Source organism: Hippopotamus amphibius, chromosome 3, assembly GCF_030028045.1.
Source record: "Hippopotamus amphibius kiboko isolate mHipAmp2 chromosome 3, mHipAmp2.hap2, whole genome shotgun sequence".
NCBI lineage: Eukaryota > Metazoa > Chordata > Mammalia > Artiodactyla > Hippopotamidae > Hippopotamus > Hippopotamus amphibius.
Genome location: NC_080188.1, coordinates 6,564,383 through 6,635,936, shown reverse-complemented (window position 1 = coordinate 6,635,936; position 71,554 = coordinate 6,564,383). Strand labels below are relative to the sequence as shown.

General features: G+C 46.5%; 1 protein-coding gene across 2 annotated transcripts; it reads left to right on the top strand.

Moving 5' to 3' along the window:
- The first annotated feature begins 30,133 nt into the window (after positions 1 to 30,133).
- LGI2 (leucine rich repeat LGI family member 2) lies at positions 30,134 to 60,445 on the top strand. 2 transcript variants are annotated; one of them, XM_057730011.1, is made up of 8 exons: positions 30,134 to 30,351; positions 32,237 to 32,308; positions 32,947 to 33,018; positions 34,998 to 35,069; positions 40,070 to 40,141; positions 40,823 to 40,992; positions 46,982 to 47,146; positions 55,090 to 60,445. In XM_057730011.1, exons 1-8 carry the CDS (start codon positions 30,134 to 30,136, stop codon positions 55,905 to 55,907), a joined length of 1,659 nt encoding a protein of 552 aa, XP_057585994.1. In that variant the 3' UTR covers positions 55,908 to 60,445. The 2 variants fall into 2 exon arrangements, with proteins under 2 accessions (XP_057585994.1, XP_057585995.1); XM_057730012.1 differs by lacking the exon at positions 34,998 to 35,069 and having other exon boundaries at positions 30,346 to 30,351.
- Positions 60,446 to 71,554: the final 11,109 nt, after the last annotated feature.

The window sequence follows — 71,554 nt, the reverse complement described above, 5'->3', positions numbered from 1 at the left end:
CACTCAAGAACTCAAGAGGGGCTTTCCTGGTGGTGCAGTGGTTAAGAATCCTCCTGCCAATGCAGGGGACACGGGTTCGATCCTTAGGCTAGGAAGATCCCACATGCCACAGAGCAACTAAACCCGTGCACCACAACTACTGAGCCTGTGGTCTATAGCCTGTGAGCCACAACTATTGAGTCCATGTGCCACAACTACTGAAGCCCACATGCCTAGAGCTCATGCTCTGCAGCAAGAGAAGCCACAGCAATGAGAAGCCCCAGCAATGAGAAGCCCGTGCACCGCAAAAAAGAGTAGCCTCAGCTCACTGCAACTAGAGAAAGCCTGTGCGCAGCAACGAAGACCCAATGCAGCCAATAAATAAATACATAAATAAATAAATAAATTTATTTAAAAAACAAAAAAGAATTTGAGGAGGACCAAGGCAGAAAGCAGTAAAAGTAGGAAGTTATTTGCCTCCAGAATAATACCTTCACATCTGGTGTCAGCCTTATCCAATGAAAATAAAACCTCTGGTTCCCCCTGGAAAGGGTTGAGACAGTGGGGTCCACTCCCAAGACCCTGCGGTGGGCAGAGAGATGTCCATGTCAGTTTCTAGTATCTACCTCTTCCTAGCTTTTTCTCTCTCAGTTTTGCCCCATAGTGAAAGCGGGAGAAATGAAAATTCATCAAATACCGCCTTAGAATTTGCTAAGAGAGTACAGTTGGTGGCCAAACTCAAAATATGGGTTTTCTGGGAATATCTACAACAGCCCCTCCCCTAAATGGGTCAATAATTTGGGATGCTGGAAACTGGTTGTGCTCACATACACTCCACCCTACACACCCTGCATACATTTTGCCTTCCTTTAATGGGTGACCATTTGCAAAGCTGATCTGAATGACCATGAAAACAGTTCCATATACTACTGTTGCATTCTTTATATACTAAGAAAAAAAGGAGAGGGTTGGGGTAGGGCTGCAAGCTGTATCTGGTAATAAGGCCCTCGGTTTATAAGGTTAATTTTTCCATCAACCGAAGAGGCTGCCTTCTCAGGCATGTCAGGGAGAGGAGAATTTATTCCCCAGGCGCTGCTGTCATTGGGAATGCAGGTGAATAACTGCATTGCCAATATGCTGTGAAGGGGACATGCTTCTGTTCAAAGCTAGCTAGCAGAGGAATGCAAAGGAGAGCCCAGGGCCTCGGAGACAAGGCAGAGGAAAAACCACCCAGCTTATGTGTTTAGACATTTCCCATTTGGGGACACTGTCAAAGTCCAATGGGGAGGCCAGATATTCAGCCCTGGTTAAGCCTGGGAAAGAGAGCGGATTGCACATTCTGGAGTCAATTTCCAAACAGCGCTGTCATTCTTACTGAGGGCTTTAAACAAGCCATGGCCTGGTGACAAAGGGGTTTAAAATGCCAAGACAGGGAGTATTGAGTAAAAGTTGGTGATTAACTTCCATGACCCCTATTATCCACTGGTTTCTCAGAATTAGGTGCTAAGCCCAGATGAAGTTTTGACCTTACATTACAGGTTCATGGTTGGTGGTAACAATGAACATTCTGGGCCCAAGCCCCGAGGCTTCAAGGAGAGTGGGGAGATGTAGTTTCTAGCTGGGTGCTCTTGTGCCCAGCTAATATTTGGATGGGGCAGTTCTATCACTAAAAGAAAGAAGGGGAGAAAGATATTGGTAGGCAGCAATTTTTCCATACCATCTAAGATTTATTTAAATGTTCAACAGAGTCTTAGCTCTGATTCTAAAATCGTGCTCTGGTCTAGGGTGGTCCTGAAAGTCAGCCTGTTGGGATGGAAGGGATGGGGGTTCCTGATTCAGACCTTGTCTTTCTCTCCTTGACACCACCCATCCTTCTGCCATTCTTCTGTCCCTCTCCATCCCTTGCACCAACACTCTGTGTTAGTTTCTTAGGCTCCTGTAACAAATTATCACAAACTTGATGCCTCTCACAGTTCCAGAGTCCTAGTGGAGCACCATTCCTTGCTTCTCACTTCTGGCCCAGCTCTTGGCCTTCCTTGACTTGCACACTCGTTGCTCTAAACTCTGCTTCCATCTTCACATCATCTTCTCTGGGTTTCTTTGTTTCTTCTTGTCTTACAAAGATGCCACCAACAGTGCAGGAGAGTTCCCTTTTCTCCACACCCTCTCCAACATTTGTTGTTTCCAGATTTTTTGATGATGGCCATTCTGACCGGTGGGAGGTGATACCTCATTGTGGCTTTGACTTGCATTTCCCTGATGATTAGTGATGTTGAATATCTTTTCATGTGTTTGTTGGCCATTTGCATGTCTTCTTTTGAAAAATGTCTATTTAGGTCTTCCGCCCATTTGTGGACTGGGTTATTTGCTTTTTTGGTATTAAGCTGCATGAGCTGCTTGTATATTTTGGATATTAATCCTTTGTCCGTTGCTTCTTTGGCAAGTATTTTCTCCCATTCAGAGGGTTGCCTTCTTGTCTTGTTTATGGTTTCTTTCGCTGTGCAAAAGCTTTTAAGTTTCATTAGGTCCCATTTGTTTCTTCTTGATTTTATTTCCATGATTCTAGGAGGTGGGTCAAAAAGGATCTTGCTTTGATGTATGTCAGAGAGTGTTCTGCCTATGTTTTCCTCCAGGAGTTTTATATTGTCTGGCCTTCCATTTAGGTCTTTAATCCATTTTGAGTTTATTTTTGTGTATAGTATTAGGAAGTGTTCCTATTTCATTCTTTTACACATTGCTGTCCAATTTTCCCAGCACCACTTATTGAAGAGGCTGTCTTATCTCCATTGTATATTCTTGCCTCCTTTGTCAAAGATAAGGTGCCCATATGTGTTTGGGCTTACCTCTGAGTTCTCTATTCTGTTCCATTGATCTTCCTTTCTATTTCTGTGCCAATACCATACTGCTTTGATCACTGTGGCCTTGTAGTATATAGTGTGAAGTCAGGAAGCCTAATTTCACCAACTCCATCTTTCCTTCTCAAATTGCTTTGGCTATTTGGGGTCTTTTGCGTCTCCATACAAATCGTAAAATTTCTTGCTCTAGTTCTGTGAAAAATGCCATTGGTAATTTGATAGGGGTTGCGTTGAATCTGTAAATTGCTTTGGATAGTAGTGTCATTTTCACAATGTTGATTTTTCCAATCCAAGAGCGTGGTATGTCCCTCCATCTGTTTGTGTTGTCTTTGATTTCTTTCATCAGTGGGAATGTAAGTTGGTACAGCCACTATGGAAAAAAGTTTGGAGGTTCCTTAAAAAACTAAAATAGAGCTACCATATGATCCAGTAATCCCACTTCTGGGCATATACCTAGAGAAAACCATAATCCAAAAACAAACATGTACTGTAATGTTTATTGCAGCACTATTTACAATAGCCAGGACATGGAAGCAACCTAAATGCCCAGCAACAAATGAATGGATAAAGAAGATGTGGCATATATATACAATGGAATATTACTGAGCCATAGAAAGGAATGAAATGGAGCTATATGTAATGAGGTGGAAAGACCTAGAGTCTGTCATACAGAGTGAAGTAAGCCAGAGAGAGAAAAACAAATACTGTATGCTAACTCATATATATGGAATCTAAAAAAAAAAAAATGGTATTGATGAACCCAGTGACAAGACAAGAATAAGGATGCAGATGCAGAGAATGGACTGGAGGACATGAGGTTGGGGGGGCGGGGGGTGAAGGGGAAGCTGGGACGAAGTGAGAGAGTAGCATAGACATATATATACTACCAACTGTAAAATAGCCAGTGGGAAGTTGCTGTATAACAAAGGGAGATCAGCTCGATGATGGGTGATGCCTTAGAGGGCCGGGACGGGGAGGGTGGGGGGGAGTTGCGGGAGGGAGGGGATATGGGGATATGTGTATAAATACAGCTGATTGACTTTGGTGTACCTCAAAAACTGGTACAAGAGTGTAAAGCAATTATGTTCCAATAAAGAGCTTAAAAAAAAAACAAGAAAAAAACAAAACAAAAAAACCCAAAGACGCCAATCATTGGATTTAGGGCCCATCCCCAATCCAGGATGATTTCATCTCAAGATCCTTAACTAAGTACACCTGCGAAGACCCTGTTTCCAAATAAGGTCACATTCTGAGGTTCCAGGTGGACATGAACTCAGGGGACACTACTCAATCCACTACACTACCTTGCTAGGACTCTGAATCATGGCCAGAAGCTTTCCAACCACCTTCCCCCCATGGCCGTGAATTTCTGTTGCTCAAAGGCCCTTGCGTGTAGGAAACCCAGCACCAGAGAAGAGCTCAGGCCGGTCCTTGAGGACCACATGGCAGGCGGACTCGGAAAAGACTGGGGAAGGCCATACAGAGCAGAAAGCCCCTCAGCACGGAAGATGGCAGAAGGGAGAGGGGCACAGAGAGCGCAGAAACAAAAATGATGCATTGCATACCTCCACTAGGAACGAGTGAGTGTGCCCATCACACCCCAAAGAGAGAGACAATATAAAACGCTTTTCATCCTGCCATAAAATAACAGCAAAAGAAAACCACAAAACAAAAGCACGAGATCACCCTGTCTAGTTCTAGTACCCCAAAGAAAGGAATCCTTGAGTATTTCCTGACAGTTGCTAACTACCTAGCAAAATGCCTCTATCCCTTACGCGTGCAATGCCGATTTCTGCAGATGTGGAAAAGATAACTATGTCTGAAAATGGCTGTTATTCCACCATGGAAATGTGGTAACCTTGGTAGTTTTGCGGGTTTTTTTTTTTTCTTTTCAACACCTGTTGTGTTTTTATTTTCTGCCTTCCTCGCAAATATTTGCAAATTGACTTGCTTTTGTCTCTGAGTCGGCCTTTCAGGAGTTTTTCAGTTTTCAACGGGGAAGAATGTTGACACTGGGATGAGAACTTCCTCTCTCTTGCTCCAGGTGCTGTTGATTTTGTTGCCTGTCTCTTCATTCTGTCCACCTCCCTCCACCACCCCTCCACCATCCTTTTCCAAATTTCACCTGAACGACTGAAACAGTTCTAATTGGCCGGCCCACAGCTTCTTGCCTCACTACAATCCATTTTCTACATGGAGACGAGAGTAATCTTTTTAAAATCCAAACCTGATGATGTCACCCTCTTGCCACTAAGCTACCTCATCTCCCTGTTGTTCTTAGAATGATGACCAATATGTATGGCATCGAACGTGTGCCAAGCACTGCTCTCGTTTTACACACCCCGTATTAATTAATTTAATCCTCCCATTAATATCATCATATTTCACATGAGCAAACAGAGAGATTAAGTAACACAGCTAGTAAGTGATAGAGTGGAGACCTGAATCCAAGAAAATAGGCTCCAGAATCTGAACACTTACTGGGCCATTGTTCTGGACAACTGGCCTGCTTCCACTTCCTTGTACCACTCCTGCTCTCACTCACCACAGGACCTTTGCACACACTCTGCTCTGCTGAGCATGCTCTTCTTTCCTTTCTTAGAGAAAGCAGCTCTTTCCAGACTGTGGTTCAGGAATGCCATCCAAGATCTAACCCAGTAATGCAATCCCCCAGCTGGGCTTTCAGGGCACTGTGAACTTCCTCTGCATAGCACATACCCACTTCTACTCTTGTTGGCTTGGTGCTCACTAGATAATGCCCCTGCCTCCCTTCTTCCCACCTCCTCCAACCCATGGGTGAACTCTACGAGGACAGAGTTCTGCTCTCTGCTGACCCTCCAGGACCCAGCGTAGGGTCTGGCTCCCACCATCTGCAGAAGAAGAAGATGGATGAGGAGGATGTTGGTGAATCAATGATACCTGATACCAGGTTGTAAAAGAAAAGTCCTTATGATGCAGATGATAGAAAAGCTAACCAGAGACGGAGAGGACTAACCATGTGGTTTTGTTGTACAGTCATGGTACTAGTTCTAGTTCTCAGTGTGACCTGCAGTTGTTGGTCTTGATACACAGAGCAGTGAGCGAGCAGGCTGTCATGGTGAGAGCTTGGTCTTGGGACCAGAAAGACCTTGAAAAGAAGCCCTTCCTCAGGGCTGATGCTCTGTCATATTTCTATGTGTTTCAGATGCTCTTTTTTTCCCCTTCAAATTTTAATGTTTTTGAAAGCACAATTGATCTTACAGCAGAGCTGTACATTTAATGAAGTGTGTTTTTTGTTGGTCTCTGTAAAGCAGTTATGAAATCAATGGTGAGTCCCATATCAGTGGCGTTTTGGAATTGAAGTAATTCTACTTGTGGCCTTGGGTAAAGTTCTTGCTCTTCTGAGTCCTAATTTCCTTATCTATAAAAAGGCAGGGTTGTCGTAAATATTGAAGATGTATATCATGGCCTCAGCACAGTGGCTGGTAGCTTTAATTCATCAACAGAAAGTCTATTAGGAGTTTCATAAAATATGTGTCCGATTAGTGTTTTGCTAGAATAACCCCTATCCTGCATGATCAGTCACATGTTTGGCTACTCAAAAACTTAAAATGGAAACAAGAGAAAAGATTTTAGAAGCTCTTTCTTCTTTACATTTTAATTCATGCTGTGCAAAAGCTCCTTGCAGTATAGCATTAGTATTCTACTTCTAGCAAGTCTTCACTGGCTCCAGCCGCGGGGAGAGAGGCGCTGTTTAACCAGTCACTAGGGTGCGCTCTTAAAGCTCAGTTTTCCCCTCTTCCACTTTCTAAAGATTCTAGAAATACTCTCCATAGGACCTTGCTTCTCCCTTACATTAAAAATTATATGAAATTTGACTCATCTATGAAGCACATTTTTTTTTAAACTCAGAGCAATTACTTGTTCTATTTCTACATCTAATGCTCTTTCTAGTTTATTCTTGGTGAGCGTTAGTCAGTGCGGCATATATTTTGTTAAAGGATTCTATTTGCTTCAAGCCAGTAACTGGAGTATAATCTCAGAAAATCATCTAAAATCTTCATTTACATCATTGTTTGTCATTCATCAACTTGAGCCAGGACACAATGATATAAATTAAGCCTTCAGATGATTCTGTGAAAAATTATGCCTTTATGAAGGACCTCCCTTTACCCTTAAAAATAGTCAGAGGACCAATAAATAGCTGTCTTGACCATATTTAACTTGGCAGATGAATTTGTACTAAGAATAAATGAGAAAACATATATTTGGATTAAAACCAGAAAAAGCAACTGCTGAGTGAGGGCAGAGAATAGTGTGAAGTAGACTGAGGACTTTTCAAGTACAGAGACCCAAATCCCTCTTCTGCTGGTTGGAAGAGTCAGCCCTTGTGAAAGACTGCTCAAAGTGTAACTTTTCCATTGACCAACTTTTGTGGATGTCGGCAAACCATTTTTCCTCTCTATTTATGCTGCTATGATAAGGTTTTCCATTATTTGTTGTGCAACACATTGCTTAGCTTTCAGAGTTGATTTAATTTTTGGAAACAGCAAAGAACACCGAGAACTAAGTTGGGTGAATGAAGTTGATCAAGTGGGGTATTGAGTGTGTGTGTGTGTGTGTAGGACATTTTCCTAATTGACTATAAAGCAATGAAAATAGTTCTAGTGGGTTAAATGCTGCCCCTCCCAGAAAAAGTATGTGTGTCCTAATCTGAGGAAACTTTGAATGTGACCTTATTTAGAAAAAAAGTCTTTGCCGAGGTAATAAAAGTTCTCAGGATGAGAACATCCTTGAATATCTGGGTAGGCTTTGAATCCAATGATAAGTGTCTTATGAGATAGAGGCAGAAGGAGATAGGAGACAGCAAAGAGGAGGAGACCATGTGAAGGCAGAGGCAGAGATTGGAGTGTTGCAGCCATGCACCAGGGAAGGCCCGGAGCCCACAGAAGCTGGAGCAAAGAATTCTCTCTTACTTCCTTCAGAGGCAGCACTGCCCTGCTGCCACCTTGATTTCAAATTTCTGGTCCACAGAACTAAGAGAATAAACTTATTTTTTTAAAGCCACTGTGTTTTGGTAATTTGTTGCAGCAGCTCCAGAAAATTAATACTCTGGTTTTATTTTTTGCGCTTGAAATCTTGGTTTTAAAACAATCCCCAAAGAGAAAGGAATTTTAGAGATAATTTGAGCAGTGACAGTATCATGAAATGTGTCTCTTTTTCCCCAAAGTCTACTTAAAATAATTCCTCCCCATCTCTATCAATCAGGGCCCAACTAGGGAAACAGAAATCACTTTGGGTATTTATAGAGAGGGAGTTGAATGCAGGAATTTGTTATACCACCGAGAGAGACAAGCTGAGATGTCCAAACGAGACAGAGGTAACCCCGAGATCAGCAGCCGCTGGAATCTATGGTTGCCCTTAGGGAGTAGGTTGGTATCACCCAGAAGAAGCTGGAACCACAGTGGGTGTATGTGGAGGAGCTGGGGCTGCGGGAGACACCATCTGAGGTGGAGAGGCAGGGAAGAAATACCCCAGCTTCTCCCTTCCTCCACCCTCCCATCCTGCTCAGTCCCTCACATTGGCTGAACTCACCAAGCAGCTCCCTGACACAGGAGCCGCGAAACTGCCTCCAGGCCCCAGAGCAGGAGAAGGACAAGGCAGGGATGGAAGACAAGCCTGCCTGGGAGCTGGAGCCTGTCATGGAGATACACTTCAAGAAAAGTGCTCTAGAGGGTGGAATGGCATTCTACCTATTTCCTAGAAGATTTGGAATCACTCCTCTCTTTTTGTACTTTCCTGTCTGTGGCAGAGAGGATAATGGTTCCCCAAAGATGTCCACATCCTAATCCCTGGACACTGTCAATATGTTACCTTATTTGACAAAAGGGACTTTCTAGATGCAACTAAGCTAAGGATTTGGAGATGGGGAGATTACGCTTGATGATTCAGGTGGCTCAATATCATCACATGGGACCTTATAAGAGGAAGACAGGAGGCTCAGAGGCTAAAAAGGAGACGTGATGATGGAATCAGAGGTTGGAGTGATGTGCCTTGACGACGGAGGCAGAGGCCACCAGCCAAGGGATGCAGGCAGCCTCTGGAAGCTGGAGAAGGCAAGGAAGAGGATTCTCCTCGAGATCCTGCAGAAAGGAACAGAGCCTGCCGACACCTCATCTTAGTCCAGAGGGACTAATGTTAGGCTTCTGAACTCCAGAACTGTAAGATACTAAATTTACGTTTATGTTGTCTTATGCCACTGAGTTATGGTCTTTCCTTACAGAAGCAAAAAAAAAAAAAAAAAAAAATTTAAGTTTTTTTAACCTTCTACTTCAAATAGTAAAATTAAAACATCCAACGTTGTTCTCTCTCCAGCTGTCACACTTTACTTTTTCCACTTATTTCTCAATGTACCTCTTCACCAGGAAAGTTCAGTGTAAAGTCAAAAGGCCAAGAGAATAATTGCAGTGCTTTTATGCAATCCAAAGGATTACAAGCCATAGTTTTTCTAGTAAATGATGCTACAATTATTTTGTGTCAAAGTCGGATTTACATCTATAGGGCGGTGTTTAATTCAATACCTGTACTCAACAGGTACTTACACTGCATTCTGACAAATGCCCTTTTGAACACTTAGGCAAAATCCCTTTCCTTTGGTGGTTGGTTAGCATTACTTGGTGATATTTATTAAAGCTATAAAATGTCTTCTGCTATCACTTTAGTGTCTTCATTAAATTAAGCGGGCTGGATCCAGATAAATTAAGTGGGGAAGGATATTTTCTAAAATAATAGCTCGTGCATTTGCAAGAGTTTTTACAACCTAATTAATGGCAGAACCCATGGCACCGACATTCCTTCCTTTCTTCTTTCTCCATCCTAGGGGGTGGGGTGGGGGGAGCAGAGAAAGAAAAAGGGAGCAAGACTCTTTTCAGACCAAGCGATAGACTGATAATAATATAGTAATAGCAATAATCATTAAATTGAACTACATAGAATCTAGGAAGGAGTGATTTTTGCATACTCTTTTTTTTTTCTTTTGCATACTCTTTTAATTTAGCTCTCACAACCTAATGAAAGAAATATGATTAGCCACATTTCACAGCTGAAGCCGTGGAGCCTCGGTCGATCAAGGTCATCCAGGTGGTGAAGCATCCAAACTGGAACTCCTGAGTCAAATTTTTTAAGTGCTATACTCAGGTTTTTTATTCCCCCCCACCGCGCCCCGCACCCAGCTTAGCTTTCTGTTAATTGGAAAGGGGAGAATGCCTCAATTCAACAGTAATTTATACACGATATGCGTGTGTTAGATACTTACCACATTCAGGAGTGAATAAATGAGTGAAAATTGTCTGCCCAGCCACTGCACACCTCCAGGCAAGCTGCATGCTAATCCTCCGCCTGAGGAATGTGTTAAACAGGGGCAAGCCTGCTTCTGGCTTGGAAAAGAGTGAAGGGCTTGCATTTGTTCATTCATTCATCCTTTGCCCCACTGAACAGCCATCACAGAAGACTGACCTGGAGCCAAGTTCTGTGCTGGCCTGTGGGAGTTACAGGTAAAGAAGACGGTTCCTTCCCTCAGGGATGTTCAGTGGTTTCTCCACTGGATCAAGAACCTCCACTCACCCTGATAACTTGTACACCACTGACTCGGAAAGCCGAGACCTGAGAGGAACTGTGGAGGGCATCTTCACGTGAAAGAGGCATCAGCTGACCAGCTGGACTGTGGCTGAGGGTCAGATACACGCGGGTTCAAATCCTGGGTCTGTTACTTACCAGCTAGACCTCATTTGCTGTACGTGCCCACCTGGGGATATTAGTAGAGTTGTCCCTTGGTGTCTGCGGGGGAACTGGTTCCAGGACGTCCCGAGGATGCAAAATGCCAGGGTACTTAAGTCTCATATAAAATGCATAGTATTGGCATATAACCCATGCACATGCTCCCATATACTCTGAATCATCTCTTGATTACTTATAATACCCGGTACTATGTAAATGCTAGGTAAATAATTGCCAGCACGTGGCAAATTCAAGATTCATTTTTTTGGAACTTTCTGGAATTAAACAAGTATGTACTTTCTATCTGCCGTTGGTTGAAACTGTGGGTGCAGAACCCATAGATGCAGAACGCACAGATACAGAAGGCCGGTTGTACACACCCCAGAGGGTTGAGGTGACGTGCATGGGAGGTGATATCCAGCACTTAGCTCAGGATTTCCCCATAGGAAGCACTCAACACATGTTTATACGTCACTGTCTCTGCCATGCTTTGGGTCAGTATGCACGGCTTCCTGCCATTATTGGATATTTAATGTCTGTGAGTCATAGCTGCGTATCTATATTCTAAGTGCCTTCGAGACTGGTTAAACGACGTGAATATAAAGTGATGAGACTGAGTATTTTGGTAGCTATTTAGAATAGAGATGAACTTATGTGCAAAACAGCAATAGACTCACAGACATAGAAAACAAATTTATGGTTACCAAAGGGGAAAGAGGAGGAGGGGTAAGTTAGGAGTTTGGGGTGAACATATACACACTACTATATATAAAACATAACCAACAAGGTCCTACTGTATAGCACAGGGAACTCTACTCAATATTTTGTAATAACCTACAAGGGAAAAGAATGTGAAAAAGAATATGTATATATACGACGGTGTGTCAAAAATTATCCACACTCTGGCTGTAGAATTACAGAAGTTTTAATATAACTGGAGTGCGGATAATTTTTGACGTACCCTCACATACGTATAATTGCATCGTTTTGCTGTACACTTGAAATGAACATAATATTGTAAATCAACTCTACTTCAATAAAAAAAAAATAAAATAAAAATAAAAAAGTCTAAAGTTTCAAAAAAGAAAGTAGAGATTCCAGACCCCAAAGCTCTTGGTACCACGACTGTCCAAGCCCCCGTCACACCTCGCAGGGACCCTTCCACGGCCCGCTCGCCCTCCCGCTTGCTACGTCCAGTCTCTTCTTTCCGTGCCAGATCTGGTCACTGTCTGCCTTCCCGGGGGCCCCCACGGCACCTAAAGTGAACCCCAGCGTCCCACCCTGGGCTGCGAGGCCCCTGCTGCCTCCTCTGCCCTCGAGCCAGCCAGTTCTCACGGTGATCTCTCTGTGCTGGCCGCCTGACCTCCCTCCTGTTCCTTGACCACACGAAGCCCTTTCCTGCCCCAAAGCCTTTTGCCTTCTGTTCCCTCTACTTAGAATGCTGGTCCCAGTCACCCCTCAGCTGACCCTGCCGTATTAAGTGCCACCTCCTCAAAGGCAGCGCTCCCTCCCTAACTCTCCAGCCCTTGCCTGGTCGTGTGTCCTTCCTGATCCTCATCCCCGGGCATTTACTTGTTCATGGTCTGCCTCCCACACTGGAAGGGAAGCTCTAAGGACACGATCTGCCTCACTCGCTGCTGCGTCATCCCACCCCCACCCTCTTGCCTGGGACACAGCCCAGCATGTAGCAGGTGTTCAATAAACATCTGTGGAACGAATGATTCAGTCCCTTGCAAGAGTGATTTTTCAAACTTGGGAAAACACACTTTCATAATTCAATAACAAATGATCAGTACTGTGTCTAATTTTTCCGTGGTGCGTGCTTAAATCACGACTGCTTAACAGCCACACAGAAGTAATAGATACTGTTCTCCGCTCCCGTAGCCCCGCGGGCCACGCTGGACAGAGGAGCAGGCAGACACGTGTTTACGGAGAGCACGTCCTTCAGGCCTGTGATTGCCTGTGAGAAGTCCAGGTGTTTTGGACAAACCAGGAAGAGTGCAAGTGCCAAGGAACTAAAATTGCAAGCCGGAAAGGGCAGCTTCTATAACTTTAAAAAGAGGTGCGGGATGAGTCATAGTCAACATACACAAGCACGTGGCTCAGTGGCCTTCAAATCTGCCCCCGTGCTTCCTGGACCCTTGAGGAAGTGACTTGGGAGAAAAGTGCCTTGTTCAGTGGGTTCTCAGCACTGATGATTTGCTTTGGGAACAGATGTCTCTGAACCTTTGATTCAATGGCTGACAGAGAAGGACGATATGAGATGGTACAGATTATGCATTCTCAGGGTGAAAATTCGTTCTTGGGTGATAAAAAGTCATATTGTTTTTAATGTATAAAGCACAGATATAAATCCACATTTCATGGTGGGGGGCGATCAGGAAAAAACTGTCTAAATGTTACGTGTAATTCACCTAACAACTCTCGTGAGGTCAGGACTCTTTTGGCCACTTTAGAGATGAAGACGCTGGTTCTCGGAGAGAGGGAATGGTGAGCTCAGGTTCACCTGACCGTAAATGGGGGAGCAGAGACAGGAAGCCCCAGCATGCCATGTTGTTCCAGAAAAAAATATTTCTCATAAAAACCCTAGAAGGTGCTTAGGTTGACTCATGGCTGCTGGAATACTCTGTTGATAGAGCAGGAAACAGAACTGGGAGCTGGGTATACTTCCAACCGCCCATCAGGAAGCTCTCTGACGTTTCAAGGGTTCCAGAGCCCTCCATCGGGAACTGGTTCATAAACGCATCTGAGACTTAACACTTCCATCATTAGTGTTCCTGCGTCTTCCTACGACAGCAAAAGGTGGTGAGGCCTGGAGGAGTTACACCGACAAAACAAAGCACTAAGGGAAGGTAGAAACTAAAATAAGAAAGAAATGCGAAAAGAAAAACCATCAGGCTTCACAGATTTCTGAGCCTGTGAAGGACAGTGCAGCCTAGTTCTGTCCCCTGTGTGCTGTGTGACCTGGGCGAGTTACTTAACCTCTCTGAGCCTCGCTTTCATCATCCAGGAGAAGGGTATGAGGACTAGTGAGATCTTCTATGAGGACAGCCTCCCAGTGACTGCTGGAGAAGGAGATATATCTACATGCCCAGTCTGCCATCCTCCAAGACACATGGTTTCCTTTCCAGAGAGTTCCTCCACTTCACTCTGGTGCTCGGTGTGTCCCATATGATTCACCCGTGGAGGGGACCCCACTGAGCTCCAGCGTAAGTTTTCAAATGGATCCACCTTCTGCGGGCTTCACAAAGGGCCATTGGCGACCACAAAACTGCCAGCGGAATAAACAGCAAATCCAGGGAGAATGCTTAAATCATGTATGACCTTAAATAGTTTTCAATACTCTCCAACACTTTAAGAATCCCTGTTTACATGCAATTGACACAATAATTGCTAATTATTCTTCCCCACTCATTAAAGCACGTCTCTTAAGAGCCTTTACTTGGCCTCCCTTTTTTACGTGCAGTTCTTTTTACCCCACACCCACACACATGAATGTAATTAATTACCAGTTTTTGATGCACTGGAAATAAAAACCTCCAGTCACACTTTGTGCTTTGGTGTTGTCATTCCACAGCCTGATTTACCGTTTTGCTGCCTTTCCTGCTTTATCTGGTTTTTGTGTGTCCTGCACTTAGGAAGCAGTGCAAACTGTTGGAAATGCCACCCCCATTGGAGTCAGAAAGAAATGGGGGTGAAGCTAGTGTTGCCACTTCCTGGCTGGCTCAACTTAGGAACGTTACTTCAGTTCTTCAAGCCTCAGTTCCCTTATCTGTTGACTGGAAATGGTGATTCCTGACATAAGACTTAAATGAGATCTTGCTTGCTGTTAGCATTCTTAGTAGCAAGTGGCAGAAAACTCAGCTCAAATTGGCAACCCCCCCCCAAAAAAATTTATTGGCTCGTGGAAAAAAATTTCAGGGATATATAAGGTCAGAGATTGGACTGCTACGGCAGCAAGCCACACCCCTCACACACGCAGTGGGACAGAAAGGAGGGGCCACGACCGACCCGGTTACTGAGTCTTCACCACTTATCACATATTCCTGCAGGAGCGTCTGCTGGGTGGCTACACTCTGTGAGCACCAAAGGAAAAGGAGTCTTATGGTACTCATTTCAGCTATTAGAAAACTTCAAAGTGTCTCTTGAAAAATTTGGATAGGTGAATCTGCTTTTTCAGCTGGAAATTTTATAAACTCTAAATACAGATAAAGTATTTTGGATGGAAAATGTAATGCTATAAGTATAAACTATTATAAGTATAAAATATACCACTGTATACTATAAGTATAAAATTCATCACTAAATTTCAGTCTTAATATGAAGAAAAGTCAAAATACCTCGATAATTTTTATATCAATTACATGATGAAATATTTTAAATATGTTGATGCTATTGGTTGACTTGTGTTCCCCAAGATCCACACCTTGAAGTCCTAATCCTCAGTACCTTTATTTGGAAATAATCATTGCAGATGTGATTAGTTAAGATGAGGTCATACTGAAGCAGGAGGTATTCTTAATCTAACACGACTGGGGTTCTTATAAAAAGAACACCACGTAAAGATGAAGAGACACAGTGGGAAGACAACGTGAAGACCCAAGGAGAATGTCATCTGCAAGCCGAAGAACACCAAAGATTTCCAGCTAACCACCAGAAGCGAGGAGAGAGGCGTGGGACAGATCCTCCCCTCCTGGTGCTCAGCAGGAACCCACCTGGCTGACACCTTGATTTCAGACATCTGGCCTCCAGAAATATGCGACAATACACTTCTGTTGTGTAACCCATCCAGTCTGTGTTACTTTGTGATGGCAGCTCTAGGACACTAATAGACTCGGGCTGAGTAGGATGTGTTGTCAAAGTTAATTTCCCCTTTTTTGGTTTTTACTTTTTTAAAAATGTGGTTACTAGAAAGTTAACAATTACGTTGGTAGCTTGCTTAATCCTTCTTGGACAGCTCTTCTCTAGAAGAGTTACAGGTGTTGTAAGCATGTGAGACAGGAAGGGAGTCCTGACCTACTGAGGGGGCTCAGGAAAACTTCCCCGAAGAAGCCACGTTTGGGCTGAGAAACAGAGGGTCATTGGGCTTCATTAAGGGAGGGTGTGGGCGAGAGGGTGCTGGAAGGGCAGAGGGGATGGCTTTTGCAGAAACTCAGGCAGAAACAAGCACAGCTCTTGCGTGAGCCCTCCCAGGCACAACGTGCCAAAAGTTGTCCAAATGGGACACTCCTCCAGCGAAAGTCATTCAACTCCTACGGGGTAAATCACCCCCTGCAATCCCACCCCTGGCAGCTGAGGGGCCTGTAGAACAAAACCGTGGACATGGAAGATAAAGAAGACTTGCAAGAAAGTCAACAGTTCAGGGGGAACACTGCAAATCAGTGAAAGCACAGAGTAAATAATTCGTCTAATAAACACAGATGTAAACAATTCAGGCACGCTTGGGAGGTGAGAGGAGCCTGTTACCAAATTTAATGATTCCAAGTCACTAAAACATGCTCTAGTCGCCACTCAAATAAAACAGCTCCACTGGACCCCCAACACCGTTTTCACAGCAGGCAGTGGGACCAGTGTTTCGTGGGTTATCAGAGGTAAAAATCCCAACAACTCCACTAGGATTTCACTGAGCAGAAGCCAAGCAAGACCCACCAGATTCGAATCTCTGTGCCCAGAAGAGGCATCTGTCCTCCATCCAGACACAGGATATGAACCCAACACCCTGAGCTGAGAACACGGATGAGGTGAGAAATTTACCCAAGAAGATGACAGAAAGAAAGGAAGGGGAGAGAGAAGCAGATTCACATGTTGATTTCCAAGCCAAACCCCACTGCCTTTAAACATATCTATTTCTTAACTTGTGAAGAAATTTCCTTTACACGCTGAAAAATGGGGATGTAGATGGTAAGTACTCGAAGCACATCTTTGAGGCAAGCTAATTTTGCACGCAATCTAATCCCCTTCTACCTCCATGCTCCACTGAAAGCTCCCACAGCATCATGTTACTATTCATTCACTCATTCAAATAACTATTTATGGAGCCCAGAGAAGTTAAGTGATAAAGGTCACAGTGCCAGTTAGTGAGAGGGTCTGTCACTTTTGGCTGAAGCATGACTCCTCTGATGAGAACAGAATTTGAGAAGCCAGCCTTCACACTGTATGACAGGACCCTCCTCGTCTTAGACCAGACATCTAAACGACTCCAGGGGTCTAGGGCATCTTCAATGCCTGACTTCCCTTTATACAGTTTTTCCTATTCACTAGTCCCATTCCAGGTGCTCCAGATCCCAATGCTGTTCAGGACACCTACTCAGTCACACTACGGGGATGCTGGGATGGACATTGGTCCTTTCTTCCTTCTTTCATTTACTCATCCAACAAACATTTGAGGGTCTATGAGGTGTCAGCAACTGCACTAGGCAATGCGACTAGAAAGATAAACCAAATGAGATGCTCTCTGCCCTTGGGTTCCCCCAGAAATGTACCGCATCAATGCCATCCACTCCTCCACCCATTCTCCAGTATTTATCGAGAGACCATTCACTGCTGGGGGCTCTTCTAAGCCTTCCAGAGACAGCAGAGAACAGGACAGGCAAGGTTTCTGCCTTCATGGAGGCCGCATCCTAATGAGAATAACAATATTAAACAAATAAACCAGCGAGTGACTATACACTAGGTCAGTCAATGGGAACTGCTTACAAAGAAAAAGCCATATGAACGGACGGAGGGTGACGGAGGGTCCGTTTTAGATGGGGTGGGGACACGGGCAGCCTTGCTGAAGATGAGACACCTGAGAAGAGATCCGAATGGAGTGAGGGGTGAGCCTCTGCTGAGTGAGGATGAGTGGTGGGTTACTATTCTTCCAAGTGCAGAACCGGCAGTGAAGGGAGCCCGTGTTGCCTCAGCCTCTGCGGCCTCCGAGTGGGGGAGGGGTTCACTGGCACAGTGTGGGGGGGGGTCTTCCCGGCGTCCCTTGGTCTGTCACGCAGACTCATGAATTCGTGTCTGAAGTTGCCCATTGTCCTCTTTGGCTGGAGACAGCACAGCCAGGGGACGGTGGAGGGTCAGCTGGGAGAGTCAAAGTCAGAGCGGCAGGAGGGAGACGCACCACACGACATCGCCCGCCTCCTGCCTCCTGGGACGTGTTCACCCATTCGGGGGAGGGGAAGGCATCATTTCCCGGAGCGGCTTGATCAGAACCTAATTATGCATGGAGCCAGGAGTCTGAGCGGCAGGGCGTTTTCACCTGGCATTGGGAAATGGGTCAGCAGCCAGGACGGACTGTGCCGCCCTCGCCAAGTGGGCAGCCTTGCCAACATGCACGTCAGGACACAGCGCTGGTACAGGGACACTGCCCCAGCGGAACACACCTAGACTCAGCACCTTCTACGAAAAGGAATCGTGGACACAATCTGCCAGACGGAAGAAGGGCAAACTGGCCCTGCTGCTTATCCTCCCCAAGGGCACGACCTTTCACCGCACCCACGGCAGCTCTAAAACCACATCCTTCTCCATCTCCACACCCGACAGCACAGGCAGCTGCCTCCCTGTCACTCCCCTCTTTGCACACAGGACATGCAGCTCTTTGTGGTGCTTCTACCTTCTGCCCAACCTTCCCGAAAGCCCACAGGCATCACCAATGGAAAAGCTCCGGGGTCCTGGGGTCTGGCGCTGGGGTCCCACGTGCCCCATCCAGCGCCCAGCAGTTGCCTCAGGGCAGAGTTGGCCCACATCTGTCTGCTCAGCATCACTCCAGCCTTTCTCCAGCCTGCCCTTTTCCTGTGGATTTGGTCTCCGTGGCAGCTTCTTCGGGGGTTGACGTTCCACCGTCAGCCTGTTTTCTCTCAGCCATGGCCCCCTTGCCCTCTGGAGAACTGGGCAGATTTGACGCGCATCTCCAACCTGTAAGAGGCCAGAGCCCCGCCCATGACTTCTGCGGATTCGTGGGGTTCTGGTTGTCAGGGTCCCTCCTCCTTGGGCCTCTGCTCCAAGCACACGGACTCTGTTGCACTCAGTGTGGGCCTGGCATGAAAGGCTCCTTTGCTGCCCACCCCCCCGCCCCCAGCCAACACACACACACACACACACACACACACACACACGAAATCACTCCTCGTGAGCGTGTGTGCTCTTGGTAGCTTTCCTGAAGGCTGGGGAGTCATGAGGACGGGCCCAGAGCTAGCAGAGGCTTCCTCACGATTCTGTCTGTGCTTCCTGCTCTCTCCCTGTCTCTCTAGCCCACTCTCACTCTCAGCAAAACATACCCTGCCCCTCTTCCTCCGCAAACAAGGCCCTCAGCCAACCTTTGGATCCTCACACAGTATTTTCCAAGCAGACTCCACTGCTCCCCTTGGTAAATAAACAGGTATCCGCCTCCTAACACAGCAATAACCTCTCCCCATGTCTCTCCCAAACCCTCTTCCAACCCCAGTGTCTTGTCTGCGTCTCAGATGCAAACTTCCACCTGGCTCCTTGGCATGTCCACCTGGACGTTCCACAGACAGCCCAGGGCTGGACCCACTCTTCTTCTGTCACATGCCCCCTCCTTCTCCTCCTCGTCCCGCTGTGTGCCCTCCCTGGCCACTGGTGTCAACGGTCTCCAATTTACCCACGTTTGCGGGCAGCGTAGGGTTGGGAATGGACTTGCAGCTCAGATGACTCGACGCTGACCCTTGAATCAGCTACTGCCTATGCAACCTTGGGCAAAGGACAGTCTCTCTGAGCCTCAGACGCCTGCTGTGTGTTGCGGATATAAACACCTCCTTGGCAGAGATGGTCCAAGTTCTAAGTGAAATAACTTATACAAAGTGCCTGACCCCAGCAGGCAGTAGACAAGTGTTAGCTACTAACCTGGTTGCCGTTGGTCACCGGTGGCTTCGCTCCTTTTCTTTCCTCCATGCAGAATGTCCCTCTCTGTATCCGTCTGTTCAGATCCTACCCGTCATCATGGCCCGACGAGAGCAGGCCTGGGAAGGCTGACAAGTCAGAAGAAAGCCCTCCCTCTTCTGTCTTTTAAGGCCCTCTGTGTTATTAACTCCTGTTAGGCAGTGAATGGAGAAGAAGAAATCACTGCGGATAGTCTCTCGGGTCCAAAAAGGCCTGAAGATCTTCTGTAACGAATTTTACCAGGTTTTGTCAACTGATCAAACCTCAAATGCTTTTCTTTTCAAAAGCAATTGTACGATTTCTTGTATTTCTTTAGTTATTTATCTGCTGCTTAAGTACCAGCGCTTTGAGTGCAGGGCGTAAGCCTCGGGAATCTTTGTAGCCTCAGTCCTTCACTCCGGTTGCCATATTCAAGACCTCTATAGATAAATGTTGAAAGTGCTCAACAGATGCTTATTGAATCAGCCAATGAACTATGAAAGCATGGAATTCAGTGAGCAGCGGTTATTAGCGCCTCTTAAGCAGTACCTTTCTCAGAAGAAATCACTGCTAAATTTCTCTTGGGTTTAGAAAGGCCTGGAGTTCCGTAACAGTTTTACCCAGTTCCTCTCCGTTCCTGTCAACTGGCAAATCCCAAATGTCTTTGTCACCATTCGTAGCAGACCTGGAGAATCACAGCTCGGATGTCTCTTCGTGAAAGGCCTGGCTCCCCAGTAGCCAGGAGTGGGCTTAGCTGACATACTCCAGTTGCCAGCTCCTTCTAGATCCTTCTCAGCTTGCAAGCCAAGCTCACTCTTCTTTCAGGGAAACCCTGCACTGTGGCTGAGCAAGGTAGTGGTACAAGGGCTGGCCATTTCTGCTGGAAGTTGAACCCCTTTCCCAGGCAGCAAGGTTGGCTGAGCTTGTTAGGGTCTGCATCGGAGTCTGATGGCTCCCCTGCCCTGACCTGCTTCTCCCTGTTTTCTTTTACAGATCTTCCTCCCTAACAAAGCCCTTTGCAATTTCAACTCCAGCTCAGCCTCTGTTTCCTCCAAATTCCAAATAGCACACCACTGCAGACCAGTGTCTCAAAGGAGCCTAGAAGGAAGACTGACCTCATTTTCCAGGAGAGATGCACACTTACGGCAGGTAAGGAAATACAGAATATGGAGCTGATCTGACAGCACCAACTTTGGTCATACTCTGACCATCGGAAGCCTTTTCCAATGGCCTGCCCAGATACCACAAAGGGCACCAAGAGATCTTTGGTTTTTATGGGGAAATCCTACCATAATGGCATTGTCCAAAATATTATAGTGAAATCGATCAGAGAGAATGCTACTCTCAAGGCAAATTTTCTGATTTCCCAAATGAGTCTAAAAACAAGACATTATTGATGAATTCTATTATTCCTCTTAGAGGATAAAAGATAAAAATAAATAGCACTGTCAGAATTGTACGCTCCAGGGAACTGCCTCAGTTTGTACCGGGATGGAGAGAGGCGTGGAGGGTGGCTGGGGGCGGTTTTTCCAGCTGGCCCTTTTATGGTCTGGAGACTCCAGGATTCTTTGTGATCTACAAAGGTGACTATGCCTTTTCCTCTCTTGGCCCTTGTCACCCTTCAGCAACTCTCTCTTGGCTCCTGGGGATTTTTGCCTCAAGCCAGTCCTCCTGTGCATCGAGGGGAATGGTAGAGGGCCTTCTTTCTGCCACTCATTCTTTTGCACTCAGCTGATGCCTCCTGGGATATTTGGACAAGTTCATTGTGTAGGTCACCTATGCCTAAAAATCATTGAGACCCACCCTCTGAGGGCTTGAGGTATGGTTATATTCAGCATTGCTTTTGGATAATAGTGCAACATAGAGATATGCCTGCATCATCAGACACTTGGATGATTTCCACATTTTGGTGAATATGAACAATGCTGTAATGAACATGGGGGTGCAGATAGCTCTTCAAGATCCTGATTTCATTTTCCTTTGGGTATATACCCAATAGTGGGACTGCTGGATCATATGGTCGATCTATGTGACATTTTCAAGGAAACTACACACCGTTTTCCATAATGACTGCAACAACTTATATTCCCATCAACAGTGCATGGGGCAAGGAGCGGATATGCTTTCAAATAACTTGGGGCAAGGTGGAGAAAGCAATGCCAGGGCTTCTGCTTTCTAGAATACTGTGAAAGGCATTGATATGGTTTTTTTCCCCCAACTTATCCCTAACCCTCTCCCCAATACCCTCCAGCAGGGCTGTGGTGGGTTAGGACAACTCTGTCCACTGCACTCTTTGACACCCTGACATTGGCTGCCTGATCTTGGTCAGGACACTTAACCTGTTCACGCCTCAGTTTCTTCCTCTGAAAATGCCTTCTGTTCATGAGGTTGCAATTGAGATCATGCAGCATGAAAGGGCTTGGTAAGCTGTGAAACCGCTGTGTGACTATCAGATCCTATCATTGCGCCTTGTTGTTTAAAGTCTTTTATTGAATTTGTTACAATATTGCTCTTGTTTTATGTTCTGGTATTTTTGGCAGGGAAGCACATGGGATCGTAGCTCCCTGACCAGGGATCCAACCCGCACCTCCTGCATTGGAAGGTGACGTCTTAACCACTGGACCACCAGGGACGTCCCCTATCACTGCACCCTTAAGAGGTACTTCTGCCAGGGAAGGTAAATATCCCCACACAGGGGTGCTTGAGTTAGAAACACTTCCAGAACTTTTTTCCAACAGAGGGCAAGACTTTGTCTGACATGGGCTAAACCGGCCTGCGGAGGACAAACTCGAGATTTACTACTGCCCTCTCTCCGAAATGACCATTCCTGTGGGTCAGCGTTTGGGCCAGTGGACACTCCCCCTTGCCTTCCTTAAATGATGGATTACCTGCTCTCCTACCGAATTCGCAGTCTTCAAGAGCCACATAAATTCTAAGATCCAATGTCATCCTAACGATCGAGAACAAGGAGTCATGAGGTTTGTTTAAGGGATGAAAATGTATCTCAGTGCGGCGGCAGGTCTGGTCTTGCCCTGGTCTTGCTCTAGTGTCATGTGAGTGTGTGTGTTGGGGCGGGGCGCAGTGTGCTAGAGTCACCACCACCTTGCCCTCTGGCCAGGCTCCTGAGACTCTGCCCGGTTGCCTGGGGGCCGCTGACCCACGCACGCAGGACATCCTCCTGGATTTATTGCACATGCAGGGCCCGCTGAGGGCAGGGGGACTCCACAGCTGGACCACATCTGCCTTGTTCACCTTCGTATTCCCAGAGACCAGCACAGTTTCTGCTCAATAAATATTAATTGGTCAATTAAGCTAAGCTTCGCAGCTTTCCGATAAATGCACAGATTCTGTCTCTTAGGCTATGGAAAGAAAATGGTGGGGAAGAACTAAGACCCTTCTGAGTGCCAGCAGACTTTTTAGACATAGAAAAGTCTTATTTCCTTGGGTATGTTTTAAGCTCCCTGAGGAGAATGTATTTATATTTAAATCTATATCTATCCATCTGTATATCTATCCATATATATAACTATACCTATAGTGATTTGTGGCTCTCAATGAACAGGTAGAGACCAACTAGCTAAGTGTGTAATTAACTAACTTCAAATATGAAGAATTTTCATATTCTTCAACTGATTTCATCCTTCAAGCAATCTAGGGTGATGTGTACCATCCTCTCCCATTTACAGAAGAGGAAATCAAGGCCCTTCGAAGACGAGACCTGCCCAGGTTTCAACTGGTGATAAATGGTGAACCTGGGAGTCATATCAGGTCCCCCTGGCAACATATTCCATGATGCTCCCACTCCACCAGTGGGTCCTAGGACTGGATTCTTCAGAGCTCAGGAAGGGAGGGATGAGGGAAGACTCCAAAGATAAATTCTGGATACTCTTCTTCAGAGCAACTCTTCCTATAAGACATGGGTGGGTTGAAGAGGGGAAACTCATAGCCAGGTCTGTAGGTAGCAGTGGAAGACTTAGTCCATTTTCTGATTTCAGGGAGTCTGTCTGAAATTCCCCTCTTGGTGTTGAGCTTCCTCCTGAAAGCTATCTTCAAACACACACATCCCTGGGAAGGGCAGTCCAATGAATGAATAGCCATTGGGATTAAATATGGACGCATTTCAGATACTTTCCTCAGGATATATTTCGATGTGGGCTGGGATGGGTTGAGCAGAGAGCATAAGATCACAGAATAACTCAGATGCTATAGAATGAAAAAAACTATAAACCCCAAATATCTTTAATTTAGTCTTATTTAAAATTGAGACCAGAGGCCACAGGCTTCAAAGGCAAGAAACTTGAGAGGCTATATGTCCTTTGAGAATGCAAAGCAGTGAATTAGCCATGGTTTATGGATTAGAGAAGAGTGTAGAGGATATTTAAAGACCCACTATTATACATTGAAGTTAAATCTGTACTCATTTTGTAACTTGTTCTCCTAAAGTAGAATTTCTAAGTCTGTTTGCTAAGAAGAGTGAAGCTATTTCCCATAAAATTATTATATTGACTTGTAAATTTGAGACTGTGAAAGTTGGTTATATAGAAAACTGTCCTTGTCTTAGGAGATTGACGTTACTCACAAACCCACTGTCTGTGACTCACAGATGTACTTCTAATCAACTCAACCCAACTAAAAGAATGGGCACATCCTCCTAGAACTAGGAGCACGGTTAAAGGCATTCTGACGTAAATATAAATCAAGTGATGTATTCATCAGTGTTCTCCAGAAAAACAGAACCAATAAGATATCAAGAGGATTTATTATAGGAATCAGCTGGCACAGTTATGAAGGCTAAGAAGTCCCAAGATCTGCTGTCTGTAAACTGGAGACCTAGAAACACTGACAGTGTACTTCGGTTTAATCCAAAAGTCTGAGAATTGGGGAAGGGGTGGATGGGTAGGGCACGAACATGATGGTGTAAGTCCTGGTTTGAATCCCCTCGCCTGAGAAACAGGAGCACCAGTGTCTGAGGGCAGGAGAAGACAGGTGTCTGAGCTCAAGCAGTGACAGCAAATGCACCCTTCATCTGCCTTTTTGTTCTATTCTGGCCCTCAATGGATTGGTTGATGCCTACCCTGCATTGGTGAAGCTGGAGAGGGTGATTTTCTTTCCTCTGTCTACCAATTCAAAAGCTAACCTCTTCCTGAAACTCCCTCACAGACGCACCCAGAAATCATATTTTACCAGCTATCTGGGCATCCCATGGTCCTGTCAAGTTGACACATAAAATTAACCATCACAAGTGACTCTTGTAAAATAAAGTGACTTGTAAACTAATGTTACTCTAACTTTTTCTAAAAAAAGGTGCAAAATTTCAGAATAAGTAGTAGGAAACATAATAAAGATTAAAATATAGTAATGCCACATAGAACAAAGATCAAATAGAAAAAAATCAGCAAAGGTAGAACTTGATTCCTTGAGAAAACTAATAAAATAGACAAAATTCTGGCAGTATTGACCAAGAGAAGAAGAAAAATGACAAAAAAGCATGGAATTTCAAAGTTTCCCTGACAAAGGGGAGGGAAAGGACATCCGAAAATTGGGGAAAGAGCAAAATTGGGGAAAGAGGGAAAAGAGCTTTGAGAGGCAAAGCTGGGGACACTTATTGAGTTTTATCTGCTTCTCCGTGTCATCTTGAAGTTGCTATGCACTGTCTCTGATGTCTGATGATGTCTGAATGAGCTCGTGATGTCTGGATGGACTGGTAGGAGTCATCTGGTTGCAATAAACAAAACCCCATACTCTGGCTAGTTAAACAAAAAAAGGGAAGTTATTCTCTCACAAAACTGCAGAATTTAATGCATGACTTGATCTGAGGCCCAAACAATACCAACAGGATTCCTTTCCTAGCGGGGGTAGGGGTGGGAGGGTGGCTTCTCAGGAACCTGTGTGGGTTTCCAGGCTCACACCACCCCAGCTCCTTGGCCAGTGGAAAAGTGAGACTACTTTCCCATATGTCAAGCGTAAGTCCTGGCAAGCAGTGTTGTTAGCCCTGATTGCTCCGGTTGGATGATGTATTCAGCACAAAGCCAGTCACAGTGGCTGGGAGGATGGGATGTTCTGGAATGCTCTAGTCTAGAGCTGTGTGCCATGGGAAATGGGAGTATTCATCAAGTGAGCCATGTGACTTGAACACTGGGAAGGAATGATTCCCTCTGAAGCAAAATTGTGTCCTGTTGTCATGAGAAGGCGTGGCTGATGCTGGGTAACAAACATCCCACAGGTGAGCATCCGGCTGGTGGGGAGGAGGGGCAGAGGTCACCAGGTGCCATGCCGGCGTCTTGAGGGCCTTTCAGCTGATTTAAGAAACTGCACGAAACATCCACAGGCAGCCCTTCAAGAACACGATCGAATTCAAGAGGCCAATCTGGGGCAGATTCAGAATGAATTCCAGACTTGTGGCACCCACTGAGTCTGTGAAGAAAGGAAACCATGGGAAGCCAGAAACGGCATCTACCTTTGGCCAGCAGCCAACCACAAGAGTGGCAGAGTAGGGTGATGTGGTCAAAGAGGGATTGGCAAACTCTGATTAAAAAAAGAGAGAGACCAGACTGTGGGGTTTTTTGTTTCTTTTTTTCACCAGAGAATCCAATTTGTAGCCATTCAAACCAAGTACCTTTGAGGTTTGGATGGATACTTTTTCTTCCGCTGTTACAGTGAGCATCAGAGCCAGTTAGATGTTAGGGAAGGCTTTCCAAAGCCTATGGTTTGGGGAGCAAGGTGGGAGAGGGGCCGGTGGCGCCGTGGAGGTTAGCTGGGGAATGGGGGAGGGGGATGGGAAGCATGATGAGGTCTCCGAGATTCTTACAAGATTTACAGTTTGGTTTAGAAATGGGAGATTATGCTTGGTTTAAAAATAGATCCCCAAACTGCAGTGTTCTTAGATTCACACTCTTCTACAAGATTTCTGTGACTCCTTGCTGATCACGCCAGAGAGAGATTTTCTCTTTAATGTCTGTGTGTACAAAATATCATGCATTCATTCCCTCATTCATTCATTCAATCAACCAACATTACATTGAGGGCTGAGAGGGAGAATCAAGGTTTCATGTAGGGTTTGAAGATTTCCTACCCACCAATCCCCATCTCCTCCTTACCATCCCCACCTGACACCTAGCTGCCAGCTCAGCATCGGCATGTGGATAGCTCATGGGCATTTCAGAGTTAACTTCTCTAATACCAAACCTCTGATACCTCTCTCTCAGTCAAACCTTCTCCTCTTCTAGGCTTTCTCATCTCAAGAAATGGTGCCTCCATCTACCCACTGGCTCCAGCTAAAACCTGGGAGGAGGCATTCTTGACAGTTCCTCCAACTTCACACCTAAATCCAATCCAGCATTTAGTAGGCTCCGTATCAATATTGACCTAAGGACAGGTGGTTGAATGAGAGGTGAATGAATGAACAACGCTTTGAGCTGCCAACACATGCTACTCCAGCCTGTGCCATTTCAGCTCCCACAGGAGTACGTGCTCCTGCCATAGAGATACAGCTTGAGTAAGTCTACGTCTGAACGAGGATTTTTACATTTTGAAAGACTCTTGTTATTTCCTGGAAACAGATTGTGTCTCTCTGATTGTCTATTAAGGTTTTTTTTTTTTTAACCACTGAAGATCTTGGAATCGGACCAAAGTAATCTGCATTTCCATTTTTAAATCTTAATTTATAAACTGCACCTTATAATTTACAAGCATTCACTTAGTGTCTCTAACAGAGCCGAAACAAATACCAACCCTGCCAGCTCTGCCACCCGAGTCTTCCCTCTGCACCCTTCCTATCAGGAATTTTCTAGTTTTCCAGGCTGGAGGGAATGGGTTGGAGCTAGACCCAGCTTGGGGAGGGTAAGGATAGGAATAATGATGATATGTCACATTTATTTAGGGAAGAAAGAGGAAGATCTTATTATACCCATTTTATAGATGATTAAACGTAGGCTGGAGATAGGAGTGACAGGACAAAGAAGGTCTGAGTATGAGTGATGGAGCCAGGCCTAGAATCTGCATCTCTGGAATTCCTCATGTCGAGGGTCTTTCTTGGGCTGGATCATGCTTTGTTGTGCGTTGCAGGATGTTTAACAGAATCCCTGGCCTCTACCTATTAGATGCCAGTAGCACCCACCCCACTGAGACAACCCAAACTGTCTCCAGACATTGCCATGTGTCACCCCTGATTGAGAACCACTGTGCTAGACTGTGCCCTTGTCCTTGATTAAAACGGAGGTACAAAAGTTAGGGAAATGCATCTCCTTTCACAGCCTCTCATACCCCACCCACTGCCTGTTCCCTCCAATCCCAGGGTTTACCTGAGAATTGCCCTGCCCACAATATCATACAGATCTCTGAACAAATACCTAGCACCTCTTGTGTGGCATTGGGTCTTTTATAATCTTGATCACATTTAGCTCCCAAAGGTGCATACAACGATCCCATTTTACAGGAGAGGAAACTGAGGCATTGAGAGGTCATAACTTGCCCACAATTACACAGTTAGTAAGTGGCAGGCTGGGTTGCGAACCCACGGCTGTCTAGCTCTGGGGACAGAGAGTTTACCTTCCCTACACCTTTCTCCTTGTTCTACTTCAACAAGCTGAGAACCTTTTCCTGGGTCAGCAGGAAGGCACTGTGTTTGAGAACCCCTGCCCCCTCCTGTCTATAAAGCAGTAAGTAGCCCATCTCTCTTAAAGCAGTAGCCCATCTTTCTTAAGGCAGACATCTTTCAGGATGTGCAGGACACACACCCATGATTGTGGTCCACATGCCTATCAGCCTCTCCAGACTGCGGTCAGCATCCTCAATGCCAGCACCGGGCCTTGCTGAGTGAGGCACGTGGGCAGTGTACGTCACCACAGCAGTGAGGGCAACACACAACAGCCAGTTCTGGAGTAGGATTCTCCTGAGTGAGTCCTGTGTGACCTTGGGCAAGAGAAAAACATCTCTGAGCTCAGTTTTCCCATCTATGAAATGGCAAGACCCATTTCTCAGGGCAGATGTGAATTGTGCGATGGTAAATGTGCACTGGTTCCCACGGATGCTAGGTGCTGGCTGAATGGTGACCTGTAATGATGTCAACTCTCTCCATGAAGTTACCAGCAACAAACTGACTTTCGATTCCCAAACCCCTTTTGGTCAATCTGTGACCCCCATGTAGCCACATGGAGTTACTTCTTCAGGGCTGTCTGCCCAGCTAGACGTCAAGCTCCCTGAGGATAGGGCCTGTCCCTTTGTCCCCTCAACCCTCTAACCTCCCCAGTGGCCAGCCATACATGCTCAAAATGAAGGGGCCATAGTATTGATGATTTCAACAGTAAGAATAACCTTTTGCATCTGGCACTGCCTTTTCTGGGGATAACTTAACATATGAAATGGTTTTCCTTGCTTATTGCCTGATGATGGGCCCTTGGTTCCCCACTCTGAGCAGCCCTGGCTTTTAGCCATTTTGATTCTGCTTTGGCCGTTTTCTTTGATTTCTCCAGTTCACACTACCTTGTGGTAAGAGCCAAGCTCATTGTATGAAAGGTGGGGAAAGAAGAGAGGCTCGGTAGGGCCTGGGTACCACTCCCCAGCCCAGGCTCTAAACCCCATCTCCGCCCAGCCATTTACTCCTTGGCCACCCGCCAGATGCTCTCCGTGCCTCGGTTTCCTAATACGTAGATCAGGACCTGCCTCAAAGGGTTAGAAGATTGTGTACAGAGCCTAGAATGTATCACACCATTGATCTGTATTAACGATTGCCCGCGGCCCTATAATTGGGGGGCGGGGTGGGGGGCGGCGGGAGGCTAGTGAGCCGCTGAGGGAGGGGGAACTTGCACAGGCTTTTGAGTCCCGCGGCAAGCGCGAGGCAGGCCCGGAGCAGCAGGGGCGCGCACTGCTGTAGCCGCTCTTCTTGCCTACGTGCCTTCGGGAGGGAAAGGGGGCTGGCTGCGGTTCGCCCAGGGTGCTGTGGGAAGGCAGCCGACCCCACGACCCCCCTGCAAAAGCCGAGCAGAGCCATCCCTGCTGAACTCAATAGCAGCAGTCACTTCTTTTAAAAATTCATAAGGCTGCTCAACATTCTGTACTCTTCAAAGACCCAGGACAGAGTCTCCCTTCCCAGTCATCAAGCCGGTTTCCCCGGCTCCACTTTTTTTTCTCCATCCCTCACGTTTCGGTCCGGCTCCGAGGAGCCCAGTGTCTCCCCAGATGGTCTGGAGCCGGTGGAGGGACGGCGGGCATCCGATTCCCCCGGCGCCCGGGCAGGTCCCCAGGGGCTCTCCGTCCAGGCCGGCCCCTCCCCCAAGGTCACCCAACTTTTCCCCTCTGCCCGCCACTCGTGGGAAGGGTCGGGAGGGGCCGGCGGGGCCGGCGGGGGGCGGCGCCAGGCCCCCTCCCCCGCGGGCGGGCCCCGCCTTATTCATTGGCCAGAGCGGGCCGCGGGCGCGGGTGCTGATGTCAGGCGGGCGCGGGTGCGGCGGGCGCAGCGGCGGCGGCCGCCCAGCAGCCCGGGCGCGGGTGGGGGGGCGCCGGGGGCGGGGTGGGGGGGCGGCGGCGGCGGCCGGCATGCTGCTGGGCTGCGGCTCGGCCTCCCACACCCGCGGCGGCGGCCGAGCAGCGAGCGGCGCCCGCGTCCGCAGCGGCGCCGGGTCCGAGCGCGCGGCGCGGCGGCCGGGGTCGCGGCCGGGGCGGGGAGCGGGCGCCGGGCCCCGGGCATGGCGCTGCGGCGGGGCGGCGGCGGCGGCGGGGCGCCGGGGCGGCGGCCGCTGCCGCTGCTGCTGCTGCTGCTGGGCGCCGCGTGCCTGGTCCCGCCGAGCGCGCAGGTGAGGCGGCTGGCGCGCTGCCCCGCCACTTGCAGCTGCACCAAGGAGTCCGTCATCTGCGTGGGCTCCTCCTGGGTGCCCAGGACCGTGCCGGGCGACATCAGCTCCCTGTGAGTGAGTGGGACCCCGCCCGCCCCCGCCCGCTCCAGCCCGCTCCGGCCCCATCCCGCGCCCGCCGCTTGCCTCTGGCGCCCGGACGGCGCCACCCCGACCCCGCGTCCCGGCCGCTGGCTTTGCGTTTGGGTTGGGGCGCGCTGTGGGACCCGGGTGGAGACTCGCGCCCCGGGGAGGATGCGGGGGACCCGAGACTCGGCGTCTGGGAAGCCCGACGAGTCCCCGTGGCAGTGTTTCTCAGAGTCTGGCCCGCGGGCCACCTGCATCAGATCCACCTGGGGGAGCTTGTGCCAATGCAGATTCCGGGGCCCGCGCCGAAGGATGCAGGGTCTGGGGAGTGGAGTCTTGTAGCCTGCATTTGGCGTCCCCAGGTGATTCTGGGGTGCATTAAAGTTTCAGAGGATGTGTGTTGGGGGGGGGTCGTTGTGGCAGGGAGGAACGTATGCAGCTGAGCATGGCTGGAGTGATTGCAGCGGGATGAGGCCTCCCTGTCCAGCCTGAGGTCTGGGGCTGCGGTTTACACGGTGGCCTCCTCTCGACCTGTCCACACTGCAGGTGGGGCAGAACCTGGGAAAAGGCATGTTGCCTCTAGCAGTGGAGATGCCGCCCCATGTGGCCTGGAAGAGGGAAGCGCGGAGGACTTGGCAGTGGGCGAGTGCTGGGAGCCAGCCTGACTTCTTGCCCTGGGTTCCTAAGGGCTTCTTGACCGCCTCTTCACCACACGTCATATTGGCTGCTTATTCAGTGCTGGAGGAATGGACAGGAAAGGACTTCCCATTATTTGTCCACCTGCTCAGGGATGCTTTCCACCTGGCCTTACGCAGTTACTCAAGCCACATGACCAGCTCTTGTAATGGCTGTGGAAGGGGCTATTGGGCTAGATCTTCACTGCTGGGAAGTGTTTTCTGCTGAAACGACACCCTTGTTCCAGGCCAAGGTGCTGGGTGATGCCCACTCTGCCGTAGAGGCAGGGATTCCCCGGGGGAAGTTGCTCACAGTTTGTTTTGTGCTGCACTTCCCTGCCTCCACCCCGGGCAAGGCCCTGGGGCCTGGACTCAGGAGTGAAGGGCTCTCCGTGTGCAGTTATAGAAAGTTTGGAGAGTCTGGCTGAGCAGGCGCAGAGGGCCTGTTTGATGCCTAGTGTTGCTAAGTCTGGTGACATGGAGGGTTCCAGAAATGAGACTTCCCCCTGTTAAATCCCTTAGACCAGCAGCTGCTTAACGGACCTGCATTTTAACTGAAATAATTCTGAAATGATGTACTGAGATCCTACTGTGGCCAGAAAGGATAGGGGACCTGGTGGCTAAAATAGTCAGGTCGCTTGTTCCGATTGACCGTTAAATCTGGCAGATGGCTTTGCCTCCCACCGCACATTCAAGTTCAGGTGTCTCTGAGTTTTCCCCCAAGGCTTTCACGGTGCATTTAATCAGAAGTGCTCTGAGTGACTTTCAGAGATGTGCTCCCAAGGGGAATGCTTAATCCTACCCCGGAGTTTCGTCGGCCAACATTAGTGCTGTGTCTGCACGAACAGAATCATGGGCGGAGGGGAAGTAATTATCCATCTTCAGCTAGGGCCTCCTATAGTTGAGAGAAGAAAGTGGGGGGATTGATTTAAACCAGCTGAGATAACGTCTGTGGAAGAGCTAGACTGATGGTAAAGGTTTCTGTTATTCAGCCCAGTTCTCATATTGATCCAGTTCATTGGAAAATGGCTGGACTCATCTTGTTCTTACCCCTGAGAAGCCCCTGGCTGATCATTTGAAGCTTCATTCCTGAGTGGAGGAGTTTAAAGTACAGGTAGAGGATAAGGCCACGCATCCATCCTGCCCAGCACGTCCTGAAAGCAACCTAGTCCTCGTTTTGTTCCTCTCTTGCCCATAGGAGCCTGGTAAATGGAACGTTCTCGGAAATCAAGGACCGAATGTTTTCTCATCTGCCTTCCCTGCAGCTGCTGTGAGTATGAGAAGCCCTCTCTGGAAATGGGGGTCCTGGAGGTGCGGTCCTGGGAAGAGCCATCTCTGCGTCTTGGGTATCAGTTCTTCCCAAGATAGCTGAGCTCCACGAGTAAACTGTGGCTGGTTCTTAGGGTTCACTTGCCCCGTCATGTCCCCACCTAGCTGAGTCTCCAGTGCTCAGTGTCCTTTCTTTCTTTCGTACGTGTTTTCTTCAAGGGCTTTATTGTAGATGCCGTCATCCACATCCAGCAACTGGGGACATGGTTACACTGAATTATGACCTGAATTTCACCTAAACGAACCATTTCCCAAACACCTCACTTTAAAAGAGAACCTCCGTTTTAAACTCTTAATGTTATTATGGAAATAGGAGCTCTCAGGTCATATTTACTGAGACCCACAGGGAAGAGAGGTGGAATAATGGGGGTGACCAGGAAATCTGGCCAAAGGGAATCCACTTGCCCTTGTCCATCAGTGTCTGTGAGTCAGGGTGTGTACCAAGTGGGCCAGTTTTAGACTGAGAAGAGCCCATATTTTGCCCACAGATCAGAACATAACAAAAGAAGCAGAGATGGCTTCACTCTGTGACTCTAAGTTTACACTTCTGCATTGAAATCTGTTGTCTCTTATCTTCAGATTGCTGAATTCTAACTCATTCACACTCATCCGGGATGATGCTTTTGCTGGACTTTTTCATCTTGAATACCTGTAAGTGTTGTGCTTTGTCTATTTGCTGAATGTTTGGTATGCCAGTGGAATGGCTGTATTGTTTTCCAAGCTGGAAGAGCACTTCTCAGAGAGCTTAGGGGTGGAGAAAATGCAGAAAACCCCATTCTTTTTTCAGCACTGACCTTTTATAGTTTACTTGTGTATAAACATGCTGGGACATTAGGAGGCTGGAGACAAAGAGTGGGAAAGGAAACAAAGAAGGAAAGATATTCATTCATTCTCTGCTGACATTTAATTTGTTATGTCGTAAGCACAATTGGAAATTATGTTGGGTATTTTTACCTCTCAAAACTAGACGTGGATTTGCTGGTCAGCCAGAAATAAAGCTGAAGGATTCTGAGGGTCACATATTTTTAAGAAAGTCTGCCTATTTGGGGATACAACTTCATGTTTTTAGTTTGGCTGTCCTATATCCCATTTGCAGTATCTCCTGTGAGCTGCTGCTGAGGGTCTAATTTTATTTTTTCTCCTTTAAAATAGAGGTTATTTTTCCCTTTCAGATGTGCAGTTTTTCCCCCCAGCTATGAGCTTTGCCTTGGCTCTGATTTCTGCCTCTTCACACTTTCATATAGTCTTTTTTCCCCCATAAATTCTTCCATCCTTGTCTTTTGTCACTTTGTAATAATATTAATCCTGCTATCAGATGGGATTTCCTTACTTAGCATTCAGAGGGATTTTTTAAAGCCTTGTCTCTGCTTTCTTATCTGAGGTTAACAGGTAGACGTTTGAATTCTAAATGCATCCTGGGTCTAAGAAAGCTCTCTGCTGATTTCCTGTCCTCAGGAAAGATGTTTCTGGAGGAATTCTTTCTCCAGAGGACATGTAATATGGGTCCTCTCATAATACTTGATAGTCTAGACAACCTGGGAAGAGTGGTTGGGCTGAAGTGCTAAGTCCAGCTAGGTTATATCAAAGCACATCAACAGCCAACAGAGGTGGTGAACCAAAAGCCATACGTTCTCTTTTTCAAGCAGTACATCTTCCTGTCAAGGTTATTGAGGAGGAAGTTCGCTTCTCAGTTTATACTGAAGTCTATTACTGAATAGACCCCTGATTTAAAAAAAAAAAAATAGGCACCAGATCGTTCTCAGTGTACGAAATCAAGAACTGTTTCACTAACCAAAAGCATCACGTTGCGAAGTCTCCCTTGGACCATCTCATCAGAGACTCTCTTACATTTGAAGAAATGGGATGCTGTAAACTAAAATTTAGTTCTCTGTTGACCTAGGGAATCATCTTCATGCATTCACTTCATATATTTCCCATTTTAAAGCATGGCTGGAGTTATTATTGCAAGGTTCTGTGTGCAAGCCCTAAGACATTTCAGCACAGAGAAAGAAGTTTGGCCCATGTTCAGCTTCCTTATACTTTCTGTTTCCAAGTGGCCTAGAGATCTTGAGAATATCCCTGCCTTGTCACCCATTTGTTCAGAGGTGACACTGCAGGACATGATGAACTCAAACTTGCCGGAAGCCAAGCTAAATGAAATTCTCCTTGGGCAAAGACTTTAATATAGAGATGTAAAACAATGGGCTTCTCTCAAGGGACAGTGATATTAACAGAAGTATTAATAGCTGGGCACTGTGACATGTAAGAAGGTTGGAGGGGGGAAGATGTCTGGAAATATTCCAGTCTTGTGGAATTTGAGAATATCTTGCCTTTGTATAGGGCTTTCTTCTTTTTCTCCCCCAAGATGTTTTTACCCATGCTGCCAACTCTGACTTTGAAGACTTCCATGCTGCTTCCGGAAGGAGTGCAAAAAGCACACTTGTGTGCATGCGCTCTTGTACACACACCCAGCTCCCACTTGGAATCTGGTATAGCTGACCAAGCCTTCGGAGAGGAATTTCTGAAATTCATAAATGCTTTTAGGTTTCATTCTGAAAGCACCGCAATACCGTTTTTTCGAGATATGAAGCAGAGAAAACTCGGCTTAATCATATGGCTGTTCTCCTTAGGTTCATTGAAGGGAACAAAATAGAAACCATTTCAAGAAACGCCTTCCGTGGCCTTCGCGACCTGACTCACCTGTAAGTCCTGTGAAGAGTGGTGTTAAGTCCTTTAATGTGTAGAGGGAGGGTCACTTCCCGGCGCCTCTCTCTTCCTTGATGGTTTGGTCCATATTGTAACAGCCTCGGAAGGAAACTTATTTCCAGCTTGCCCGAGAGGTTTCTATATTGTTGATCAGACACCAGCCCATTGTGGTCACTCACACACTTGGCTTTCTTATCTTCTCCATCCTCCCGAATCACTGTTACGGTCTGCATGACTGCATGTGAAGTCAGGAGCGCTCCGAGCTGGGAGTGATGGGGGCGGTGGGAAGGAAAGAAACATGTATCGTAGACCTACTCTGTGCCAGGCCCAGGGCTGAGTGCTTAGCAAGCCGTCTCTTCTTTATCTTTCACTGTAATCTGTGAGTCCGCACTGTACAGATTTGGGAACTGAGGCTTACCTGACTCATTGAAGAATGCTGGTTGAATGGAGGATCAACATTAGGATGAAGTAGAATAGAGACATTTTTGTGGTTCCTTTAATTTGAATGCAAATAGCTTTTTCTTTTATGTTGGATTAATCTGTGGCTTAAGCTAAGCTCTCTGGGTTCTTTAATAGCTTTCTGGAGAAAAAAAATTAAACAAATTGATTTGAATTGACATATCAAATGAAGCAAGCACACACACTTTGCGAATTTAGAAAACTGGAAAAATAGTAGCTGTGGTTACGAAAATGTGAACATCGTCATTGTCTTGGTAGGAACAATGTAGTAACCAGGAACCAGTCCCATCTGCACGCTAGAGACTTTGTGCTTGAGTAGGGTAACATGGTCCATCTCCAGAGTCAGCTTATCTGTGGTACGAAGAAAACTGGGGAAGCTGGAGGACTTTGAGTAGTGTGTGTAACCCTAACTGAAACAGCATCTAAGGAGGTAATCATTCACATCAGACCCTGATAGAGGCAAAGGTGTCCATCAGTAGGCTCAGTGAGCACTTGATTCTGGAATCCCACCAAGCAGAAGTGCTGCCTGAGTTACAGCTTGTCTGGTAAGGAGATGAGGGAGTGGGAATGGGAAGTCCGAACATCTGGATCAGACAGACTCTTGTTGGCATTATTGCTCCATGTTTTCTTTCCTTCCCATAAAAGTCTTGATTGTTTTTTCAGATTCAACCTAGATGCCAAATCCCCACATTCTTGTAGAGGCTGAGACCGTGGGCTCTGAGTCACATAGACTTGGGTGCAAATCTCAAGGCCACCGTTTGTTAGTCTTACTTAGCCTTTTTTGAGCCTCACTTTTCCCATCCTTAAAAGTGGGGATGCTTATATTGACCTCACAAAAATGCTGCACGTAGCAGCACGTTCATGCTTGCTTGCAAAGCATCCAGCCCGTCATCCATGGTAAATGTTCCAGGTCTGGTTGGCATTCTCCTCCTCCTCCTCACCGTTCACAGCAAGAGCATCGTTCCCTCCCTCCACTCATGTAGTCTCGATTTTTTTCCAGTGGCTGCTGTGTAGCTTTGGCAGTTTGGGTGGCTAGACAGGGTCTGCTAGGAAGACAGCTGTGAGTGTCTGGAGAGGAACAGCTGTGGCCAGACAAATCCGGTTCCCGGAGTTCAGGAATGAAGGGCTTTGTTTTTGAGCAAAGGCTCTGGCCAGATTATGCGCCTAAAGCCAAGCCTGTGTGACTGGTTGAATTCGCCCAAGTGTCAACTTGCATTTGAGCAGTTGGCTATGGGCCCCTGGTCTGAAGGCAGGTGTGAATATGCAGGTGTTGTGCGTTACGTTTGCATATCTTTGTGCCTGTGGGCCCTTGGGTGCGTGGACTTCTGTTCCTGTGTGCACATAGCTGTGTGCGTGTGCTTGCGCATTTGCATGTACAACTGTATGCCGTATATTACCCATATGTGTGCAGGAGACATCTTGTCTGGGTGACACGCTGGGGGCACAGACAGAGGGAACAAAGGAGTCCTTTGTTTGGGTCCAGAGCGCATCTGATGAGTTAGAGGAGATGGACACCCATCCTGTGGGGGTTCCCATCCCACAGTCAGTCCTATGGGCCCCCCTCTCCCCAGCTCTCCAGCTCATTCCCTGAATGTGCTCACAACACTGGGCTCTCAGGGGCCCCCCATGCATACCCAGTTCGCCCCATTACCAGGCCTTTCCTTTACATCCTTTCCCTTGCCCAGGATACGGTTTCTTCTGCCCGTGATCTCCTGAAATCTGCCTTTTCCTTCACAGTCCAGGTTGAGTTCTATCTTTTCTTGGAACCATTCCTGATCTCCCCTCCACCTGTCTTGCAGCCCTCCCAGCGGACTCCCCACAGCTGACACTTTGCTGTAGACACTGGCCATATTGGTTGATGCCTTTTCACGGATGTGAGTTTCATCTCCCCAGCTGTGTTGAAAGCTCCTTGAGGGCAGGGCCCCTGCGGATCTTGCATTAGCTCTGTTCTTCCCCCAGCTCTTGCACAGGGCTAAGCCAGCAGGACATTTTTTCTGATTCACTGGCTGACCAATGTGTTACTAAGCTGGGTTTTCCATATGTGCTCTACGGAAGGGCAAATCTTATGACTTTTAAAGTTGACTTCTCTAGGCTGGAGATGTATGTAGTAATAAAAACATTTAACACACTGTTTAAAGAATGAGCTGATCCTCCCAGCCCACCCCATCCCCTTTTTCTGTAAACTTCCAGGCAAGGAGAACGCATCAACTCTCTAAAGTTCACTCCTGTCTTAAGGATGTGACTATCTGGAATTTGCTTGTTTAAGTATCTGCCTTTTATCTTTTATGAACTTTTTCCAGCACCTGCAGACTCACATTCATAGGTAAAGAAACATAGATCAGGTTTCAGAGCCTTGAAGGAGCAGGGCCAATCTGTAACTAAAATCTAGGACATTTGTTTTCCAGCGGTCCCACAAAGCCCAAGGGACCAGTTGCTGTTAAGTAGTTTTAGAAATGAAGTAAGTGCCATGAATTTGTAGGCAAAATGAAGTGGAAAGAGAGAGGTTATGCACTGAGTCTTGGGGGTGGGAGTGGGTAGTGCGTCTAAATAATTCAGCTTTCTGAAATCTAAATTGAACACTTGGAACAGTTGCTGAACATTCTGTGTTATTTTTTTTGGCTGTGACCACTCCATATATGCTTATCACTTCAATCCAGTGCATTTCAATTCCCTAAAAATGTTTAGCTAAACTAACCTTTAATGAGCTAAAAAAAAAAAAAATTGTACTTTACTTTCTAGAAAAATCGACTCGCAGCCAGAAAAAACAATCAAAACAACTATCTCCTTTTTAAATTTCATAAAGCTACTGCTACAGAATGTTCTGTCTGATTACAGCCTGGAGTCTATAATCAACAGTCTGTAGTTATGATTTCAATCTGTAGTCTGTTCAGCCTCTTTTCCAACATCCTTAAAAATGTACCAATAAATCGCTTAGGAAAGGAAGGTAAAATAATACATGAAATTGTATTTTAATCCATTCGTGGTTACCTGGGTGGGAAGAGATGTAATTCAGAAACTGTAGGTCTCCCTGTATTCTGTGGGTATCATGCGGGAAGAGTGTTTAAATTAAAAATGGGACAACACCTTCTAGCCTAGCTGACTCTAAGGAGGAACACCCTTTCATTCCTGCTTCTGGGATGTCTCATTATGATCCTGCAAAAGACTAATTTCACATATATTTTTTTAAAGAGGTTGGTGCTGAATTGCCTAGGTGTCAATTATCATTTATATGTTTTGCTGTTTGTACTCAAATGTGTAAGAGAAAACAAAAGTAAGCATCAGCGTTTTGGCTGACTCACATTAAGGTGTGATGCCTGGGGGAAATCAGACCTGATGTACATCATTTCAACACCTGCCATCTTTCTACGTCAACAGCCCAGCACCATGGACGTGCATCTTCAGCAGGATGATGACAGGGCACTGCGTAATCCTGAATCATCTGAGGAAGTGCTGATGATGTTTGTTCAAGAATACTTTTTAGAAAGATCTTCAACATTAAGAGCAAAAATGCAAAATGGTTTTTGGTCAACCTTCATCAATGAGAAAATGAAATTGATCACAGTCAGTCATCCCCTAAATATTGTGGTTCCCTGAGATTTTCTATTATCATTAGGGTTAGAGCCGAGATTCTTTATGTAAAAGAATATTTATATAAAGTAAATACTATTTTTTTAAATAGTCATGAGTAATAAAATTCACTTAGATGCCCCATTAGGGAACTTCTTGGGATGAGACTGTACATCTGTCTTTTTATCATTCTCATTTTAGTGCTCAAATCGTTCATTCACAAAGACTTTCTGAGTACCCACTATGTGCCAGGCACTGTTGTAGATGCAAGGGATAGATATGGGGACAGGTGAAAATCTGTCCTCATGTTGCTTACATATAGGGAGAATACAGAGGGAGTAAACAAATTGATAATTAAATATATATTGTATGCTAAGTGACGCTTGTGCAATGAAGATCAATAGCGTGGAAGGGAGTTGTGTAGAGGTCAGGAAAGGTGGTGAAAGCGGAGGACAGACCTAAAGGAGGTGATGGATGAACCACGTGAATATCTAGATGAAGAGCGTCAGGCAGACGAACACCAAGTTCAGAGAACCTGAGCTGGGAGCGTGACTAGCCTGTGTGAGGAATAGCAAAGGAACCAGTGTGGGTGATCTGAGTCATCAGAGATTCAGTCCCACAGGTAAGTGGGAATGGAGGTAACTAGACAATGGAGGGCCTTGGGTGCCGTCAAAGGGACTTGGCTTTTATTCTGAGAAACATGAGATGCCATCTGAGGATTGACATGTGTATCAAGAGCTTAATAAATGCTTGTTTTAAAAACAAAACAAGAAACTGACATGGTAGGCTCCAGCATTTCTGATGTTATATTTATATAGCTAAACTCATTTCTTTATCTCAATATCAATGATCAGAGCCAGAAATTGAAATACATTTTGCTAAAGAGCTTTAGAGCTCTGTTTTAAATCACTTGCTTTATTTAAGGGATTTAAGATAATAACCACATTAAAATGTGACTTTTTTGTTTTAGTTCGTTGGCCAATAACCACATAAAAGCACTCCCAAGGGATGTCTTCAGTGATTTAGACTCTCTGATTGAACTGTAAGTAATGACAATGAAGTTTATAGGGCTTGTCTTGAAATCCCCTCTCCCCCTATACGGCACTTTTTTTATGTTGTAGCTAAAAATTTATGACAAAGTAGCAGATACTGGGACGCGCCATCTACTTTGTATTGTGTTAGCTTTTGCCATTTTGTAATATACTTAGTAGCATTAGGCCAATGGTAATTCGTCATGCTGGGTGGGGGCCCCCTTTCTCCCAGAGTGCATAGCATATCCATCTGTGTTATCTTCTAGCGTTTGTCACTTTTGCTGGGCAACGTTTAACAAGATCTTAAAGTTTCAATTGTGTTTGTCAAAACGATCTTCCTGGAATATTCTGTTTCTACTTGTGAGAACCTATGCTGGGTGGTGTTCTTCTGTCCTCTCCTCCCCCTTTTCCACCGTGGCATGGTGACAGTTTTAAGAGGATTTGGAAAAATGGTGCTGTGTCAACTCGGACCACGCTCTGTGTGCTATATGGTTAAAATCATGGGCACTGAAGTGTGTTAAAGTCAGTGATACACAAAAGACATTGGATGCATTAAATACAAAATTTGAAAAAAATTCCATTTTGGGGGAATTATTAAATATGTCAGGATATTAAGAATTCTGGAGCTTCATATTACTGCCAAAATATTTCCGACATGTCTGTTTCTCTGTGTCTGTGTTTATTTTTTTTAGAGATTTAAGGGGCAATAAGTTTGAATGTGACTGCAAAGCCAAGTGGCTGTATCTGTGGTTGAAGATGACAAATTCCACTGTTTCTGATGTCCTGTGCATTGGTCCACCAGAATATCAGGAAAAGAAGCTGAATGATGTGACCAGCTTTGACTACGAATGCACAACTACAGGTATTCAAAACTTCTATCGTCAAAGTCTGATATTTAGAATAATCCCTTTTTTTTTTCTTTTAGACTGTCAATAGCGAGAGATGGGGGTAAACGTTTTCTATTAAAATTATTTTAGGGGAAATTTAAACATACTCGAAGAAATGAATTGATGTGGCAAGGAAAATAGCTCAACAGTTTGGAAGGATTTTTGTTAACTGCACTGGCTTTACTTTTGATTCATGTTGATTCTTTATAAAATTCAAATTTCTCTAAAGATTTTTTTTTTGAGGTCAAAGGTATAGACTAGTGAGTTTGGCATAGGCATGTTTTCAAATCAGTCTAGGTTTCGTAGAAATCCAGTACAGAGAGACCTAAATCACTGTTCTCTTGATGGAATAATATGAAATTTATAGGACATTTAACTGATAAATACCAGACTTTACAGTCTGTGAATTGCTTTTGTAGTTCCATGTAAAATGAGACAACTAGGCAGCATAAGCAATGGGAAAGTAGGAGTATAAGTTAACACCTAGTTATCAAAAGGAAGAATTCATGTTGAGGAAAAAAATGTAAAGAAAGTTTGATCTTGTTTTCCAGAGTCTGCCTCAGGGTTTCCGTTTATATATTTTCAGATTATAAGATAAAATTAAAATACTAACTGCCTTTACTGTCATATAGAGAGCAGGGGAGTGTCTCCATATGAAAGGCTTAGATGGAGTTTCTTCAGCTTCTAAAGCCAGATTTTAAAGGAGAGCGGATCAATCCACAGTATGAAACCTGCTTACCAGACTTATAAAAATAAACATTCAGGCTGAGAGTTGATATCTACAAAGCCTCGAGGCATGTCTGTAGGAGCAGCAGGAATGAGAACGCAGAAAATAGTTACAGAAACTCCAAAGACAAAAACCTCCAACAACAAAATATCACATTAGGCGATTCCCACTGCCATCCCCCGATCAAATACACAAACAAAAACTCAGAAGTAGAAATGGTTTCTAGATATCTTGGTAAACCAGGGACCCGGTAAGTTCTGTCCTTTTCTGAGAGGAGATCTGAAGCCTTATGGAAATGCCCTTGTCTTTCATCCCTGAACAGGGACTTATTCAGCTGTGTAATTGGCAGGTGCCCTTTAGCCAGCTGAGGCCACTGGGGGGTTATTTATTGTATTGTAGAGCAGTGCAATAAATCAGAGGTCACGGTCAATGACGTTTGCACCAAAAGGTGGCATTCAAGGCCAAGCCGTGTGACATGTGAAACCACAGCTCGCTGAGGCTCCTCTCTGCTTCTTCTCATTTTTCTGGAGAGTTTTCTAAACCCCGTGCTGAAGTGAGCAGCTTTTCCATTGTCCTCTTCACACCTGGCCATAGTGTGTGACAACTTTGCCAATCGCAGAGAGAAATGGCTTAGGCTATAGAGAGCCTTGGGAACTAGGAATCTGTCCTAAACCCAGAATCTCTGGGACACCATGAGCCCCTTAACAGATTTAGGGCATTCTCTTATATGTATTTATCTTTGCTAACAAGCTTTGCCCTAAAATTGAGAAAGTCAGCCCTCCTCCCTGGAAAAAGGGAGATGATGATTCTGTCTTTGCTCTTGTTTTATCCCTTTAAGGCTCAGGAACATATGAGCTCTCACTCACGGGGTCTTCCATCACGAAAAAAGTGTGCCACCAAATTGTGACCTGCCCCCAAATATAGTCCCTGCCTTGTAAGAACTAGGTCGAAAAAGTGTGAGTTTGGGGGCTTCCTGTCTTCTGGCTCAGATGAAGCCTCATCCTCTGGTGCTCTGTTTAAGGCTGGGGAGGAAATAGGTGAGGGTGGATGGAAGTTGGAAAGCCGAGTCTAAGACTCATGGTACCATTACCGCATCCTCACCTGAGACTGGGGAAGAAGCACATTTTCTGAGTGTACTGTTTTCCTCTTAGCTCCGTGTGTTAGGAGAGGAGCAAATTCCTAAGGTAGCTGTTTCACTTTGTTTTTCCCAGGGAGAGGAGGCTATTACCATCCTGTTCCTCATTGCAGGGGTGTAATTAACACCACAAAGCCACCCCTGGACGATTTCAGCTCTCCAGATTAATCAGTCCTTTCATAACCCTCTGCTTCAAGTCTATTTTTAACCACCTCAGAAATCCCTGTTACCTACTCATGATTCCCCATGTTAGGTGGATAAGTCACCAAATTCCTTAGAGGCAGTGAATTTTGCATCCTAATTGTCCCGTTAGCTTCCCTATTTCAGGGCTGATGAAAATGCAAAGAGAAATAATGCATTAATGTGCAGTTTCTCTCCCAATAGGACAGCATCATGTATAATTTATTTTCTGCAAGTGCTATAAATAGCTATGTAAAAATCTGTTGATTCCAGTGGGAGCAAGGCCTAAATTGTAAGAGTCCCACTGACATCATGAACTTAATCCAATGTGAATGGAAGTGGAAGTGCTTTTTGCAGAGAAGGCCATTAATACTTTAACACGAGTAAATTGATGTCAAGTCAATATGTGGATTGTTTGAGATCTTTTCACAATGAATGTGCTTTTGCCATTTATGAGAAATAACTTACTATGGGGATGGGGGAAGATGTTTAAATTCCCCAAGTCCTCTCCCCCATTCACATAGACACACATTCATCGATCATATTGTTTCACCAGTTTCTTCCCTTCTTCCTCCCTTCTCTTCTTGCTCTTTTTCTGGGGTGGGAGCAGCGAAGGGGGAGAAGGAGTCTCCTATTAAGAATTAGATTTATAACTCGAATGATTTAACAGTCTATGCTGTGCCAGTTCACCAGTGTATAGAAAATATTATGAAACCAATGTTTGGGGGAAATCATTGAAAATAGGATCATTAAAGCTAGATTTGTAAAATGCTTTTTCTTTTTTTTTAAAACTAAATTAAAATTCTGGAATTTTTTTGAATAAAAACTGGAAACTTTTGGGTCTGCACTTTAAACAGCCTGCATTTTTAAGCTCGCGAGTGCCGTGTTTCTGAGAATTCAGAGTGTAGTCAGGAGGCTGTGAGCCCGAGGAGATGGGGTGACAGGCATCGGGCGTTTCTGGAACCTTGGGCAGACTTGGACGGGGCGAGGCCACCGGAGGTGCTGGAGGAAGTTACGGGTGTCTCGGTTGTCATTAAAAGAACGCAGCTGTGTTCTCTGAGTCCTCGCCTATCTCCAGAAAAGAAAGCAGACCACGACTGCTTCCATTTGCCGTTTCCCATGTACCAGCCTGTGAACATGGAAACCTCTTGCAGCCCCGCGCCTTCTGACTTCCACACTGGGGCCTCCAGGGCCCACGGGAATGAACCAGGGGAGATTTTCAGTGTTTAGTCTTTGACCGAGCAATGCTGGTATTTTGGGGGACTTGATAGAGGAGGGGGAACTAGGAGCCATGGCGACGGGGCAAGGCCACCGGAGGTGCTGGAGGAAGTTACAGGTGTCTCTTCCCTAATTTTTAACCCAGGCGGCTTCATCCTGTCATTGTTACATGTATAAAACTCCCGAGGCATCACCGCAGCCGAGCCTGGGTGCTAACACTTACCCACGCCTTCTTATTCAGTGTCTACAGCAACCTTAGGAAATAGACATTGCCCTCATTTTACTCCTGGGGAACCTGAGGCCCTTGCTTGAGGTCCTGGAGCTGCACGTGCAGGCAGGGTAGAAGTCAGCCTGCCTCACCTGCCCCAGCTTTTCCGAATGTTCCAGAAGGGTGGGGTACGCCCTCCACTCTTGCCGCCCGTCCCCACTGTCCCTTGGCCACCTCTTGCTATCGAGTGCAGAGGCAGCCTCCTCTTGGCTTCTCCATCTTCTCCCTGTACCTGCAAGTGTCCTTCATTCAGCCCCGTCCTCTCCCGCAATGGTCAGGGGTGAGGCCGGTCCTCCCACACTCGCCAAGCCAGCAAGCATTTACTCAGCAGCTCCTGTCCACTCAGAAGGAGAGGGGCCCCTCCCAAAGGTAACATGTATTGAGTACGCACCTTGGGCAGAGCACTGTTCTGAGTATGCATCATAACAGATGAGGAACCTGAGGCAGAGAGAGCTTGGGTAACTTCCCCAAGCTAGAAGGCAGAGTCACAGCTCTGGCTTTTTGTCTTAGATGCCATTAAAATGAACACTCTCCCCAAGAGATGGCCCAGTGGTGGCCAGGACAGCAGAGGGGGACTGTCCTTGCTTGGATCTCAATTCCATATTTATCAAGCACCTACCGTGTGTTGAGCCTGAGCTTGGCACGTCCACCACATTACCTAGTCTCTCCCTGCCATCGAGCTTGGGAGGCAGGTATCACTGCCCCCATACGGCAGATAAGTAAACCGAGACCTTGCAAGGAGACGTGCACAGCCCGGGGATTCAAACACAGGAAGTGGTTTCAGGTGGTCTGACTCAGGGCACAGCACTCTTTCCGGTGCCTCATGCCGCCCTCACTCCTCAGCTTCACCTTCTCCTGCCTCCTGGCTGGCACCTGCGCTTCCCGCCCCTGTTCCACGCTTCCCACCTCAACACGCGCTCAGCGGCTCTGTCTGCTTACCTGCCTCTCGTCCTTTCTCACTGGCCCTCCTTACCCACCACCTGGTGCCTGCCCTTTTAATGACTTTTTCATTTGACATCTTTTATGAGGCTTCTGAGTCAGTTATTCCTCGAGTGGCTGCTGTGGCCTTGTGTCATTGGGGCTCCGGGAAGTATAAGATCCTTAGGGAGCCCTTGGTTCAGGAGACACACCGTGCTGGCTGTGTGGCCATGGCCAGGCACACGCCCTCTCTGATCTTCAGCTTCTGGCTCTAAGATCACTCCCATATCTTCAGATCTGACCCTGATGTCTCTATGTTGGAGATTCAATCCTTGTGAATAATAAGATGTAAATAGCAGCGTCTGATTGTGAGTCCAGTGAGTTAGGAAGAGTCCCTGACTGGACCAGTCAGGGCAGCTCTGCAGAGGCGATGGTAGGTACTTCAGCGGACATGGAGAAGGACTGAGTGGGGAAGAGGTGGCCAGAGCCAGGATTTTCTCATAGGAAAGACTTTCCTAAGCCAGACATCTACCCTTATTTTACCCTGGGCACTTTTAGCCTGCTGAGAAGCAGTGCACCCTGAAAGATCTCTGGCCAAAGAAATAACTTAAACTTTATTAGTATTTTGTTTTTTTTTAAAAACTTTTTTCTTCATTGGTTCTCTAGCTACTGCACACACGAACTATTCTTGTATCTGAGGGCATGCTAACCCTGTTTCTTGGTGAACCTGTACATTCTTTACCAAGATTTCACACAGTGAGTCATTGTAGCTCAGGGGAGCGATACAGATGATGGGTATTGACTTACCACTAAGTGTAAGAGCAATAGGATGGCTTCTGTGTTGCTGGAAAATCTAATAGATCTCCTGTAACTGCTCACTGAGCTTCAGAGCACTGCCCAGAGCCCAGGCATAGCCATACTGAGCACTGCTACGAGTCCAGTAACCAGTAAACACCCTTAGGTAAACTTCCCTGCACCGTGGGCTTTATAAACCTCCAGGACCTTGTCAGAGAGTTTGGTTTGGTTTCCAAAAGTGCAGTCTGCCCTTTGGGGAATTTACTTTTAGTTTTCTTTACTACTGGGACTACTATTCTGAGAGAGCTAAAAATACAGCATTCCCCAAAGGACTTTGACCACAGCCGCCCTTCTTTTACACAGTAAATTTCATGATAGTTTCAGGAATGTTGCTTTGCAGTATCCTTTCTGTCCTATCTTTTTGAAAGCCAGGTCTCACCAAATTTGTTTAAAACTTTGAGATCCTGTAGCCAAACTTGTAAGCTGTCTATCTCAGGGAAGCTGTATTAGAAGCTGTGCGTTCAGCCTGCTAATTCTGCACAAGCCCGAACCCTCTGGACTCTCCCAGAGTGAAACACGCCATGATGTGTGTTGCTTCTCTCCTGCCTTTCCCCGTCCCCAGTCCTCTTTGAAACTGATGAGAGAAAGGATAGAAGGAGAATGGCGGTCCATAATTCCCACGGGAGAGCTCACAGAGACGTTTTTTTAAACACCCCCTCCCAGATTTTGTTGTTCATCAGACGCTGCCCTACCAGTCGGTTTCGGTGGATACGTTCAACTCCAAGAATGATGTGTACGTGGCCATCGCTCAGCCCAGCATGGAGAACTGCATGGTGCTGGAGTGGGACCACATCGAAATGAACTTCCGGAGCTATGACAATATTACAGGTGTGTTGTGGCTTTGACTGGGTTTACTGAGCTCATTTCAGCATAGCCTAAAGCCCGGGAGAGAAGAAACGTTCTCTGCCATCCCAAGGGGGAGCCTGGCTCTCTGGCTTGGTTTGATTTGGAAACACATTCCAGCCCACCCTCTTCTCTCCCACTTTCTCTGGACGTGGTCAGTTGGTGGTGAGAACAGAAACCTCAGGTGGTGAGTCTATTTACTGTTGATGATCCTTTCGTAAAGGGAGAGGGTGATGGGGAGGGCCTGTGGTGGGAAGCATTTTCCTGAAATGGTGAGAAGTCACTCCCAGAATCCCTTGATTTTGAGCAGCTATGACAGCCTAAGACTGCATGAGGGTTTTAGCAGCTAAATGAGTCCTTTGACTTTTGTTAAGCTCTTAACTAATATGCTGATGCATCCACGCATGCACACACATGCACACGTGCTCACGTACAACTTAGTCCGTGCTTCATTCGGGGCCGTTATTGAGTGTCAGTGTCTTAGCGCTAAAACATGGACTGTCTACTTGCTTGTTAAATAAGTGGATGAAGTCAAAATACTCTTTCAAAGACTTCTCATTTATCGAAATGCAATCTGAAAATAGTCCTGACTTTACAAACAGTACCACGTAGCCTAACTGTTGCCCCACGCGAGGGTTTCCTTTAGTGATTCCTGCTCTGGTTCCAGCAGCATCTTGCAGAGAGAAGCGTATCCAGGTAGCATTTCCAGATCCAGAGGCTCCTAGGAACTTCTCGGGCACAAAGTGGCCTCGCGGCACGTGCAAGGATGCAGGGAGGCAGGGAGAGCGTCGTTCACCCCCCAGAAGCAGAGCTGCTAATGAGCCTGATCCGGCAGCATGGAGAGGTCTGTGAGATGCACGTCCCCACCCTCCAAGATGCCATCTGGCCTCCCAGTGCTGAGCCCACATTCCTGGGAGCAGCCCCGCGCGCGCTCCAAGTGCAGACTCAGCACAGAGCAGTGCGGGTGAACCTGTGGAGGGAAGCCCAGGCCTCAGGACCCTAAAGCCAGTCCATGTTAGAGGAAGAAAGGAGGTGAGAGAAGGACTGGCTACCTGCATGGTTTTTTGCTTCCATCTTTTCTCTGGAAGATCAGTGAGGACTGAGTGAGCAGGACCTGCTGCCTTCTCTTCTGCCTCCCACGTGAGGAGATGGGGGGCAGCGTGAAGCCGTGCTCTTGCGCAGGGGGTTCTGATGCCAGTGCTTGTTGCCGGTGCTGGTTGTGGGCTTGCAGGAAGCCAGGCGTTGGTTAGTCTCATTGGAGTTCACAACAGCTGTTTGAGGCGTTACCGCGGGTTCCCTGCTCATAGGTAGAGGACAAGCAACCTCTGTTCAAGAGAGAGGAGGCATATGGGCTATAAAGAGCTCAGGTTTTGAAAACGTATGAACGTGCTTTCTACTCCTGACTCTGCCATGTGCTAGAAAGTAGCTGTGGCCTTTGAGCCTCTGTTTTCTCATCTGTGAAATGGGTGGAAGATGTACCACCCTTGGATGTGGTGAGAATTGGATGAGTGCCAGACACAGAGCAGGCAGTTGTTGTTGTTTTTTTTTTTTTAAAGCTCTTTCTTGGAATATAATTGCTCTTGTACCAGCTTTTGAGGTACACCAAAGTGAATCAGCTGTATTCATACATATATCCCCATATACCCTCCTCCTGCGACTCCCTCCCACCCTCCCTGTCCTGGCCCTCTAATGCATCACCCATCATGGAGTTGATCTCCCTTTGTTATACAGCAACTTCCCGCTAGCTGTTTTACAGTTGGTAGTGTATATACATCTATGCTACTCTCTCAATTCGTCCCAGCTTCCCCTTCCACCCGCCACCCCCACCCCTGTGTCCTTCAGTCCATTCTCTGCATCTGCATCCTTATTCTTGCCCTGTCACTGGGTTCATCAGGACCATTTTTTTACTTTCCATATATATGAGTTAGCATTCGGTATTTGTTTTTCTCTTTCTGGCTTACTTCAGGGAGCAGGCAGCTCTTAATGCCAGCTTCCTCCTCACCTTCGCAAATGAAGAGAGGAAGGTTCAGGCATGTTGAATCACTTCACTGTTACTTCCAAGGCAGAGCCCAGGGCTTGGCACTGCTGCATCCCACCCTTTCCTTCTCCCGGGTTGACCTTGGAAGGGACAGCACTGCCCTGCCCCTGCCCTTCCTACACACTGCAGCTGGTCACACCCCTGGGTTCATCAAGTCATTCATGCATTCATTTGTTCACAAAGATTTCTTGAGCACTTACTCTGAGCCAGGCCCAGTCTAGGTGATGGGGCCATAGCAGCAAACAAGCCACATGAAAACCTCCACCCTCAAGGATGTTGTATTATAATGGGAGAAAGAGAGAGACAATAAAATAAGACAAATAATTGTAATACATACAGCACATGAGATGGCAGCATGCCAAGAAGGGAAAAGGTGGCAGGGAGGAAGGGTTTGAAGTACTGGGCAGGGGAGAGTTGACATCTTAGATGGAGTGTCTGGGAGAGGCCTCAATAAGAAGGTTTTTGAATAAAACCTGTGCGACATCAGGGCTTAATGCACATGGAGTGTGGGGGTGGTGGGGAGAACATTCCAGACAGGGAAGAGTGAGTGCAGACGTCCACAGGCAGGAAGGTATTTTCCTGTTTGATGAACATGCAGGTGGCTGGTTTGGCTTGGACAGAATGACCCAGGGGCCGTTGCAGGAGACAAAATCAGAGAGGTAAGAGGGCTGATCACGGGGGCCTTGCAGGTCCTACGAGGGACGTGGGCTTCTACCTTTGTTCAGAGATCAGCCAGGCTGCACAGAAGACGCAGGTGCCTGCTACAGAATGCTGGGCTGTGTCCAGCTGCTGGGTGGAGAGTAGTGTGTGTGTCGGGAGGGGACGGGAGTAGAATCAGAGCAGGTAACTGAGAGGCTGTTGCAAAGATCCAGGCAAGTGCTGGTGGCCTGGACTCAGCGGAGGCCGCAGAGATGGGGGTAGGAAGTGGTCAGTGAGAGCAGAGTGGGTGTGGCCAGAGCCAGGGCTGAAGCTTGCTGGTTTCCAGGGATTCCGAGGCCTCGCCGTGTCTGAATCTTCTGAGAGGTGGGCAGCTGGGCATGAAGCCCACTGGGATCCTCTTCACAGCCAAGCCCAAGAAATGAGCTACAAAAGTGTGTTCTTTAAGTTTACCAACTCCAACATCACACTGGTTTTTCATAAATCTGGCTCTGTACCTTTCTAGATGGTGACCTTGAGCAAGTTTTAATTTCCATGAGCACCTTTCATCTGTAAAATCAGAATTTCGTGAATTCCCATTTCATCCATAAAATGGTATCATTATAGTCTTGGCCCCATAGGAATTTAACTGGGTAGCTTATATAACACTTAGCATGGGGCCTGGCATAAAGTGAGTTCGCAAAAGGTGTTGGGATATCAGTTGGGGATAAAAAGTAGATATTTGGTTATCATTCCTTGTTAACACCAGTAGAGAAATCCACCAGCTTCAGATCTTTTACTCTTCTTAATTCATGAAAGAACACAGAATGCATACATCAGGGTCCCAACACACATTCCCAAATACATGTTGCCAATTTCCTGTCACTTATTGATTTCTGATCACTTCTTACAATTCAGCCACCTCTCTGTTGTTTCTCCCTTCACGTGGGTTTCCAGGCTCAAATGCAGCCTCCTACAAGAAGCATTTCTTGATGACCTGATGGGAGTGGTCTAGCTTCTCTGCTCCCTTCTTATGTGAATTTCCATTAAACACAAATCACATCATGTAATTTTTCACTTAGAGGAAGGCAACTCACATTTACATACTCAGTGATTCTTCATCAACCACGCAACCTCATAACGTGTGCTTATTGTCTCTATTTTAGTGAAAAAAATAGGACCAGCCTTCCTTCCCCCATAGACCCCAACTCTTTGACTTTGATAAAAATGTCTCCACAGCTTTCATACGCGGAGGAGTGCCAGGACCAGCAGAGAATGGCCTGATGGAGGCAGGGGAAGAGGGTGGGTACAGAGGTAGGGGGGTTCACTCGCTCTGTGGAGGGAGAAATATGGCTCACTGCAGGTCAGCCTGGTGTGAAGGAAAGCCCTACAGCTCACACGCGCTGGGCAGATGACAAATGGATGAGCACGGGCGCAACCCCAGAACCACTTGCCTTGAACAAGACAGAGGTAAATGTGGACCATTCTCCCCTCACGGGGCTGTGCACGCCTCATTTATCATCTCGTTTGATCACAGGGTGATCCCAGAGTCAGCCAGGGCTGGGCAGGATTTTCTCCATCCATGTCCGGCAAGTCTGGGGCTCTGAGGAGTGGGAGGGACGCAAACTTCCCCCTCTGTGGCCCTCCTGGGCATTGTGCAAAAGGGACATCCATCCTCTGGTGGGAGAGGGAGACCCAGGATCATGACCGCCCGCCCCCCCCAAGTTTTGCTCCTACATCTTCTCTTTCTTTTTCTCTACATCTCTTCTCACCTGTCCTGTTTTTGGATAATTTTGCTTGCCTTTTGATTTCTGCCCACTAAGCATGTTGTAGCATCTCTCCTCCTAGATTAAAACACACACACACACGCACACACACGTGCGCGCGCGCAGATTTCTGCTGCTGCTGACAACTCCACAAGCTACAATTCCATGATCTACACCTAGAAAGAGGGTGCTTTATGGAGCATCTCCAAGAAAGGAATACTTTCTTTGTCACATGGCCCCTCGGCTGAAACCGGCAAAGCTGCAGGATGCTTCTGCATAGCAGGGATGACCATAGCCAGGGACTCAGGAGGGGGCCGAGGAGCATGGACCTCGGTTAGCGTTGGCAGTGGGAAGTCAGTGCGTTTTCCAAGGAGCATCTTGGTAGTTTAAACCCAGAAGCCTTAAAAATGTGCGCAATGTTTGCCCCGCGGCCTCTCCATTTGAGAGCACTGCCTGGGGGTTTTCAAACACAGATTTCTCTACAGGGGAGCCTATTAGTTACAATAGTGAAAAACTGGAAATAACTGCAATGTCCAGCAGTAGGGGATTAATTAAATAAAATATGGTGCCTCCATGCAATGGAATACCATGTAGTATTAAAAAATCAAGTTGTAGAAGATGCAATAACACGGGAAAATGTTCACAACATGGTGATCAAGGGAAAAAACAGATTATAAAGAGGCCGTGTATACTGTAAGCCCAGATCTGTTTTTAAAAAGGACATTTTCATATGTGCAGAGATTAGCAATGAAAGAAATATATCAAGATATTAAGTGTTATTTCAGCATTTGCAGTTCAAGTGGTTTTGATTTTCGTCTTTGTACTTTTTGGTACATTGGTGGTAGAGTGTAGACTGGAGCTAGACTACTTGAATTTGGATCCCAGGCTCCACCACATTGTAGCTGTGTGACCTTGTATAAGTTACTTAAGTTGTCTGTGCCTTTATGAAATGGGAATCATGATGATGGTAATAAGAGTACTGGCCTCATGGATTATTGGAAAGATTAAGTGAGTATGTCCTAAGTATATAATAAGTATGTAAAGTGCTTGTTATAGTGCCTTTATGTATTAGCTATCATTATTTTCAAAATTTGCTTTGATGAACATTAAAAACTTTTATACTCAGAAAAAGAAAACCAATAATTAGTTTTAAACAACGGAAAGGGACCAGGTTCTTGCAGGAAAGCCAAAGCACTGGAAGAGAAAAGTAAATACCACCCTAAAAACCACCCAATGTCTACCTCTAAAGTTAATACGAAGGACAGAAATTGGATAATTACCCTTGTAACTTACAGACCAAATTCACTTTCATCCACATTGCCTAGAAAATTAGGAGAAATAAATAACCTTAATTGAATGACCTAGATGGAGGGTCAGTACCCTTGGAGGTGTGGGTGGTCCCATTGCTCTCTGGCCGGAACGATGAGGTTGGGGGAGGCTCCAGGGGTCTGGGTGCCGATGGGGAGCGGATGATCAGAGGTGACCCAGAAGGGGAGTCATGACTGAGGATGTTCCCCGCTTCCTGCAGAGTTCTGGTTTGGTGCCGCCTGAGCTAGATCATTCAGCCCGTCAGTCATCTGCAGGTACTCCTGCAGTGCTTGATGTGGGCCGTTGCTAAAGGGTTGGATCTTTTGATTATCAAGACAATTGCCTCGATGATCCAATAATGATAGCGACCAGTTATTGATCACTTCGTGTGTGTGCAAGCTCTGTACTCAGAACCTGACTGTGAAATGTCTCCGTTAGTCTTTAATCGTCACAGTTGGCGGCTGTGTGAGGTCAGGGCTGGCAGCGTCCATTGTCTCATCTGGTAGGTGAGGAGCCTGCGCACAGGGGGTTGAGGGAACTGGCACAGGGTCAGAAAGATCCTGAGCTGCTGGGCCATGTGGTCTAGTGTCATAAGGTTTAACACGAGTCTATTCTGCCTCCGCTGGGCTTCAGAAATCAGAAAAGCTCAAATGTGCTCAAGAGCTCTCATTACATTTTTTTTCTCTTGCCTCTAAGTCCTGACTCCTAGCTTTTTACCCCCCAAGAGAAGAAACCCATTTAATTGCCTCCTTCTGCCCTATGGAGTTGGGAATAGCACGCAGACAATTTGTTTGGTGTCTTAGTGAATTTCCTGAGTTATACACCTGCCTCTAAAGATGCCAGAGGCCCAGGTGACCAACACTTAACCTATTTCCATGGAGGTACATTTAAAAGTATTTTTTTTAATTGTGGGAAAATATACATAACATAAGATTTACCATCTTAACTCTGTTTGTGTGCAGTTCAGTACATGCATCAATTCCCTAGAACTCCTCATCTTGAAAGACTGAAACCCTGTACCCATTAAACTGTAACTCCCCATTCTCCCCTCCTCTCAGACCCTGGCAGCCACCCTTCTGCTCTCCATCTCTGTGAATCTGGCTCCTCTAGGACCTCGTATGACTGGAATCATACGCTGTTTGTCTTTTTGTGACTGCTTATGTCACCTAGCATAATGTCTTCCACATTCATCCACGACACAGCATGTGTTGGAATTTCCTTCCTTTTTAAGGTGTAACAATATTCCATCATGTGCATGTACCATGTATTTGTTTATCCGTTCATCCATCAGTGGTCACTGGGGCTGTTCCCGCCTCTTGGCTACTGTGAATAATGCTGGTGTGAACGTGGTATACCCATATCTCTTCAAAATCCTGCTTCAGTTCTTGGGGTACAGACCCAGAAGTGGAACTGCTGGATCACATGGTAACTCTGTTAAATTTTCTGATGGGTCACCATGCTGTTTTCCATAGCGGTTGCACGTTACATTTCTCACCAGCAGTTCACAAGCGTTCCAGTTTCACTGTGGACGAGCATTTTTTTTTTTTTTTACCTAAAGACTTTATTATTGTTTTGTACCAATTAGGGTTACATAAATATTTATCCTTTTCATTTTCCTGATTAAATTCAAAAGTATTCTGATTGTTTAACGTATTGTTATTGAATACAGTTGTTTTACCTACAGAAATTTTTGTTATACATAGTTTAGATTTACATAAACAAATATTTACTCTGTTCATTGTTCTTTGTTATTTCTTTTTTTTAAATTGAACTATAGTTGATTTACAATATTGTGTTAGTTTCAGGTATACAGCAAAGTGATTCTGTGTTATATATGTGTATATATATTTTTTAGATTATTTTCCATTATGGATTATTACAAGGTGCTGAATATAGTTCCCTGTGCGCTACAGTAGGTCCTTATTGTTTATGTGTTTCACGTATAGTAGTGTGTATCTGTTCACCCCATACTCCGGATTTACCCACCTCCTTCCCCTAGGTAACCATAAGTTTGCTTTCTATGTCTGTGAGTCTATTTCCATCTTATAAATAAGTTCACTTATATTAGTTTTAGATTCCACACATAAGTGGTATCCTATAATGTTTGTCTTTTTCTGACTCTGGACGAGCGTTTCTCACGGTGGCTGCCCTAACCCCGTCTCCCCTCTTCTGGAGCGCAGGTCAGTCCATCGTGGGCTGTAAGGCCATCCTCATCGAGGACCAGGTCTTTGTGGTGGTGGCCCAGCTCTTTGGCGGCTCTCACATTTACAGATATGACGAGAGCTGGACCAAGTTTGTCAAATTCCAGGACATAGAAGTCTCTCGAATTTCCAAGCCCAACGATATCGAGCTGTTTCAGATCGAGGATGAGACGTTCTTTGTCATCGCAGACAGCTCCAAAGCTGGTCTGTCAACCGTGTATAAATGGAACAGCAAAGGATTCTACTCGTACCAGTCTTTGCACGAGTGGTTCAGGGACACGGATGCCGAGTTTGTTGATATAGACGGAAAATCACACCTGATCCTATCCAGCCGCTCCCAGGTCCCCATCATCCTCCAGTGGAATAAAAGCTCTAAAAAGTTCGTCCCCCACAGCGACATCCCCAACATGGAGGACGTGCTGGCTGTGAAGAGCTTCAGGATGCAGAACGCCCTCTACCTTTCCCTCACCCGCTTCATCGGGGACTCCAGGGTCATGATTTGGAACAGTAAGCAGTTTGTGGAGATCCAGGCTCTCCCATCCCGGGGCGCCATGACCCTGCAGCCCTTTTCTTTTAAAGAGAATCACTACCTGGCCCTGGGGAGTGACTATACGTTCTCCCAGATATACCAGTGGGATAAAGAGAAGCAGCTCTTCAAAAAATTTAAGGAGATTTACGTGCAGGCACCTCGTTCCTTCACAGCCGTCTCCACTGACAGGAGAGATTTCTTTTTTGCATCCAGTTTCAAAGGGAAAACAAAGATTTTTGAACACATAGTTGTCGACTTAAGTTTGTGAAGTTGTGATTGGTGAATTTAAAAGATGCGTAGCTTTAGCTATCACAGGAGAGGACTGAGAGGAAAAAAAAAAAAAGCCAGGTTCACAGGTCTGAAATTACAAATGCACTGGGGAAATAGTTAGAAGTTTTCAAACTTTTAGAACTCATATTTTAATCAGGGATTGCATTTATTGGCTAACTGCATGACACGTCCATTCTCCCACTTAAAAAGACATCTTAAAGCCTGTAATTACTGAGAAAAGAGTACAGCATTAACTCTTACCATCTAGGGAAATAAGGCGATCTTTTTTTTCTTTTAATGAGGAAGGAGAAAATCGGATAAGATGGAACAGCTCTTATAATGAAATAAAAACAAAGACCAAGCACAGTACGGGCCCTTCTCATTCCATTTTAGCCATCTAGTGGGTAAGAACGCTTAAAGCCAAGGTCAGCTGAAAAGATTTGCTGATGGTTCGTTTAAACATCGGATGACACTCAGCAATGCTATTCTGAGCCTTCCCTGTTTCCTGAATCCCCCCCAATGGCAGAGCCTAGGCTCAGATAGATGGCTGTTCTTCATGGGTGTGTTACCAAAATCACACTTAACATTGCTTCCTCTGCTACAGCGAAGATATTCTGCTGATCACGGGCTGTGGACCCAGGAGTGAGACAAAGGAGTTTCCCCCTCATCTTGTGGTTCACAGCTGACCCCCACGGTGGCTAGAGCAGTTGCACTTGTTTGATGCTCTGCATGACTCATCTGCTTCTCTGGACCCATCCTTTGAGGTTGTGGGTAACCCGCAGACAGGCCAAAGACTGAATGGTGCTTTTTATTCTCTCCTTTAGAGCCATAGGACAGGTATTTTCATCTGAGGAGCATTTGGTAGAATTTTCGAAGTGAGGTTTTGTGGAGTCAAAGAGGGCTTGGTACAAGTCTCGATGTTCTCTGCAACCCAGAGATGATTCTGTGATGGACGTGTGCCTTTGTCGTCTGGGCAACTAAATATTTCAAGTAACGGAATGCCAGCCTACCAACCTGCCCATCTGCGTACCTCCCTACTCATGTCACATGTGTCGATTTGCTGACACCACTGCTGCCAGCCTGGTCCGTCCGAAGGTACTGCGGCACCAAATTGCAGAACCTGGGGTATTTGTGGCAGCAGTGCCCCTTCCTCTCCCAGCACGTGAGCAGGGGAAACCCACGCCCTTACACAGCGTCACCTGCTGGCAGGGCCTCTTCCTGTACAGGCTGGGGCAGGGGGGTAGGGTGGGGTAGGTCTCAGGCTGATCCAGAGGGACCAGATTTGGAGCCAAGACATACTGGATCCCCGTCCACACTCGGGGGACCAGGTGGCCTCCCTGGTGTGGACCATTTGGGAAGCTCATGGGATCTGGTTTTGTGGAAGGTTCTGGGTGGATAGTCTGCCTGGGTAGCCAGTTCTCTTCAGAGAATATGAAATGAATACTTTCAGGAGTGGCTCTCAAAGCGTAACTCAACAAGTTCTCTTGTGGCTGTGAAAGTAGCCCAGTCATCTGGTACTGCATTGCTATTTTTTAATGATAGTTTGCCAAGTCATGAGGAGGTAGATGTTTTGTCACAAATATGAATGTGTGTGTTGTTTCCCGACTTTGAGGAATGCAGATCGAGGCAATAAATAGCACATAGAGAACGACACAGCCGTGTCACCGCAGCACGCGGGGACATTCTGGGACTGCGGGCTCAGGGCTTCCAGCCGAGCTAGCTCACCCACACATAGTAGCACTGCAGCTCGAAACTCTCCTAGTAAGCACGGAGCAAACAAGAAAAAAAGTGGCTTCTTTTCATTTTTAAGCACAAATCACTCTTTCTTCCATGTTCTTTCGCCTTCCTGGTTTATTTGAATACCAGACCCTCGCATGGGAGGTTGACGTGCCTTTCCTCGGCTGTCAAGCGGACAAGCTATGCTTTCTGGGCCATGGAGCCCCTCCCGCAGGTCTGGGTGGAAAAACGCGCACTTGGCAAGGAGTGTAGGAGACACTTAGACTGTCCCAGCGCTTGTGTCAGGTCGAAATGCGGTGCCCGATGCCAGCCACTCATAGAGGAGGCAATGGGGCATCCTTTTCCAGCACTACCTCCACAGAGCAGAGACCACCTCCCAGCCTCACCTCTGAGGGTGGAGTTAGGGAGTTGGGGAACTCTCTGTTCTCACCCCTCTGGGAACCACTGCCTGGAATCTGGAAAGCCAGGAAGCAGAGGGGGCGGGGCTGGGAGTGAGGGGACTTGCTAAGAACAGATGAGACAGTGGAGCCTGAAAGGAAGCTCTAAAGCAACTGGGGTTGGGGAGGGCTGTGGGGATGAGGGTGAGAAACCCACTCAGCCGCAATCAGTTTTTCTTTTTAACAAATTGTAGACAAGATCGGAGTCTGCAGTCTACAGAGTTCCTGTGCTGAGGGAGGAGGTATTTGTTCTGGCCAACTTACCAAAACAGCATAGATGTTCTTGGCGGGAAGCTGTGGAAGCTTTGCTTCGTTAATCTTACTGCTCCGTCCCAAGAACCCCAAGAATCAATTTCTGCAAGAAGCTTTCTTCCAGTAATGATGGAAGACAAAAAACCAGCCACACAAAAAAACCCCAAACAACAACAACAAAAACCCAAAGCAGAGAGATGTGTGGGCCCAGCCCCTGAGGCCCTGACCTTGGGCGAGGCTGCCCTTTGCATCTCCGTTCCTTCCCGGCACCCACTGCTTGATCATCTTCTCAGTTTATTTCTTCTTTATAATCTCAATGTCCAGGCTCCCAGATCAAGTCCCTCCTCATGGCCATGTGGCCAAGCCACACAGCCTTAAGTCGAGGACTTGTCCCCAAACTCCCTGGGGTCAGGAGTAGATCTCTCACAAACACTCTAAAAACAAGCCTTAGGTGTGAGTAGCACTGTGTTCTCAGGCAGTGGTTAATAAGACCACCCTGCATTTTGGCCAAACTTTATATGTTTTCAGTGTACATTTGTATTCAGTTCATAAGTGGTTCTTCAGTTTTTGAAGGCATACTGGAGGACAGATATTATTCTAATTTCAGAGAGAAGGAAGCAGACACAGAAAACCTTAAGTCAGCCGCTCAAGATTATCCAGTTAAGAGTGGCAGAGTTAGAGCTTTCGCTCTGGACAACAGGCTTTGTATTTTCTTTCTGTGACGCTGCCATGCCCTCCCAGTAAAGACTGTTTATCACAATTTTGAATATAGCAGCACCTTGAGAGAAAACAAAAAATGCAACAAAATGTGCACAGACAGAGGGAAAACCATGCTGAACCCCCACCATTCCATCCATCGGTCCATTTAACAACGAAACACTACAGAACTGCTATTACATGCAAGACCCTCTTAAAAGCCTGCGAGAAGTTACAGATAATTTTCTGCGCTAAGGAGGGTTTTTAGCTAGCAGGATAGTTTCTCCCCCCACCTCTTCCCCAGACAGCTGTGGGAGGGATGTTAAAGTCGAGACACATCTGGTTCTTGTCACAATGTCCACAAGATAAACAAGAAGAGTTCCATGAGGGAAACTAAAACCTCCAACGCACGAGTGATGATGAATTGCTCCCGGGCCGTAATCAGCCTTTGGGGAGCACGCTAGAAATGGCAGTGTTGCGTTTTTCTTCCCCGTGGAGTGAGAGGCTGTGTATTTTTAGGCAAGAAATCAGCGTGGGATGCTGGAGGTTTGGCTGCAAGGAACAGTCATGATGGAAATTTCTCCGACCTGGGGTATAATGACAGAGAGATGAAGGTCTGCGGGAGGGGAGTCTATTTGCATGCCATCTAAAGAAAATCTCCTTAGCCAGCTTCCCAGTTCTTCTGCAGAGGTATCAGCCCCTCGCTCGCAGTTTTGGAAGAAAAGGCTTTAATTAGGCAGTGGTCAAAAATCCTGTTAAACAGCGTTCTGGAGTGGAATGCTATCATCTAGATGTTGATGCAGTGAACAAGGTGGTCCAGACTTGGGGGGATAATGGAATGGGCAGAAAAGCAGGGCGGGTGACTGGGGAGAAAACTCTTTGGGGAAAGTAGAAATAAATTGGAAGAAAAGAAAAAGTAATAATAGTTGCCTTTGCCTCAGCCAAGGAAGAGGAGCGTGGAAAGACCAGGCAAACTTAACAGCATCCTGATTATTAATGAAGGGAACCAAGTGTAATGCAATTTAAAATAAGACTTATGTCGTAAAGCTACTGGGATCTACACTGAGGCACTCTTATCCTGACATCATTCCATTGCTTGTATCAGAATCTACCTTTTTTTCTAGTAGGAAACTATGCATTCCCTATCAATCCCTTGACTATCAGGAATGTATAAGACCTGTGATAAAATTGGCCAATATGCCATTTGGTACCATTTTTTTATGTATTTTAAATGCATAACTGAGGTCAAATAAGAATAGTTTATATGTATATGAAAGCAAATTTTGCAATCTACAATACAATGCAAGCTACCATGGATGAATTTTAAGTCTGAATATATATTTAGCTCCTTTCGGTAAATAAACTTAACAGATGACATGCCTCTTAATTCCATATATTCTGTAAGTCTATGAATAAAAAGTAGTCCATGCCTAATATGGCTTTGATTTCTGGTCTGCTTGAATCTGCATACGTGCACTTGAATCGTGGAGTTGAAGGGCTGCCCACGGTGGGCGACTGAGGGAGGGCAGCATGTGCCCATTTCTCTTGGTGGCTTCCTCCCCATTTGCATGGAGGTTGGGCTTGGCAGGTCCCTCTTGCTTCTTCTACTTGCAAAATAAAAGGTCACCGAAGAACTTTTACAGTTGCACCTCTCCTGGATCAGCAGAATCATAATCTTGACAGATTGACAAAGAACTCTAGGGGTCTTTGGGTATTTTCTGATTCTGCTGGTGAGGAGGAGATGAGATGACAAGATCCCATTGGCTGGGTTGAGCCATGATCAACTTGAGGTCAGGACTTTTGACTTGTTCTCTGCATGTCTGAGATCTAACCTGGTACCCAGCAGTCATGCGGTCAAAGCTGGCCGCCTGCCTTTAATCTAAGACCCATTTGGTTTAGTTGAACAAATGAACGGTCAAACCTCAAATCACATATGACTGTGTCCCTACTGTGTGTCAGGTACTTTGATACACTGTGCGGCTTTTTAAAACGTACAAGACCAGAGTTCTTGCCCTCCCTAGATTTACAATCTAGTGAAGAGGAAAAGTTGTAATTGCATGAAGCTATAGTTGCAACATGAGGTCTAGGGAAGATTCTGCAAAGCAATGTGTGACTGTGTAATGAATGGGACAAGTAGGAGTGACAACCAAATATTTAACTATTGGTATGGCAGGTGCCCTGAATTAGTTTAATAAATGACCACACATAGAGTGGCTTAAAAAGAAACACGTTCCTCAGCTCCCAGTTCCCAGGGGTCAGGCCTGTCTCACCAGGTCCTCTGCTCAGGGTGTCATGAGGCTGCAATCAGGTGTCGGCCAGACCGTGTTCTCGTTTGAGGGTTCAGCTAGGAAAAGACCTGATTTCAAGCTCATTCTGGTTGTTGGTAGAATTCATTTCCTTGTGATTATAGGACCGAGGGCCCGTTTTCTTGCTGGCTGTGGTTGGGGGGACACTTCTAGCTCCCCGATGCCACCCACAGCTCCATGCCACTGACCTTCACCATAGGTGTCTTCACAACGTGAACTGTTAGCTTCTTCACGGTCATCGGGACTCTGGGCCTGACATTCCATCACCTTTGCCCTGTTACTGGTTTGAAGCAGGTCACAGGTCCCACCCTCACTCATAGGGAGGGGATTATAAAGAGGATGACTCCCGCAGACAGATCATCTCAGAGTGTGTCCAAAGCAGGCACCAACCAAACAGAACGGCTGCCCCGCTGATCAGAGTAGATGCTAGTCATATGCAACCTTGACCAGTGCATTCCAGTGGAACAGGAGCTATGAATACAGATAATACATTTGAAGGAGAAAAGGTCACTTCAGGCCAGGGCAAGAACTCTTGACCAGGATAGAGGGGGGCTGGTTCCTTTTCATGATTGTTTTGTGTTTGTGGAGAAGTGCAGGACAGAACTGAATTTTTCCATACCTGCAAGTCAGAAGCTCATTCATCTCAGTCTCTCAGTGCATTTCATCTGGGAACTAAAATGCTCTGTGCAAATTGCCCTGTCTTGACCATGTGCCCATTAGCAAGGCAAGTACACTTATTTTCTCTATTTCTCAGATAGCTAATTGAGGGGGCCTAACTATCTAAAAAGAACTGGAGGCGTAAGTAATGTGTCACTTTCATCGATCACCTGTTCTTGCAATTGGTTTCTCTACCTGCCTCCCAGACACTACAACCCTTTACTAACCAGTGTCTAATGGGCACAAATGACTTTTTCCAACAAGTTGGTAGCAGAGCTAAGACTGATGGCCTTGGATGAACTCCACCTCTAGGCCTCTGCTCCAGGCAGCCTGTTGGTAAACCTGAGATTCTCCTTCAGCCAGACAACAAACTAAGGCAGCACAGGCAGAGAGGCCCACAGTACTGGGGGCACCACCTCAGAATCCCCAGGCCTTTCTGAAACTGTATGTGAGCCCTGGAGAACATTCTCCTGCATACGTCTCCAGGTTCTACTCCAAGAAGTCTACTAGAAACCAAGGGGGAAAGTACAGTTACCTTCCTTCATCTTACAGGAGACAGTTGTCAGGGCAGAGAGAAACTGACCTAGCCCTCCAGGCCCCAGCTTCCCCATCCGGCATCCCCAGAAGTGACCCAGAGCACACAGCAGCATCTCCAACAGTAGGGCTGCGAGATTCCAGGTTGTGTGGCAGCCCAGTTAGCTCTGTCATCTCACTATTTGCTCTTAAAGGTAGCAGGGCCTGAAGAGCATCTGAAAGTAAGGGTGTGGCCTCAGAAAAAAATAGCAGTCTTGACACTTTTCCTGGCCCCAAGCTCGACTCTGCTCACCCCTGGGTTGATTTGCTCCTAATCTCCTGCTTTTGTTTTTCCTGACCCATCTAAGAATTCTGGATGCATTGCAACACCAAAATATTTTCATTTCAAGTTTACCTTGTTTCTCTGTCCCTTTGGATTACAGCATCTTGGTTCACAAATTATGTGAAAATCCAAATGAACTTTTTCACTTGATTCTTTTCAGCTAATACTGAGTACCTGCTATGTGAACAGTGCTGTGCTAGATACCAGGAATACAAAAGTCTTTAGTAAGAGGCAAAAGCATTTGAGAAGCTTTAAAAATAGTGCATCCCTACCATTTCACATTCATGGTAGAAATTCTCAGGGAATGTGAATGTAACCCGAGTAAATAACAAGACCCAGGTGACCCAGTCTCACCACAATGTAGCACTTAATGAAACAGCCCCAAAGCAAAGAGTTAATACAAGTGATTCTGATCTCTACTCGTATCCCTGAAAGGAGAGGAAAGCCTGTTCATAACCTTCCACACACTGCTTCTTAAATCCAGTCTCCCTCAAGCCCCTTACTCTCCAACATCTCACGTGCAGCAGCAGCCCCAGTCCTGAGCCTCCGCTGTTCCAGAAACCTCCCCTGCATCACCTTGTCATCCACTGCCTGGCTCTCTTTCCCACTTCTTCACCTTGGTTCTTCTGAGACAACAATAGAGGGAAAGAAGCGCTAATGGTCAAACATTAATATATTTTATTCCTGCTGTAGTAAATTCAGAAAATTTTAAGATCCTTCTTACTTTGCTTCTCTCTTTCTGCACCATGTTACTCATGGTGGTTTTAAAATATGTGCACAAATTCTCTGATTTCCCTCCCCCTCGCAGGAGTTGGAGCCTGATTTCACTCTCTGTGAGGGCAAGTTGTGTAGTTCATGACTTGCTTCTGAGGAACAGAATGTGTGTAACTTCTGAGAATAGGTCTTAAAAGGCACTGTGGCTTCCTTCTTGCTCCCTTGTGGACTGCCCACTCTGGGAAGCTAGCTGCCACGCTGTGAGGACACGCGAACAGCCTGTGGAGAGGCCCACGTGGGAGGAACGGAGGCTTCCTGCCGACACCTGCACCATGTGAAAGAACCACCTTGGAGGTGGGTCTGTCAGCCTCAGTCAAAGCCTTCAAACGACGGCGGACTGACCAGCATCTTGACTCTAGCCTCACAAGAAGACCTGTGCCACCCAGTCACTCCTGGATTTCCAACCCATAGAAACTGAGATAAAAAGTGTTGATTATTCTAAGCTGCTGAGTTTTGGAATAATTTGTTGTGTGGTAATGAATAACTATGTAATGTTTTTATTGGCTTATAGGAATGAGATTGTTGCCAAAGGAATCCATCAAGTTGAGGAAGTTTAGGAACCAACACATACACATGCCGCCTCCCCCACATACACACCACACACCCACCCACCCACCCACACACACTACATACACACACACCACGCACCACACTCCCCCACACACCATGCCACGTCAGACACATTCACACAGGCACACACCACACATACCACACCCCCTACAAACCACCATACCCACCCCCCAACACACACACGTACACATACACGTTGTTGAAGGGACAGGTGCTGTTTCCACAAATAGTTCACACCTAGGTGGGTATATGCCTCCTGAGTAAATAGCTGTATTAACATTAAAAGGAGAGAATACTCAGTTTAGCTTAAAAATCAGGGGAAGTTACTTGAAGGCATAGGAGCAGAGTCTTGACTGGGAATTGAGTGTGGAAGATGAATGAATTGCCTTAACGTCTTTAACCACTCCCAAGAAGAATTCTTAGTGACAGTGAGGCTTGTGGGTTGAGGCTGACCTAGAGAAAGGCGGCGATGCTCTGAAGGCCATCCAGGATGCCCCAGAGGCATCGTTGTCAGTTCCCGGGCTTTGAGGTAAGTCCGTCACTGGCTGCTGTGGGCTGAATGCTTGCTTCCCCCTAAAATTCATATGTTGAAGCCTAATCCCTGTTGTGATGATATTTGGAGCTGGGGCCTTTGGGGGGTGATTAGGTCATGAGGGTGGAGCCCTTAAGAGTGGCATTAGTGCCCTTATAAAAAGAGGAGGGGACATGGGATCTCTCCCTCTGCCACGCGAGGGTATAACAAGAAGACAGCCACCTGCAAGCCAGGAGGTGGGTCCTGGCCAGACACAAATCTGCCGGCACCTTGATCGTAGACTTCCAGCCTCCAGAACTGCAAGAAATAAGTGTGGTTTCTTTTATAGCAGCCTCAGCGGACTAAGACACAAGCCCCTGTTCTCTGTCTGAAAACTGTACCCATGAAGAAACAGGAAAATGCCTGAATAGCACCTCTATAACTGATAAAGGTCACCTTGGAGACTGTGACTTATCTGCAGGCAAATGGGTTTCTTAACACTGAACCCTGAAACAGACTGCCATATCTGGTCCCAGACTTACAGTTTGGAGGAGCAAGGGACACGCTTGCTCTCAGCAGGCAGACCAGGAGGGAGAGGGTATGAATGGGTTTAGCACGTCCAGTTTCTCATCCTAAGTCACCAATTGCATTAAGACATCCCCCCTTATCTGGGGTGGAGAGAGTAAAGCTAGCGTGTTGGTGCCAGAAGTAATGCTCCTGGGCTCCCTCCATGTGGAGGGAAACATGGTGAGAAGGAAAGGAGCCTTTTCTCTGCTACCATCAACAGCTCAGGATAAGGCAATGTTTCTTGATCCTTGAGTGGATCTGGGGAGCTGTTCCTTAACTCTATTTGCAAGTCATCCACAGAGACCAGGGGACCATATTCTTAACCATTTGGAAAAGATCTTTTGGTATAAAATGGACCAGAAGAAAAGGGAGATTTGCCAGCACTGAGGGAGGATCCTTCCTGCAGGTGATGGGAGCAGATGTAGCTCAGGAAAGCTCTGTTCTCCCCACAATCCCTTTCTAATTTTTATTTGCTATTTTATCAGCTTTTCACATTGCATAGCACCAAATATAGTGAAATATAATGTCATTCCAGGGTCCTGAAAGAAGAAGCAGGTCAACTTAAAATGTCTTTCAGTAGCATAGAAAGTCAGGAGAATTTTCTGGCATTTCGTATTTTCAGCAAAGTGGAGTATCTGCTCTACTTACTAAAAATGACACTCTCTCCCCACCGTTCCCATCTGCATTTACGTTCTGTGTGTACTGCTGAGGTAGCTTTTTTCCCTGATGTTTACTGCCAATGCATTTGCATTTTCTGTCACAATAAATAATCCAGTAAAACCCTCCAATGAGTAGGTTCTAGCCCTGGCTCTTTCTAAGCATGGAATCACAGACAATGATTTATAGTCATGATGGCCCAGAGGAAGGGATAAGCAGACATTTGCAAAGGAAAAATAAGTGAATTCAAACAAAAGCTCAATGGCTGTTAGGAAATTAAAGGCGTGAAACGTCTATAACCATTAAAGTCGTGGGTAGAGAAGGAGGCCATGACGGGAGGATGCTCTCATTCTACGGGCTGGGTCTGAGGGTCACCAACGTTTCCCCAGCACCCAGTATGTTACTAGCCTGTGAAGCAGACACTCTCAATCCCCACTTCACAGACAAGAAAATGGAGACACAAAGAGTTTGTGGGCGTCTCTGGGTCAGACTGCTAAAGAGTGGCAAAGTCACGTGACTTGTTCAAGTTTGTACAGTGATGAAAACCTGGGATAAGAACACAATTACATAGTTCGTCTCCAGAATAGGGTTAAAAATATAGGATGCCCAGTTAGATTTGAATTTCAGATAGCAACAATTTTTTTTTTTTAGTGTAAGGATATCCCAAATATTGCATGGGACATACTTATGCTAAAAAAATTATTCTTTGTTTTTCTGAAATTAACATTTAACAGGTACGGTGTCCTGTTCTTTTACTTGTTAAATCTGGCAACCCTGATCCAGAACCCACACTTTTAACCACTTCAGTGAACTGTCTTCAAGATGCTCAAAGTGCCGCTGTGGAGAATGACGGCCGCTCTCATTTTAGTTTGCGTATCTGGATAGTTTACATCACATATAAATTTTTTCATCTCGTCCTCATGACCAACGGGTAGGGTCAACACTATGAGGAATCTGAGCCCCAAAGAGCTCACGTCATTTGCCTAAAATCACACAGAAAATGCTAATTACGTTTAACCCTTACATGGCAATTGCCCAGTGCTGGGTGCTCTTTTAAGAGCTTTATGCCTGTTTCCTCACTTAGTCCTCACAAATCCTGCAAGACAGTTCCAATCATTATCCCCGTTTCACAGACGGAACAACAGAGGTGCAGACAGGTTAAGGAATTTGTCTAGAGTCGCACAGCCAGCAGGTGGAGGAGCCTGGCTTTGAACCCAGGAAAATCTGGCATCAAAGAGTATACGCTCATCCCCTTTGCTGCCTTCACGCTTTAATTCACAAATACAAATAAAAGCTGTAGCTTTGTAGGTGCCGACTGCTGGTCCACGTGTGTTCGACTCCATTCTAAGTAAAACCTATGTGTGTAGTGTCAGTGCGAGGAACACAAGGAGTGCCGCATGGGGAACGTGAAAAGCTGGAGAGGTTGTCCTTGTCCCCGGTCCACACCCCAACAAGGGCTCCCCCATCAGCCATGTCTGATTTTATAAATAAAGTTTTATTAGAACACAGCCAGGCTGACCATTTACGTATAACCCGTGGCTGCTTTTGTGCTTCAGCCACAGAGTTGAATAGTTGTGACAGAGATTCCATGGCTGCAAAGCCTCAAATATACACTCTCTGGACCTTTATAGAAAATGTTTGCTGGCCTCTGGTCTAAACAATATACCCTTGTGATCATCATTTTACACGTGAAGAAACTGAAGCCCTTGAGGGTTAAATAAGTTGTTCGAAGTCAAAGAGTTAGTGAGTATCTCAGCTGGAATTCTAACCCAGAACGGTCTGACTCAAGTTTAGACCAATTAGCGCCTTTGAGAAGCCAGACTAAGAACTGATGTTAAGTCATAAGTTGAGTTGCACTCCACTCAAACATGCGAGAAATTAAGCTCCTGTAGTTTCCTCTAATTAACCTAGTATTTTTTTAAGTGGGTCCCACCCCAGTGGGTAATGAGTAAACTAAATGTAGGACAATCTGGTGAACTCAGTCTAATCCAACAATTTGAATATTCTTAGTAGATCATTCAGACTGTGGTGAGTCAAACACAGTTTTTCAGATTTCCACCCTCCCAGCTTCTCCTTCAGGAGAGCTTTCAGGGTCCTCGTGGCCATGGGAGTGGGGCAGGGAAGGGTCCTCACGTGCCTGTAGAATTTTCTGGATACTCACTGGCCTCGGCCCTACCCTGGTCTGGTCCCTGGCCCTGGGACCACTAAGGTCTGGCTGATCCCATCTGTTCTCTCTGAGCGACCTTGGGCAGGTTCCCTCATCTACTAAATTGGGGTCATAATAAAAGATCAGTGGCCTCTTTGTCGCCCCCGCAGGCCACCCTGCCAGCCCTCTCAGCTTCTGCAGCTCTGCTTCCGAGGGCGCATAGGCACTGAGATTCCACCAGGCCAGAAGCTTCTCCGTCAAGGTCTCCATCCCTCCCCTCGCGCCACGTTGGAAGAAGCCACTAGGTGGGCTTCTCTTAGACCCCGCAGCCACCCCTGGGACGTGTGGGGAAGTGGGTCAACTGGCTCTGCTGAGTCCCTCACCTTGACCTTTGCAACACATCCTCCACATCCAGGACCTTGTCTGGTCCTTGCCTTCCCCTGCATCTTTCTTTTCCCATCATCTCCCAAAGTGGAGGAAATGGACCTTCCATCGTCTCTGCCTCATACCATGGATTCTTTCTCCTCAGTCTTAAGGTAAAACTCTGTTCTAGTCAGCCAAGCTCTCTAACTTATAATAAAACCAGAGGAATTTAGAAAATCTTTTTTTTTTTTTTTTTGACAATGCCTGGCTGTGAAGACTAGGGACTTGCTAAAGAGGTCAAGGAAGGCAGCTTAGAGACTCAAGCTGATGAATGGCCTCTTTCTTCCAGATAGAACCTGCTCCTTCCTTCCCTGGGGCACCGGGGATTTATTAGGGTCCCCACTGGAGAAGCACGCCGGCAGGCCCACTAGGTGGGGGTGTTGTAGAAGAGAACGGAGCCCAGATGTCTGGTTGGCCTGTGTGTCCTCCAGGGTCCTTCCCAGCGTGAGGAAACCTGAGCCAGGTGTTCTGTTCCACCCTCAGGGACAGGGCAAGGCCAGACTGGGGGCTTCTCACAGCAGATACCCACCGCCACCCACTGAGAACCTACGTCAGGGGCCACTTTACAAGGTGTTGAGACACACGCTTCCCATCAGCTCACCACACTGATGTTTTCCCAGGCTTGACAGATGGAACCAGCCACTGGAAACAGCAAAGGTGGCATAAAGAACAATCTATGGAAATAAATAAGTGTTTCTATCTATCAAGGCATCATGAGAAAGTGTCTGACTGAAGAGTCATAAAATGTGGGTGGTATGTTTGGAAAAGCCTGTTTTACACTCTACGCGGGTATTACGTAAGTTGGGGGAGTGTCCTCAAAGGAACAGAAGAACATCTGCCAGAGGGGCTCAAACAGACCTCAGCAGAGGCCCGTGCGAAGACCACTTGGAGAAAACACGCAGTGTAAACTAGGATGATGTAGAAAAAGAACAAGCTACAGTGTCAACAATGAGCCACAGATTCAAGTTTAAGTATACGGGGGCCGCAGGTTGTGTTGTCCAAGTTTGGTCCCAGCAATAACCCCCGTTCCAGTGTTTGAATCTGGGTAGACTTAGGGCTCACTCATCCCCAACAAAATGCAGCAGCAGTGGTGCTGTGACTTCCAAGGCTTGATCCTGAAAGATGGCTTAAGTGTTTACATAGCATAGTCAATTACCACAAATGTTGCGGCTTATTACAACATTCTTTAATACCCCACACTCTCCGCGGGTCAAAAGTCCAGGCACAGCTTTGCCGGATTCTCTGCTCAGAGCCTCCCAAGGATGAAATCAAGGCGCTGACTGGGCTGTGCTCTTGTCTGGAAGCTCAACTAGGGAAGGAGCCACCTCCCAGCTCCATTGGCATTCGGACAGAATTTATTTCCTTGTGACTGTACAATTCATGGCAGCTGACTTGTTCAAGGCAAGTGTCATAGTTTGCCAGGGCTGCCATAACAAAATATCACAGATCAGGTGGCTTAAAGAACACAAATCTATCTCCTCACAGTTCTGGAGACTGGGAGTCTGAGATCAAGGTGTTGGCAAGCTTGGTTTCTTCTGAGGTCTGGCCCCTCTCTTTGGCTTGGGGATCGTTTCCTTCTCACTGGTCCTCACGTGGTCCTTTCTCTGTGTGTGTGCATCCTGGGTGTCTCTTTGTGAGTCCTAATTTCCTCTTCTTATAAGGACACCAGTTGGATTGGATCAGGGACCACTCTCATGGTCTCATTTTAACTTCATCACCTCTTTAAAGGCCCCGGCTCCAGATAGTCACATGCAGAGAAATGGTGGGATGCAGTGGGGGCAGGGTTAGGACTTCAGCCTATGAATGTAGAGAGAGCACAGTTCAGCCCATAACAGTAAGCAATGGGCAGAGACAGCCTCTGCTTCTTGGAGTCCCTCACTTCCGGAAAGGTCTAGGCCTTCTTTTAGAGGGTGCAGGTGATTAGGTCAGCCGCATTCAGGGTCACCTCCTTTTTCATTAACTCAAAGTTAACTGATTAGGAGCCTTAACTGCATCTGAAGACTCCTTACACTTTTCTCATATAATGTAACCTGATCTTGGGGGTGACAGTTTGTTGCCTTGGCCACATTCTGCTGGTTAGAATCAAGCCACCATCCCTGCTATGTCAAGGGAAGGGGATTGCCCAGGGTGTAGACATGCGGGCACAACACGCATGGGGGCCTCCCTAGGGAATGTCCACCATGTCCACCCTGAAAGGTGGTACAATGTCTGTCTAGTTTGCTGGGATGCTGCCTTGGAGCTCTGGGGTCTGATTGCACTGTGGCCTCCATGCTGGAAGGAAGCTCGAACTATCTCACACAGACAGACCCACTGGGGAAACTCGGAGCCTCCGTGCAGAGAGACAGATGTCCAGGCAGCTCCCAGCTGCTCCAGCCCCCATCTGAGCGCAGTGCAGGAGAGACTGAGCCCAAACCACCCAGCTGTGCACGTCCCAGACTCCTAGACAAGAGAAAAAAATGCGAGATGATGAAATAATTATTGTGTTAAGCCATATACTTTGGAGCCTTTATTTGTGTAGCACGCGTGACTAGAACAGCAGGCATTCCAAATGAGGACCTGCCCCTCATGGATGACTCTGGGATGAGCAACCTAAGGAATTGGTTTACTTGGCAACCCTCCTTTACCTCCTGCCCCCCTCATTCCTAAACCCTTTACTATCTGGCACGCTCTGTGTTTAGTTGTTTTCTTGCTGCCCATCCCCCCACCCCACCCTTACCTCCTCCCAGAATGTAAATTTCATAATGGCAACCTTGGTCTCATCTGTCAGTGCCTGGCGTGCAGAGGTCCTCAATACAAACTTTATGATTGCAACTCTCAGTGGCTGATCTAACAGCTGGAGGGAGGCCAGGCAAGAAAACAGGTGCCCAGAAAAGGTCAAAAGATCAGAAAAGCATATAGAAAGAGCAGAACTGGTCCTTAATGAGCACACAGTTCAATGCTGCATTTTGTCCTTGAGGAAATGGATGCCTGGAGGAAAGGACTCGGGTGACACAGGAGGTTAATGGCAGAGCTGACTCCTGCAGCCTGGTCCCCTGCGCCTTCTGGGTTCTCCCTGC

What these genes read in the sequence shown, in the direction of transcription:
- LGI2 (XM_057730011.1), top strand. Translation starts at nt 30,134, where the DNA reads ATGGCGCTGCGGCGGGGCGGCGGCGGCGGCGGGGCGCCGGGGCGGCGG. An exon ending in TTAGACTCTCTGATTGAACT is followed by an intron (nt 40,142 to 40,822) that starts GTAAGTAATGAC and finishes TATTTTTTTTAG; the next exon opens with AGATTTAAGGGGCAATAAGT. An exon ending in GAGCTATGACAATATTACAG is followed by an intron (nt 47,147 to 55,089) that starts GTGTGTTGTGGC and finishes TCTGGAGCGCAG; the next exon opens with GTCAGTCCATCGTGGGCTGT.